This window comes from Lactuca virosa, chromosome 2, assembly GCF_052849685.1.
Source record: "Lactuca virosa cultivar CGN04683 chromosome 2, Lactuca_virosa_CGN04683_v6, whole genome shotgun sequence".
In the NCBI taxonomy this organism is placed as follows: domain Eukaryota; kingdom Viridiplantae; phylum Streptophyta; class Magnoliopsida; order Asterales; family Asteraceae; genus Lactuca; species Lactuca virosa.
In genome coordinates, this window is record NC_136427.1 from 289878795 (window position 1) to 289950883 (window position 72089).

The 72089-nt window shown below is 37.7% G+C and overlaps 3 protein-coding genes, 1 long non-coding RNA gene, 1 other non-coding gene and 1 pseudogene across 6 annotated transcripts; 3 read left to right on the forward strand and 3 right to left on the reverse strand.

The window, feature by feature from the left end:
- Positions 1–13452: 13452 nt before the first annotated feature.
- Positions 13453–15445, reverse strand: LOC145161375 (cytochrome P450 CYP82D47-like). The gene is made up of 2 exons (XM_079080887.1): positions 14439–15445; positions 13453–14362 (listed from the first exon to the last, which is right to left on the reverse strand). Exons 1-2 carry the CDS (start codon positions 15381–15383, stop codon positions 13724–13726), a joined length of 1584 nt encoding a protein of 527 aa, XP_078937013.1. The 5' UTR covers positions 15384–15445; the 3' UTR covers positions 13453–13723.
- Positions 15446–16097: 652 nt separating this feature from the next.
- LOC145161376 (uncharacterized) lies at positions 16098–18730 on the forward strand. The gene is made up of 3 exons (XR_013738484.1): positions 16098–18147; positions 18243–18353; positions 18605–18730. It is a non-coding gene; the product is annotated as an uncharacterized LOC145161376 (long non-coding RNA).
- An 11696-nt stretch (positions 18731–30426) lies between these two features.
- TRNAM-CAU (transfer RNA methionine (anticodon CAU)) lies at positions 30427–30514 on the forward strand. The gene is given in 2 exon segments: positions 30427–30464; positions 30479–30514. It is a non-coding gene; the product is annotated as a tRNA-Met (tRNA).
- A 3752-nt stretch (positions 30515–34266) lies between these two features.
- Positions 34267–37429, forward strand: LOC145158630 (LRR receptor-like serine/threonine-protein kinase EFR; annotated as a pseudogene). The gene is made up of 2 exons (XR_013737286.1): positions 34267–36960; positions 37038–37429. The product of XR_013737286.1 is annotated as an LRR receptor-like serine/threonine-protein kinase EFR (transcript).
- A 360-nt stretch (positions 37430–37789) lies between these two features.
- On the reverse strand, positions 37790–39215 carry LOC145161377 (clathrin light chain 2-like). The gene is made up of 3 exons (XM_079080888.1): positions 38856–39215; positions 38384–38537; positions 37790–38296 (listed from the first exon to the last, which is right to left on the reverse strand). Exons 1-3 carry the CDS (start codon positions 39149–39151, stop codon positions 37976–37978), a joined length of 771 nt encoding a protein of 256 aa, XP_078937014.1. The 5' UTR covers positions 39152–39215; the 3' UTR covers positions 37790–37975.
- A 4127-nt stretch (positions 39216–43342) lies between these two features.
- On the reverse strand, positions 43343–46203 carry LOC145161378 (uncharacterized). Its single transcript, XM_079080889.1, has 5 exons — positions 45585–46203; positions 45232–45343; positions 44939–45056; positions 43855–44853; positions 43343–43707 (listed from the first exon to the last, which is right to left on the reverse strand). The coding sequence occupies exons 1-5, from the start codon at positions 45787–45789 to the stop codon at positions 43444–43446; spliced, it is 1698 nt and encodes a 565-aa protein (XP_078937015.1). The 5' UTR covers positions 45790–46203; the 3' UTR covers positions 43343–43443.
- Between the last annotated feature and the right edge of the window lie 25886 nt (positions 46204–72089).

Below are 72089 nucleotides of genomic sequence, written 5' to 3' on the forward strand. Positions count from 1 at the left end.
TGTTTTCTCTCATTTTCCTAAAATGTTTCACATCTTGATCGACAACAGATATAGAGCTACCATATCCAAAAACTAGTGCTCGGAAAAATTAATGCAGAGAAAAATCATCATCGTCGGTGGTGAGAAGGGTGGGGAAGAAGACAGGGAATGGAAGAAGACGATGGTGGGTGTTGTTATTCAATGGAAGATTAGATAGACACATAGGTGGTGTTTGTTTTTTGTCTATAAATTTCCTTGGCCTCTTTTGTGTGCGCCACGCAGACCACACCTAGACATTAGCATTCATAAACTGTTTATTTTTTTAAAAGATCGTAGACCTAAAAAGCTATATGTGTCATCTTTTCTGTGCAGATGTAGATTAGAATCTTCTAACATTTTCAAATATCTTTTAGTCTAAAAAACACATATCTTTATTTTTTTTTAAAACAAAACTTAGATTTATTCCTACTTTATCTATAATAAACAATTTAGAAATAAAATGTAACAATACTTTAAGAAAAAGGGATTTGCCGAAACAACCATGACCTTTGTGACTAATTTATAAATATAATTTTAATTACGTTAGTGGTGGTTGGAACTGTTTATATATGTATGAAAATAATCATAATATTGTCTTATATTTTATGTGCTAGATTTTATAAAAAAAATATTTGGTGCAACATCATTCATTTCTTGGGAAAAATATTGATCGTTTTTTAATTGATTTAATCAAATAAAAGTTAAATGAAATTTTTGAAAATTTTCATTTTAAAATCAAAGTTCATTTCAATCCATTTATGCATTAAATTCTTTAATCCCTAATTACAATCTTTAAGGTATAACTTTGCGACCAAAGTTTGTTGGTTTTATTACATATATCTTATAGGTTCATGTTATTTACTTCTTTTCATAATTTATTTTAGCATATTTTATTTTATTTTTTAGTGAATCTGCATGCATTTTTTTTTTCTATTTGTTATTTTATATCTATTTCGGATGCTTTCTAGTTTTTGTGCTTAATTGCAGATTTTAGAAGACTAGCAAAGTGGGAGGGATCGCAAGTTGTGGGATGACAAGTAGGCTTGGTGCAAAAAGGGAACTTGTGGGCTTAATATTGGATTCAAAATAATGGTTGTTAGGGTAGTGGTTCATGCAAGAAGAAGAAAAAATGACTCAGCCGGTGATTTAATGTAGTGCAGGCCAAGATGCAAATGGTGGCCGAATTCTAATGTTCCACGCGACGTGCATGCTCCGACACGACTCGAGTGCTCTTACGCGACCTGCATAGCTCCTGCCGGGGCATTTTCAGGATTTCATGTTTTATAATTATATGGGGACGTTTGGTGGAGTTCTTTTACACTCTTGGATCAATTTTTGGAGAGAATTTGGAGGTTTTGAAACTTCGAAGAACTTGAAGAACATCAAATTTCATCTTTTGAATCTTAATGAATGTATAGTACACTAAAATTTTATTTCTTTTTCTTAAGTTTAGTCATACTAGGCTAAACTAATCTTGGTTGATGTTGATATAATCCATGGATAATTAGTTATTTGAAGATTATTATGAACTTGTGGTGATGTTTATAAAAGTATTTAACATTTCAACATCTTTTCTATTCATATATATTTATTCATGAGTTTAGATGTATGTTTAGTGATTAGTTGACTAATTTATTGATTAAGTAATGGATCTTCAAATTAGCAAACAATAAATGATTTTTATGTTTGTTTTCATTTCACACAAGCCATGAAAGTATTTTCTTCAACATGGTAGTGAAAACATTTTGACTCCTCTTGGATTTGGTGACTTTTAGATCTTAATGCTAGTTAACTTTCATTAATTACATGTTTCATGGGAATTATGACTTTAACTAAGAGAATATGATATGAGCTCATGTAACTATTTTAATAACTAAGAAAAGTCTAGATGATTTAAGCTTTTAGATCATTATAACCAAATTAGACTAAGTCAAGAGTTTTGCACAATAATATCTAATGATAATTAGCTAAATATCCATGTGATAAAAGACAAAGTCAACTATCTCATTTCTATTGATTTATATCAAACATTTTCTTTGTTTATTTGCAAGTACTTTGTTTTAGTGAACGAGAGTTACAACAATCAAAAAATTGAAAACCCCTATTTTATTTCTATTGTCTTTTTCTATGTACTTTTGCAAAGAGATTTATTAAAGAAACAGATTGAACCAATCCTTGTGGATACATCATTTTACCACTTTACACTATTTTTCTGTGCAATAATTAAAGGTTTATATTTGTTGGCATTGACAACCACCAATACCTGTTAATTTATACCATTTTATTTACATTTTTTATACAATAATACATAAATTTTGATCTAGATTTGCTAACTATTTATAATAAACTCATAATAGTATTGAAAAACTCTTTTAAGTTTAAAAACTAGTTTGTTTAAGTTTTAGTTTATTTCACAACATGCAGACGTTAAAAAAAACAAACAATATTATTCTTTCAAGTTGCAGATGTTTGATCTCCTTCTTCTATTGCTTAGGTCTACAGATATGGTCCGCATACTACAAACATTTTGTCTCTGGAGAAACAAACAACACCATAGTGGTCAGAAGATGGCAGATAAGTGGCGGTGATGGTTTCTGCCGTCGAGAAGAGAGGCGAATAAGAGAGAGGTGTGTGTGTGGATGGGGATAAAGTGAATATGATTGTAGTTAGGTTTGGGGATATGGGTTATATATTTATTATTTTATTTATTAATTTTTTCAAAATAGTTTTAATTAAAGAAAATATGAAATAAATAAAAAGGGTAAATAAGTCTTTTTATGTGGGCGAGGGACCAACCACGATAGAAGTTGAAATCGCAGGAACCTTTCATAAGACCGAAAAAAGTTAAGGACAAAACTTGATATTTAAAGAAATCTTAAAGATCATTTATGAAGTTTTGTCAATGCACACGTCTTGTTGACATTGGATTTCAAAGTGGTTCTTATTATATAACTTAACAATTATGAACGGATGAATAATAACATTACAACTCAACATTCGCCAGTTGTTTCGTCTCATTCACCTTCTAGCGACTCCTCACTTACAATATGTAACTGGTGGATAGTGTTGTTTTAGCTACCGCCACATCCTGTATGCTTGCTTCCCTCCTTTCCTTCTTCTTAAGCGATCACTTCTTTCTTTCAAACTCATCGATATGCAGGGGCGGAACACGGACTCTAGAATTATAGGGCCGTAACCAGAAATTTAAAACAAAACCATGTATACGAATTCAGTATGCTACGAAGTTATTGGTATCGGTTTTCGGTAAGGCTGGACGGAATGGGAGCGGGAAAGGGGTGAAGGAAGCTTCCCTCACTCTGGAACACCATCCCTTGGGTGAGGGAAGCAACCCGCGGGAAAGAGGTGGGGGGACGGGGTGTCGCACTCTCTCTCTTCATGCTATTGGTCATTTTTTTTATTTATCTTTTTTAATATTTATAAAATTATATACCTACTAAAAAAATATAAAAAATATATTAAAATTCATGATTTTAATTCCCTACAAAATAAGTATAATATATGTATGATATATATTTTAAATCATGACATGAGCTTTTGCTCATGGAGCTATATTTTTTATTAGGGAAAAAAAAATAAAAAAAATAGTGAGGGAAGCTTCCCAATTCCCACTCATTCCTTGGGTTTTAGGTGAGGAAAAGGAAAGTGAGGGAAATGATGGTGTGGCTCACAAAAAGTGAGGGAAACATCCATCTCATACCGTCCAGTCTAATAGAAACATCGAACGTATGGGTATTCGCATCTAAAACAATCGTCGGTTTCTCTTAAGAAGTTACTTGATTTATTATATTTTGATATAAACTACTTAACATAATTAACTAAATTTAACGAATAAAAAAAATAAATTAAAAATTTATAATTGTATTTTGATAAATAACTAATTATTTATATTTTACTAAAATTATTTTAAAAAGGTTATAACAAACTATATTTTAATGATAATTAACAAATAAAGTTATTTAATGATAATTTTGATAAATAAAGTTATTTAAATAATTATATATATATATATATATATATATATATATATATATATATAACAAAAAGAGTTAAATTTTTAACAGCAAATAAAGTTATTTAAATATGATTTGGGTTAGATTTTTATAGCTATAACTCTATATTATAATATTTAATAATAAAGTACTCTTATTGTTGCAGGCTTTTTGGTGTTGCAGTAAAACTTTTAAAAGCTATCCTACTTCACACCATCATATATTCATATAGATGTGTTCGGCACATTCTAGTGAGAGAAAAATAGACTTACAAGTTACAAGTTTGAAATCCAGCAAGACGAGTAAAAATCTCCAAGTCAGAGAGGGGAGCCAAAGGAAACGGTGTGTCAAAGCCACATTCCATGGATGTTAACTGGTCAGAATAGCAGTCGGTGAACTGATAAAGTGAGAGTTGAGCACTTCGGCGACAACCATATTTTCCGGTGTCATTTTTTTTCAGGGAACACTGATGATCCTTAGTTTACGGTTTCTCAAAGATTGTGTTGATAAATTGTATAGTAGAATAGTTTTTCTTTTGAAGTTTTATGAAGTTTTATTTTCAGTTAGGATTTGTTTTGATTTTTTCCTTAATATTCTAGATTCTTGTTTGATTACTTATCTAGTTTCCTAAGTTATTATTAGATGGAACGATCAACCTTTTGATTTTTTTATTACCTATTCATATAAATATTTTTTTTCTTGGATTATATAGAAATAAAGAGGGAGGCCAGAAAGATAGTAAAAATAAATAAAACCAAACATACATATATAGTAACGATATTAGCAGTTGAAAAACCAGGGGATCATGGCCCCCTTTGGCCCCTAAGAGGATCCGCCACTGTCGATATGGGTAGCCAACACCGAGGAGGGGCTGGTGTGGCACCTCCACAACGACGTTATGGCCTACGAAATACCGCCCCCACTTCTCGTTATGGTATTAACATCTTTCCATGGAAACATGGATCAATGGGAGAAAGGAACGAATATGATCAAACTTTTGATCATTGAACGGTCAATTTAAAAAAGAAAAATTATCTATAAATACATACCATTTTAAACATTTTTATTCACGCCATTCTTTACTTTCTCTATATTTTATACAATTTCAATACCTCTTTAAAAAAATGTGGATCCATTCAACTTGTCCGAACATGATGATGATTATATGTTCATCAACATGATGTAAAAGTATTACAATAATCTACTATAATAAATGAAGATCAATTTTGCCACGTGTAAATTTCTCATAAGTTTTGACAATTGTCATTTTGTGATATTTTAAAAATAAAATAATATCCACATGTCAATTTCTTGATTTTTTCAATTTTTAAAATTAAAGTCACATAATACTTATACTTATATATGTAAAGTATTAAATGTAATGAATGTGATAATAAATTACAATTAATATGTTTTTCATTCCTTATTTCAAAAAATATTTATTATTTACACTTTGATATTTAATCTTTTTAATCAACTCGTGTATTACACGAGTTTTACACCTAGTAAGCTACTAGAAGCAGACGTAGCCCTTGTACTAACAAGACATGCAGTGTTAAACATAAATCGTGAGGAAGGACATGAACGTCTATATCGCGATTACTTTGCGGATAATTGTGTCTACCCGTCAAAGAATTCAAAAGAAGGTTTTGTTTAAGTAGGAATGTGTTTGTACGGATGGTCAACGCCTTGGAAAGGAAGTATTGTTTCTTTCATTTTTATACATATTAATTATATCTTTATATAAAAAAATACATATTTTTACCTATTAAATATATGTTTAGGTATCATTTTTCCAATTGAGATGTGATACTAGAGATAAGCGGGGATTCACAGGATTGTAGAAATATGTTGTGGCAATTCGATTGATGGCTTATGGGGAGTCACCCGATTCCATTGACGATTATATGAAAATGTTTAAAAGAACTACAAGAGAAGGTGTGTATAGATTGTCAAAAGGTGTTGTTGAAACATTTTGCGACGTTTATTTTCGGAAACCTTTGTTGGATGATATGCAAAAACTATATGCAACAAATGAAGAAAGATATGGTTTTCTCGGTATGCTTGGAAGCATTAATTACACACATTGGAAATGGAGACATTATCCCCAGGCGTGCAGAGGGCGGTATGCAAGTGGTCATCATGGAGCGCATTCGTTGCTATTAGAGGTTGTTGCTTCCTAAGATTTGTAGATTTGGCATGCTTTTTTCGTGGCTTCGGGCTCTAACAACGACATCAATGTTCTTGATCAATCACCAATATTCAATGATCTTTTGTCAGAAAAGGCATCGGGTGCTCCTTTCATAGTGAATGGAAACAAATATAAGTTTGAGTATTATCTTACGGATGGAATATATCATGCGTATTCCACATTCGTGAGGCATTCCAACACCCAATGGAACTAAGAGAAAAATTCTTTAAGAGAAGACAAGAATCAACACGTAAGGATGTGGAACATGTTTTTGGAGTTCTAAAGTCGAAGTGGCAAATAGTAGAACATGCGGCATGACCATTTGAATTAGAAATTCTATGATATATTATGTATGCATGTATCATAATGCATAACATGGTAGTGGAAGATAGAGGACATAATATTGCACACTATATGCCAATGGAATCCATAAACATTCAATTTGAAACAGGAACAACATAATATTTTCATAGAGTGGTTGATATTCAACACGCACAAAAACACATGCAACTTTGTGATAACCGTCTAATTCTGGTCTAGTCAAAGTCAAATAAAGTCAACAAGTCAAACCCGTCAACTCTACTAACTCTTGTATACTAGGGTTCACTTTATGAAATTACTGTACAACTTACTATTTTAATAAGAAATCATCACTTGAAAAGTTTGTATTTTTAGATTTCTTGAACCCTAATCGGGGTAAGTGAGGTAGCAAAGCGATAAAACACTATTACATACCCTTCGGGGGTGTGTAAGACTCTTAAACATGGCTAAACGGGGTTTGCGGACCTTGCGTTTCAAAGCCAAACACTCAAAAAGGCCACAAAAGGAATCTCTCACAAATCTCTCCAAGTATGTCAAATCTCTCCAAGTATGCCAAATCTCTCCAAGTATCTCAAATCTCTCCCAAATCTCTCCAAATATGCCAAATCTCTCCAAGTATGTCAAATCTCTCCCAAATCTTTCCAAGTATGTCAAATCTCTCCCAAATCTCTCCAAGTATGCCAAATCTCTCCAAGTATCTCAAATCTCTCCCAAATCTCTCCAAGTATGCCAAATCTCTCCAAGTATCTCAAATCTCTCCCAAATCTCTCCAAGTATGCCAAATCTCTCCAAGTATGTCAAATCTCTCCCAAATCTCTCCAAGTATGCGAAATCTCTCCAAGTATGTCAAATCTCTCCCAAATCTCTCTCAAAACCTCGTTTGATTTTTTTTAATCATTTTGGACATCCCGACACTTGACTTGGTGAAAAACCACTCGAAACGGGATGATACCTTGGAAAATAGCCTTTTAGGGCTGAAGTCTCCCTATAGCCGAAGCCCCAAGGACCAGAACCGAAGTCTCCTGGAGGAACCGCAGCCATCGGACCGGAACGACTAAGGACGGAACTGCTGAGGACCGAGGCTGATGAAGACCGCAGCGCTGAACCGAACTCGAGACTGGAGCACCGGACCCGACCCCGCCTTCGGTCCCTTCGGATGAGTCCGCCTGCGGTACCTGCTCGGACCGAAGTCCCTTCCCCTCGGTTCCAATGCACCAACCAAAGCATTACTCCGGTTCTAAGGCTGCTGAGACCGGAACATCGCCCTAACTGCGGATTTTCCCGTTTTCCACCCGGTTTTCGACCACGACTCCGTTTTAAGCCCGTTTTTAATTATTTTAACGAGAGATTTTTACCCAAACTTATATTTTGACATATAAGACCCCATATATTCATAAATTAAGCATATTATTAGGGAAATCCTTATTGAAGAATAAAAATCTATTAAGTTAGATCTTGTGGTGGAGTGTTGACTTTGTCTTAGTGTGTGACACAAGCAACCACCCCATGCCCACTCCATGACCAACCATTGTCCTTCCACCATACCTGGTCACTTCCATCATCCTTCCCATCATTTTCTTCCAGCCATACACTTGAACAAAAGGTAGAATCATTATCGCTCCTCTCTCATTTCTCTCATTTCCACCAAAGAACAAACACCTTTCTCTCTCACTTCTCTCTCTCTCTCTCAAATTCGAGATTCAAGGGCTGATCATCAACTTTTCTTTCAGTTTTGGTAAGTGATATTATCCTTCTTATGATTATTTCACTTCCTTCTACTCAAATCATAGATATCTTACACAAACATCATCACATTCATGTTAGATCTTCGAACCCTCAAGGCATCTTCTTATTGTTCTTGAGTAGAACACTTCTTTTCTTCAACATCCATCCACTAAGAACACACAAGGTGAGTTCAAACCCCTATCTTTTCATGTTTTTCTTAAGTTTTAAGGGGGGGGGGGGGGGGATACAAGTTAAAACACCAAGAACACAACTAAACTCATTTAACAGCCTTCATCAGAAAAGTTTAACTCCATTCACGGACTGTTTTGGTCAACTTAAACATTTTAGTTTTCAAAACTGTATTAGGTGCAAATAGTTCAGGTTCATACCTTCAAAATGACTACTTTCACATCTCCATACGATTTTTCTACAATTTATGGTGATTTTTACAAAACTGCCTATCATTTCAAGAACAAATCCGGACCAGTCTGTGATTAAGGACTTTTTCACACAAGTTGGAGGTCACTAAAAATCATAATAAAATTTATGAACAAACTAGACTCATTTTCCAAACTCTCAGAATTTACAGATTCTGATTTGGACCTTTGATGATTTTTCTATAAATTTTCTAAGAACAGTAATAGAAATGTTAATACTAGAAAAATGCTATCAATTTCATTTGCACCTTGTAACTTGTTGAGCAAGGTGTGTATCATTATCTGAATATATGTTTTTACATTATGTGTTATTTCGTCTTGATGAATTGACATACATCAGAAAACAAATGGAGTTTACCTTCGCAAGTATGGTAATTAATTTATTGTTATAAACAAAGTTTACCTCCATTGTATACAAACATTTGATAAACTATGGAAGTATAGTTTATGTTGCTTTTACATTATAAACGATTATAATAAACTATAATAGGTATAGTTTATGTCTCATTACATTTCAAACTCTTTACCTAAGGTTTTCAGTTCACGTAAATCTGTTAATGAATAAATTTGTGAGACATTCGCTTCGCGTTACATCCAAGTAACGAAATCAAAAGTCCTGTAAATTGTAACCAGAGTCTCTTGTAGGGAGAACGTGATAGTTGTGTATAGATCTATATTGGGTCTGACAAACCCACACCTAAGCTGCATGCAACAGCTAGACCGGCAGGTCTGGGGTGACAAGTGTCATTTAACTTGCGACACCTGAAGAACGTCGTATTACGAGGCCGTCTGAGTCATAGTATGGTTATAATAACTCACATGTGGTATTAACAAAACATAAGATTTACAGGTTTTACTTCTAAATTTAACGAGTTTATGTCGATTTAAACTTGCATAAATTTCCTTAAGTATGGTAAAATACTTGTACACTTCGGTCTTGACTTTTAAGACTACAATGCATTACGTAAGAAAATATGGGATCTTTCTTGAACAAACATTATTTTTACAAGAAAAGGATTTCTAGCATCACCTTCAAAAGCTTATGAACTCACCAACTTAATTGTTGACACTCTTTCAAAACTACTTGTATTCTCAGGAAATCAATAAACAGGTAATCAAGTGCTTTTGAGGATGGAACGCTAAGGCGTCAAACATTGTATTTTTGTCAACATAATGTAATTGATTCAGAAACATGTAAACATATACTATGATGTAACCTTTTCAATTATATTTATGTTGGTTGTGTTTACTTTGATCACTATTAAAAATTGTTGTTACGATACTATACATGAAGTCCTGCACCCCCGGACGTTTCCGCTATCCTAGGTTTGGGGGTGTGACAAACTTCGAGAAGACTTGGCGGATCATATATATGATGGTAACGATGGTGATAAATAGTGTATTTAGAAAAAAAAATTATGTATTTGTTTTTCTTGTAATGTATTTTCTTCAATTTGAATATTATGGTTTTTTAAAGAGTATGTTTTATTTAAATAGTATGTTTTATATAATTATATTTTTTTAGAAATATTAAAAAAAGAGAAACTCGAAAAAAAAAATGATGACATGGAAATATTTTGGTATTATAACACGGTGACCATTTCCTACAATAGTGTTATAACATGGAGGGTGATGTGGCATGTGCGGTGACACTTTTTTGGTGTTATAACATGGTGACCATACCCACCAGCCTCAACTAGCGTCATAAACACGTGAATAATTTATGTTCCACTAAGCTTCTTCTACGACATGCTTGATTCTACTTTCTATCCTTGCGACACATCTTATCCTCTATATCACCTTTGCTTCCTCTTTTATCACACTCTTTAACCACAAATCGCCAACTTTCTCTTTTCAATCTCGATCAACTTACTACTCGTTACTTAATGTTTTGAAGATAGAAAAAGAAGTCGACAGAGATATATAATGTGAAAGAGGGGAGAGAAATAATAGAATCAGAAATTCCATAGGGATATGAAGACCAAAAAAGCTTCAACAACGACGATGGATGTGCAGGAAACTGGCTTCAACAATACTAGGGTCATAGTGGATGGATGGTTTCTTTTGGCAACATGATTCCATCTTTTATGTCCTAACTTTACAGTCTTCAGGTAATTTTAAATCTATATTCCCTTTCTTGTGACATATTGGCTTGGTTTTCTTTCGTTTATGGCTTGCTTTTCTTACGTTTATGGCTTGGTTTTCTTACGTATGTTAGTATGCCTTCTAGGTGTTCGATCAAAATTATGTTTGAAGTATTAAATCCTACAGTTCGTTATCTATAGTTTATTATACACTTATGATTAAATATCATATAAATTGATTGTATCTGACCCAAGTATGTATGATCTTGCAGGTGTCACAAATGATGAGGTAGAACCAATCGACTTATGGGAGTAAGAAGATGAAACTGTTAGTTTGAGTGTCCAAGGTCATTAACTAATTGGTAATATTTCTAATAATAGTATGGTCCTTTAGTGTTTCCCTCATAATCCAATTAAGCAATAAGGAATCGGGAGAAAATGAGTTATTAATTTATTATGAATTAATAAATTAATTGGAAATTGTTTTGGAATTAATTAAATGGTTTTAATTAATTAAATGGATTGAATATTTATTAATTCATTAATAATTAATTGGAATATTTTAGAACCTTTCGGAATAAAGAAATTGATTGATTTTATCTAGTGATAAAAGAATATAGACTAATTCCAATGTCGATAACGATTATCCCTGGAGATTTAAATTAAACTTGAGACAATAAATGGACTACTAGTGGTCAAACCATGACACTATGTTTTTGTCTCTAGAAATTCATCCACCTCTCCCCTCCCTCTCATATCTATGAAATCTATAACCTTCTTAGGGTTATTGAGATTTTTTATATATACTCTCTGTTAGATGTCATTTTATGCATATTTTCTATTAGTATATATTAGTATTTTGTATCACGTTTTATGTTTTTACAAATGTATTACTGTAAATACCGGCCAACTCATGTTTTTCACCAGAATTCGTGTATTTCTCATATTTTTATGTTGTATTCATGTACTTTGAGTGGGGCAACATTCTGGAAGCAGCCTGGATGCATTTTTGGAGCTTAATGACATTAAAACACATAAAGAAGATGGAGGTGGATTAAAAATATGCATTTTTGGAGCTTAATAGCGTTAAAACACCTAAGTAAGTCGGAAGATGTATTAAGAATAGTTGAAACTAAAATTTTCGGGTAAGAATTGTGCGTTTTTGCAGTTACGCGATGGTGGTGAAAAAACACTATCGCAACGAAAAAACACAATCGTGTTTCCATCCCATAAATTTTTCTGACCATTTGAGGACCTCGAAGTGAAAACACGATCGTGTTTCTATTCTAGGGATTTACGAAGCTGAAAGTTTGATTTTTAGAACCTCAAATGCAAAACACAATCATAATGGTTGTGTTTATGAAAAAACATGATCATGTGTTTGCCCAAAAGTCATAAAAAGGTATCCTACTTCATTAAAAGTCAGTCCGGAACATTTTCCGAATTTTCCCTATTTTTCGTATTTTCGAAAAATTGTGTGTGTAAGCCCTAGAATCTCTAACTACCTATAAATACAAGATTTTCAACAAACTAGCCAAAGGATAAGGGAATTTAAAAAAGACTCTTCAAATATATTTTATTCTATATTTATCGCTAATATATACAAATCTTAACAATTGAGGAAAATGGAATAAGTGGATCGCTATGAAGATAAACTTATTGGTCGAGGAACTTGTTACATTAAAGATATTATCAATCATACACGTGATGAACAAAATGCAACAAATGTTGGTATTTTTAGTGTTATCAGCATATTTTAGTGTGATTATTATTATTGTCGAGACAGTTGGTCGGGTTCACTTAACCATCTGAGACTGGAGATGTGGGGTGCACACTCGAAGTGTTAAATGTGAATTCGGGTAAACGGGGGTGTGGGTAGGCGTGGCAATTGTTGACACGACACGACAAAAATACACGACACGAAACGAAATTGGGACGAAATTGAAATTCGAATTCGTGTTTGTGTCGTGTTCTTGTTCGTGTCAAGTGTAAAAAACACGATGACGTGTCGTGTTCGTGTTCGTGTTCAAAATTCGACACGAAATTGACATGACTTAACATTTATTTTTCATGTTTGTCGTGTTTTTCGTGTTATGTATGATTAAATATTAATTAAATAAACTAATTTTTATATTATGATATCTTTGTCGTGTCGTGTCGTATTTGTCGTTTCTAACTGGTTCGTTTTCGTGTTAGTTAGAAAAAAAAACACGACATCGTGTCGTGTCGTGTCTGTGTTACAAAAAACATTGTCGTGTCAGACAGAAACACGACTCGATGGCCCGATTTGACAGCCCTAGGTTCGGGGGCAGCGCCCCTAAGTACGAGGTTCCAAGGGGCAGCACCCCGAAACCAAAATGGATTTTTATATAAAGAAACAGTCCAGCCATTCATTTTCCCGCCAAAAACCCACCGATGACATCATGGTGATGTATGTTTCGGTTATGTCCTAAAACTACTCCTTTTGGCGCCAATTTGGTGTAACCAACACGTAACCTCTTTTCGCTCCTTGTATAAATGCAAGGTAATTGTATAAATGCAAGGTAATTATTCAGGAAAATGGTTGATCATTCACACATAATAAATTGATCATTATCAATCTTTCTGTCTCTCAAGAATACATAACATCACAAGGTATTATGTGTTTAAGGTTTGCATTAGGCCTGTAATCTAAATCAAATTTCTTGGATTATCTCACTTCTAAATTCGTATATCTCATGCTATAAGAGACGAATTACATATTTCGGAAAGTGATAATCACGATCGAAGCAATATCCAAGCATTATTGTTATTCTGAATCCTTATTTTCTAACATGACTTCATTACATAATAATTATCATTATTTTATTAACTAGGTCGGTAATAGGTACCTTCTCACATTCATGTGGAGAATGATGGATGATGTGGAACTTGTAGGCAGGGAATTTGTAGTTGATTTCATGAGCCAACATGATGCTGATACATATTAGAGGATAATCGAGGGGCCAAAATGACTTCAAGTGGTGTTGCTTTGCCTATAGTCAGTCCCAAGCTTTCAGTCATGTCGACAGGTTGGTTTGATGGTTTTTTGAGGACAAACTGTTGAATCAAGCTAGCTAGCGTTAAACTCACAGCCTGAAGGGCAAAAGAAACACCAGGGCACATTCTTCTACCACTACCAAAAGGAAGCAATTCATAATGGTTTCCCTTGACATCGATACCCTTGTGACTAGTCAAGAATCTCTCAGGCCTAAATTCAAGAGGCTCTGACCAAATTTTAGGGTCACGTTGCATCTTATAGAGATTTACCAACAGACGAGTGCCTTTTGGAATATTGTATCCATCAACAATGCAGTCCTCGAGTGACTCGTGAGGAACTGAGAGTGGTCCAGCTGGGTATAAGCGGAATGTTTCTTTGATGATGGCATTCAGGTAGACTAAGTTCATCAAATCCGACTCCTCCACCAGCCTGTCCCTTCCAACATGCTCATCAATTTCATCTTGGGCAGTTTCTAATGCTTTTGGGTTGTTGAGCAACAATGCCAAAGCCCATGTTAATGTCAAAGATGTGGTGTCCACGCCTGCTACTAGGAGTTGCTGCATGCATGCGAAATGGAATTTAGTTTAATTACAACTTATATCTAAAAGATCTTGGAAAAGTAAATTCACTTACTTGACATGTGGATTTGATAATTGTATCATGGTCAAACCCCGGGAATGCTTCTTCAGAAGCACCTTGAAGAATGGAAATTAGCACATCTATGAAATCTTGGTTGCCTTCATGTTGCTGTGAAGAGTTACTATTCATTTTGTGTTCCTTTAACCACCCGTCAAAGATATCGTCCAAATCTCCCGCTGTCTTCTTCATGGCTTTTATGTATCCACCCACATCGAAACACCTGAGATAAGGGATAAAATCAGAAGCCACAAATGCCCCCATTAACTCGAAGAACTTTTTTACTATGCCCTGAAATCGAACGCCTTCTTCATCCTTTGGCGAAAACCTCTTCCCGGAAATAATTCTAACCATAATGTTTACTACAAAATTTCCAAACCACTGACCCATATCCACCCTCAACACCTCTGAACTCTTTACCGAAACATCATATAAATCTTTGATGGAGGCTCTAAGTTCTGAAGCTCGAATATGCCCAAGCATTTCAACTCGTCGTTGAGAAAGAACCTCGAGCGTTACCATCTTGCGTATTTGTCGCCAATACTCGCCATATGGAGTAAAGCCGAACATGGCATAATCATAAGCCATGAGTTTTACTGCCTCTGCTTTTGGTCGACTTGCAAAGGCCTTGTCGTTTGTTGTAAAGCACTCCTTAGCTATAGCCCCGTCACTCACCACCAAAGTTTGATGGACACCGAGGTTGATGGTGAAGATAGGGCCATGTTCTTCTACCATGTCACCTAAAACCTTGTGAGGTAGCTCAGGTCCACCTAGAAGATGTAGGTGCCCGATTATAGGCCATCCCCCTTTTGCTTGTGGTGGATTTCGGTTCTTCCCTGTTGTTGCCTTCTTTTTGCCGAGGGTATGGAGTAAGAAAACTAGTACTACAACAGAAGAAAAGATGGATGTAACAATTGTTGAAGACGAGAGATGCAACTCCATCGCTGTGTGAGCGGCTGCAATAATTGTGGAAGACGAGAGATAGAATTCCAACGCACTGCTTGGTTATGTGTAATTGTATATGTGTGCGCGCAATCCAAAAATATTTAAAATATTGTGAACCATACAAGATTCTTTTTTAAATTTCCTGCTTTTTTATCCCTTCTAAGTTACATTTATTTATACATATTCGTTTATTTCTAATATTTAATTAAAAGTTAGAGATTATGTGCAACAGATTATATTATTACAAAAATTCATCAATACTTTCAAATTGAAATCAATATCAAGTATATTATAACGTCATCAAATTACAAAATTAATTAAAAAGTATTAAGCAAAGCAAAAATACAAGATAAATTAAACAGGAAAGATTTACATTTTATTTAAATTTATTATGTTTAATTTGCATAGATTATTTAATTTTTACTTAAATCTTTTCGGTATAAATTAAACATATAACCTTGAGTAAATTACACGAATGGTCCCTGTGGTTTAGGGTAATTTGCGCGTTTGGTCTCTAATTTATTTTTTTAACTCAGACCGTCCCTATAGTTTCATTTTATTGCATCGTTGGTCCCTGATTGATGTAAAAAGACTATTATGTCCTTATGAATTTCTTTTTTAATTTTATTTTATTTATTAATCATTTTATTTTATTTTAAAAAAAAGAAAAACACAATAATCCAAATTCCCATGCCATATCCTTCACACCTCTCTTTCCTCCTTTCTTCATCTTCACAGCGTATCCTCCCTCTTTATAATTGGCTTCCCTTTCCCCTTAACCAATCTCTCCCTTTTTCTGTAAAATGACGAAGACATCAAATTCATCGTCGGAGACGATGTAGCTTCACCGGGTTCAGAACCAAAGCACACTTCCAATCATCTTCGGCTGCAATCGTCTCTCCCCTTCCCCTGTTCAGCAGCACAGCCACCTGCCATGAAAACCCACCTTAAAAGTCATCTTCCTTTTTTGCGTTGTTATTTCTTCATTAATCTGACTATTAGTGCTTGTATTTTGTTTCTCCAGGTAATTAAATCTGAGCTTATTTCCCTTAATTTGAATTTTCATTTGTAGTTCATAGGTCGATATGATGGTGGGTTCTTTGGGGATTTTTGAAAGATGAGAATGAAAAACGATCGAGAAATATCAATACAGTAGTTATTGTACTTATTGGGTTTTCAAATTGAGTTCATATGTGGATTTTTTAGGTTATAATGTTGGATTTTTTGGGATATTTTTGAGATATCAGAACAAATGAGTTTTGTTTTTTCATGTTGGTCGTTTGGTGATTGGAAAGCCAGACACGGTGGTCATCTTTGGTGTTGCTGGAAATCTCATTAGAAATCACACACAGAAATCGAGCCATTGTTTGATGGAGCGGAAATGAAATGTTGAAGGATCGTGCAAAAATCTAGAGTTGGTGAGTAAGAGATGTCCGGTGGCGGTGGTGAGGTCCGGCATCGACGATGCCCAGCGGCGACGTCTGGTACATTAGGGCAGCAATGTTTGGGGGAATAGGGGATGGGCATGGGAACTTGGATTATTGTTTTTTTTAATATATATAAAATGATTAATAAATAACATAAAATTAAAAAAGAAATACATAAGGGTATAATAGTCTTTTTACATCAATCAGGGACCAACGACGCAACAAAATCAAACTATAGGGATTGTCCGAGTTAAAAAAATAAGTTAGGGATCAAACGCACAAATTACTCTAAACCACAGGGACCATTTGTGTAATTTACTAAATAACCTTTCTTGTACCTTTGTAAGTATTATATGGAAATATCCGTTTTACGTTGTTTTTTGTGGATTTAAAATTTTGAAAAAAATAAAAAGAGTTATTATATTTTTTGAGTAACGATCGGGTGCTATTATACGTATCTCTTATTCACATAAATTGTCAAATCATGGGGATACATATACAATATTTTACTCACGAAGTGGATACACAAAACAATATAGGAGTACGTATAGAATTACTCTTTAATACATACACTACTACAGAATCAAAAATCACGGCATATATAATACGGGTTATAGAGTAATTCGTATTATATAATGTTAGATGGTTTAGAAAAGATTTAGTATACGGTTTTATTGAAAAAACAATTATACTCTATTTGGTGTAGTGCATGAAAAGGGAAATAGAATAGGCTAGAATATGCTTAGTCATTTATAGCTGTATTTTATATATAACATGATAAAGAGTCTTATATTTAAAATCTAATACCTAAAAAGTAGGCACCGTTATAGTAGGTCCACATCCATATTCTATACTACGGATGAGAATTTGACCCGAAAACTCGAACCGAACCGAACCCGAATCGAATCGAACTGAATTAGGCCAGAATAAGTTATTCGATTCAGGTTTCAGGTATCTATATTATGCTTATTCGGTTATCGGGTTATTCGCTTCGGGTTACCCAGATAAGAGTTTATTTGGTTCTAAATACTCGACCCGAATAAGCATTCCTCGTCCCCTTTCTCTGATCGACAGAAATCAAAATCACGATTCACACTTCTGTCATCGTCGTTCATAATAGAAATAAAAACCTTACGCTCGTTCTCTTCATTTCAAAATCGACCAATCTTCTCATCTATTTCCAAACTCGAAATCACTTATGTCCATCCTTCCTCTTGTTTCCGATTTTCAAAAATTGGAGATTCCTATTGTCTCTAAGGACTCATGAATGTGGCTATTACGTGTTGAAATGGATGCGTGAATTTGTCATGTATCGGCAATATGCATTCCTGAATGTAAGTAACTTTTGTAATATTGTTTTTTCATATTGTCTATTGCACCAAACCGTCTCTTTTGTTCAATAACATTTTTTGTTTTATTCTGCATATAGAACCTTTGGAATGATATAAACCCCATTCCATAAAAGTTGTTGGACAACGTGGTTAATGCATGGATGACTACTTTTCAAAGTAAATATATGAAATGAAGCATGTGTTTAATGGTTAGTTCTGTTTTCTACACTTGTTATTATTAGATTTATTTTGATTATAATATTTTTGTAATAACTTTTATTTTCGTCTAAACTATGTATAGTAGATAATAAGTTTGTTTAAGTTTTTTACATTATGTTCTCAATTATTGTGTTTGATTTTTAACCTTCTACGGTTTATACAAAGTCATGTATCATATGCTTTGTTTTTACACATAAAAATATAAAATCTTGACTCATCTTTGCTTTTGGTTCTTGATTAGCTTTTCATTGCTGATGGTTGGTTCGAGTCCCCTTTGAATATTTGAGCCATAGTAATCGGAAAGCTGCAAAAAGACAGAAGAAGTATCTTTGTTTTTTACTTTTTTTAGGTGTCATAGGTTTGTAATGAAAACAATGGTGCTTCTCCTTTGCCTTTTGAGTCTAGCATGATTGTGTCTTAATACTTTATTTGTAACTACTATTTTGTTATAGTTACTTTTTATTGTTTGGAATGACCAATTATTATCGTTTTTAAAAGCTAATATATTTATGTTTATTTTTAATTGTAGTTGTCAATTTTATAATTTTTCATGACTAAATTTCGGAACTTTATAAACACGCATATCCATGTATCAAGCTAAAGACCGGTATAATTGGTTTCGAACCTATTTTATATTTGATTTATTTATTAATTGATATATACATTATGGTTCTACAACCGTATTCTATGTTGGTGATTTTAGTGTCACCATGTCATTTTAGGTAACTGGAACTAACATGTGAGCTAAGGGGCTTCATGATTTGTACTCTAATATATGTACGGGGGTTGTGCGGAGTGCACGCATTATAAGATCGAATCAGAAGCCGGTTCGACGACTAGTCGGGGGTCCGGGGGCAGCGCCCCCAGGTCCGGGGTTTCCAAAGGGGCAGCGCCCCTTTGGCGGGGTCTAGGGGCAGCGCCCCTAGCGGGGTCCAAGGGGCAGAGCCCCTGGCTGGGGTGATTATGGTAAAACTAACGAAACTCGTTAGTTTTAGTAACCCTAATCCGGATTAATATTACTTGCTTCCAAAGCAACTAATGACGGCCCAACCCTAATGAAACCCTAATCGTGTTTAATATATAAACAACTCTTCCTTTCCAGAAGGAGGGACGTTCTTTAGCTCTCGTTTTCATCACACATTCACAGAACCATTTAGCATATTGGCTTACGTTTTCTGTGCCTAGAAACGTAAGTGTCCACTTGGATTATCCTAGGCTGAATTTCTTGTAACCCAGGCATAGGGTAGAAATATCAGTTCGGAAAGTGATAACACGATCCAAGTTGGTATCCAGATCTCCACCACAAACCCTAAATTTCCCAACATTCGAACTGATATTCACTGTTTCTGGAGATGGGTGACTCAATCCGCGAGATGACCACAAAGTTTGCCAAGTTGGAGAAGTTTGAAGGCGTCGATTTCAGGCGCTGGAAGAAAAAGATGCACTTCATGCTGACCACTCTGAAAGCAGCATACGTGCTGACTACTCCAAGACCAGCAGAGCCTGAGGAAGGTGTTGTTGAGACGGCTGAAGAGACAAGAAAGAGACAGAAGTGGGACAATGATGACTACATCTGCAAAGGTCACATTCTGAACGGTATGTCTGATGCTTTATTTGATATCCATAGTGAAGCCTTGTGTGCCAAGGAATTATGGGATACCCTTGAACTGAAATACATTACTGAGGATGCTTCTAGCAAGAAGTTTCTGGTTAGTGACTTTAATAATTATAAGATGGAAGATTCAAGGTCTGTCACTGAACAGTACAATGAACTCCTTGGCATATACGGACAGTTTAAACTGCACAAAATGAATATGGATGAATCCATAGTTGTGTCCACTATCATTGACAAACTGCCTCCGTCCTGGAAAGACTTCAAACATAACTTGAAACATTAAAAGGAGGAACTGGCATTGGTTCAACTTGCTAGTCACATTTGTATTGAAGAATCTCTTCGTGCGAAGGAAAGTGACAAATCTGAAAAATCCAAAGGAAAAGTTGAACCTGGACAGCCCTCGGTTCATATGGTTGAAAACAAACCAAGGAACCAGAACCACAAAGGACATGGCAAACGTAAGCAGGAACATGTCCCAAGCAACTCCAACAAAAAGAGAAAGGATCTGGTTTGTTGGAGGTGCAATCAAGTTGGGCATTGCAAGCGTGATTGTAGAGTGAATTTAGGCAACAATGGTGCTGGAAACAGTGGAGCCAATGGGAAAGTGAACGGGTCTTCGGCCCAAGTTAAAGGAGGTCAGTTTTTGACTAACTTTGATAATTCTAATCAGAATTATGTTTATTATGTTTCATTTATCCCTGAATCATTCTATGTGCAGGATGATGATGTTGCTTGGTGGATCGACTCCGGAGCAACGAACCATGTATGCAAGGATAAACGGATGTTTGAAACATTAACTTCGCTTGAAGATGGCTCGGTGCTGAAAATGGGAGACGATTCTTTTATTCCTATTTGTCGTTTAGGTGTCATGTGTCTTGAATTTACTTCTGGAAAGACAATTAGGTTATTTGATGTTTTGTTTGTTCCCAAGATTCGCAAGAATCTTGTTAGCTCTAGTTGTTTGAATTCTGATGGTTTTAAACAAGTTATTGAGTCGGATAAGTTTGTTTTGTCTAAGGGTGGAATGTTTGTTGGCTTTGGATATTTAAATAATAGAATGTTTCGTTTGAATATTGTTGACAAATTATTACCTGTTCAGAATGTAAAACATGCATGCTTACAAAAGTGACAAAACGGCCCTTTCCTAGTGTCACTAGAAATTCAGCTGTTTTGGAACTTGTACACAGTGACCTGTGTGATTTTCATTCCACTCCTTCTTTAGGGAATAAAAAGTATGTAGTCACTTTTATTGATGACTGCACTCGGTGTTGCTATGTGTATTTGTTGCACTCTAAGGATGAAGCCTTAGATAAATTCAAAATATACGAAACCAAGGTGGAATTGCAATTGGGCATTCCGGTTAAATGTCTCAGGACTGATAGGGGAGGTGAATATATGGATCCCATATATTTCCAATCAGTGGGTATCATTCATGAGACCACGGCACCTTACACGCCTCAACAGAATGGCATTGTTGAACGCAAAAATCGAGTTTTAAAGGAAATGGTAAACTCGATGTTGTCTTACTCGGGATTGAGTGAAGGATTCTGGAGAGAGGCCATGTTAACGGCCTGCTATTTGTTAAATAGGGTTCCAAATAAAAGGAACAAAACAGTCCCATATGAACTTTGGTTCAAGAAAAGGCCGAATTTGAATTATTTTCGGGTTTGGGGATGTCGGGCAGTTGTAAAACTTACTGAGCCCAAAAAGAAAAATCTGGGAGAACGTGGAATTGATTGCATATTCATTGGATATGCTGAACATTCCAAGGCATATAGGTTTTATGTAATAGAACCTAATGATTCGGTTTCAATTAACACTGTTATCGAATCGCGGGACGCAATTTTTGATGAGATGAGGTTTTCATCGATTCAAAGGCCTAAGGATCTGACTTTTGATGCTAATAAAGAGCAAAATTCAGAAAGTCAAGATGGTGGTATCGTGCAAGAACCACAAGATATTCGTAGAAGCAAAAGAGGTCAAGTTGCGAAAAATTTCGGATCCGACTTCCAACTGTACTTGGTGGAAGGTTCAAGGGATGAAATTAATCTTGAATACTCTTATTGCTATAGTATTGAAGATGATCCTAAGACTTATCAAGAGGCCATGGAGTCTCGTGATAATGCCTTTTGGAAGGAAGCAATTGATGATGAAATGTCATCAATTCTTGAGAACAATACATGGGTGTTGTCTGATTTTCCTCCGGGTTCTAAACCTCTTGGTTGCAAATGGATTTTCAAAAAGAAAATGAATTTTAATGGGACTATTGACAAATTCAACGCCAGGTTAGTCATTCAAGGTTTTAGACAAAAAGCCGGTATTGACTATTTTGATACGTATGCTCCAGTTGCACGTATTTCTACTATTAGATTGTTGGTTGCCTTGGCAAGTATCCACAATCTGGTTATTCACCAAATGGATGTGAAAACAGCCTTTTTAAATGGTGATCTTGACGAGGAAGTTTACATGAAACAACCAGAAGGTTTCATTATGCCCGGTATAGAGCATATGGTTTGTAAACTTGTAAAATCTTTGTATGGGCTGAAACAAGCGCCTAAACAATGGCATCAAAAATTTGATGAGGTGATTTTGTCTTTTGGTTTCAAAACAAACCAATGTGACAAATGTGTTTATAGTAGATTTGATGATGCTACTAGAGCTAGAGTGATCATTTGCTTATATGTAGATGACATGTTGATTTTTGGTACCGACCAAAATCAAGTGGATGAAACAAAGAAATTGTTGTCATCCAAGTTTTCCGTGAAAGATTTAGGAGAGGCTGATGTAATTCTTGGGATAAGAATTAAGAGGATGAACAATGGATTGGTAATGACTCAAAGTCATTATATTGAGAAAATTCTCAATTTGTTTAATTTTACCGAGTGTTCTCCTGTGAGTACTCCTATGGACCCAAGTGTGAAATTAATTCCAAATAATGGTATTCCCATTTCACAGTTGGAATACTCTAAGGCTATTGGTAGCTTGATGTATGCCATGACAAGTACCAGACCTGATATTGCGTTTGTTGTGGGTAAGTTGAGCAGGTACACTAGCAATCCTAGTGCTCAACATTGGCAAGCAGTGAATAGAGTGTTTAAGTATCTCAAGGGAACCATGAATTATGGTGTGAGTTACTTGGGGAGTCCTTCGGTTTTAGAAGGTCATTTAGATGCAAGTTGGATTACCAACATGGAGGACCATTCCTCAACTTCTGGTTGGGTATTATTGCTTGGGGGAGGTGCCATTTCTTGGGCTTCCAAGAAGCAATCTTGCATTACAAACTCGACAATGGAATCTGAGTTTGTTGCGTTAGCAGCTGCTGGTAAAGAAGCAGAGTGGCTAAGGAATTTGGTCTATGAGATTCCTTTGTGGTCTAAACCGATAGCACCTATTTCTATCCTTTGTGATAGTGTTGCCGCTTTAGCTAAGGCATATAGCCAGGTTTATAATGGCAAGTCTAGACACCTAGGTGTTAGACATAGTATGATTAGAGAACTAATCATGAATGGTGTGATTTCGGTTGAGTTTGTGAAATCGCAACAAAATTTGGCAGATCACTTGACTAAAGGTCTGACAAGAGACTTAGTGCACAAGTCTGTAATCGGGATGGGATTAAAGTCCATTTAATTCTATAATGATGAGACACCCAATTCCCTCCTAATATAATGTTAGGAGTTGAATTCAATGTGGAAAGCTCATACTTATAGATTGGAACACATGAAGTATTCATCCCAAGTATGTGTTCGGTTCTGCAAGTTAGCCAGGTTGAAGTTTAACTTCTTAATAATTCCTTTGATAAATGTATGTGCAGATACATGGAAAGGAGTTACCTACGTGATTGTGAAGTGTAGCCGCATTTCAAGAGGTTGTGGACTTGACCTTGATACGATCATGAGAGGATTGGGACACACGGCTTTATAATAGTGTCAAGTTGTATTATGCTAGAAATTCAATAAACTAGTACGTATTTTACTTTTTGGTATTCAAATGGGTTGATGGGTTCAATTCTTAGAACACCCCGATTCTCGAGTATTTGCAAGTGTATGATACTAAGTGGAAATTCAATCGTTTCGATATTTTCATTATGTACTAGTTTGGTTTGTTGTCGATAAGGTTATGTTTGTTCAAGGGTTACACTAAAATGGGGGAGGATTGTTGGTGATTTTAGTGTCACCATGTCATTTTAAGTAACTGGAACTAACATGTGAGCTAAGGGGCTTCATGATTTGTACTCTAATATATGTACGGGGGTTGTGCGGAGTGCACGCATGTATAAGATCGAATCAGAAGCCGGTTCGACGACTAGTCGGGGGTCCGGGGGCAGCACCCCCGGGTCCGAGGTTTCCAAAGGGGCAGCGCCCCTTTGGCGGGGTCTAGGGGCAGCGCCCCTAGCGGGGTCCAAGGGGCAGAGCCCCTGGCTGGGGTGATTATGGTAAAACTAACGAAACTCGTTAGTTTTGGTAACCCTAATCCGGATTAATATTACTTGCTTCCAATGCAACTAATGACGGCCCAACCCTAATGAAACCCTAATCGTGTTTAATATATAAACAACTCTTCCTTTCCAGAAGGAGGGACGTTCTTTAGCTCTCGTTTTCATCACACATTCACAGCACCCTTTAGCATATTGGCTTACGTTTTCTGTGCCTAGAAACGTAAGTGTCCACTTGGATTATCCTAGGCTGAATTTCTTGTTACCCAGGCATAGGGTAGAAATATCAGTTCGGAAAGTGATAACACGATCCAAGTTGGTATCCAGATCTCCACCACAAACCCTAAATTTCCCAACATTCTATTTCCTAGATTAGCGTACTAAATCTTCTTATATATTACGGTTCTACGATTGTATTCTATTACTTAGATTATTGTACTATATATTCTTATAGATTACAGTTCTACAACCGTGTTCTACGCATAGTTTACCGTATTATATCTTCTAAATAGAATACGGTTCTACAACCGTATTTTATTGTTTATTCAAATAAAACACGCTCTATTAGAATACGCTTCAATGTCCGTATTTTAATCGCTTTTTCAACCGTATTTTATTTTTGATTTTGTAGTAGTGATATATAAATGTGTGTGGAGTTTTAAAGCAAAATACTTTAAATTATGAAGTTTGAGTGTAAAATAAGTAGTAGGTGTAAGAAATCAAATTATTATGCAAAAAATGACCAAGGTTACATGCATGGGGTTATAATTGAAAATTAGTAAATAATAAAAAGGGGTGGGGGTCGAGAACATCCTAGAGTCGCAGAACAATTGTGATATAATGTTAGGTATTATTATATGTATTTTTCGCTCGTATAAATTGTCAAATTATAGGGATAACACATACTATGTCATTCACAAGGAGGTATACGAAGCAATTTGAGAAGTACGTATAAAATTATCCAGAATTTTCCTTGAATAACTACAAATTGTTTTCTCTTATTTTGTGGGGACGTGCGAGTAATTTTCAATTGTATTTAACAAACTCATAAGCTTTGATGTTTGTTTTTCGGGGTACGTAATCTATAAATTTTTATTAGGTAGTGACCACTTGTTGTAAAAAAAACAGCATAAAGACATTTTTATAAATTACAGGGACAGTTTTATATTCTATCTTACCAAACCTGCCAAAATAAGAAAGTATTACGGGGAAAGTGTCAAACCCAAAGAGTATATTATTTAAACACAAACATATGGACCAATTGTGTAAAAAATGATACATGTTGACATTTTCTGTTAATTACATGGACATCTTTTGCAATTTATTTTCTATAAGGGGACCAAACCTAACATACAAAATTCAATTTTGAGTGGGTGATAATGACATTTTACGAAATAGAGGGATGTAACATACCAAAAACCATGGTAGATTTTATCAAATTTTAAAAGGAATTAAAACTTATTTTCATAAATCCAAACATCACCAAAATATTTGTGTCACAACGTGAATCCAAAATCAGAGTATTATAACACAATATCTCTCATAAATCACGAAGACAGTTGGATAGTATATACAGTTACGTCTTTGCCCTTGCATGATCCTCAGAGGTACATGAAACATTTAAATCCATAACTATAACCTAAAGCTTAGTGATTTCCTTAAAATACCCCACACAACAATACACATACAATGCATGCATACAAGGCCTACGACAAAAGGCTGGACCGCCCATTATGCATTCAGCATAAAGTTGGACCACCCCCTTGGCCTTCAGCATAGAGTTGGATCACCCGGGTATCTTGGCCTACAACACACAGTTGGACCGCCCTCAACCCACCCATAATATGACGACATATGCATATAAACACAGACTGACAAACAAGCAATCACATGTAATTATAACAAATTTACCTACCTACAGTTCACTACAGCATATCAGCATCCTAAGATACAAAGGATATATACTATAGTACAAATTATAGTGAGAAAACTCACCTCACAACCAAAGTAGACAATCTTTACAACTTACAGGATGTGAAGGCTGGTACAACAACCACTTAAACATATAATCCAAAGGTCAATTCTCACTAAGCTTTATGCTTGGATGTGGATAGGAGAGATGGCAGGTCGGTGCTAGAGCTGAGGATTTTGCTTGGATGCATTGTACGTATGATGGCATATTTGGTTTTGTTTGGGAACTCACTAAGTTTTATGCTTACAGTTGTCGATAAATGTTTTTGCATGTTGTTTGTGTGAAGAGCTCGGCGTAACTATACACTCGTATCGAAGATATTATTTCCTCTCTTTTGTAACTCAACTTTGTTAATCATATGGTTTTCATATGATTTGTTGTTACAACACAATTTCAAGTAAAGCATTTTTATTAGTTAGCCTCTTTTAAATGAAAAATCTCTTTTGTAATTTTTGGGACATTACAAAAGTTTTGTGGCCAAAGTCTAAAATAACAAACTTTTGAGGCCAAATTCTAAAACCTAAAAGTATATTATTCCTAATCAAGTTCCATTTTATTATATATAATAATATCATACAAACCCACCCCTTTCCTTAGGAAAAATCATGGATAAGGTTTCTCTTCCATTTTGCCTTGTTCAAAGTCCATCATAAGAATGAAGTCCAAGGTTGATTTCGGGAGTGATTCTTGTGAGTTTCAAATCATATTGATCATCTTTCTTTAGGAACTCAAGGTATGTTCTATTGGTTATGATTTTGTAAAAGAAATAAAGATTAGGACTTAAGCAATTTTGACATTGTTTTGTAAAAAATATATAAAATCAAGGAAAAATCGTATAAGGTTGATTCCAGTGGCCTTGGAAATGTACAAATGTCTAATTTATTTATCGTCAAGCATCATAATCTAATTTCGGCTTTAAGATAGTCATTACAGTGTTAGTGGGAATAGTAAAGGATCTAGATATTAGTCTTTATATTCCATAGATATTGATCAGTTATAGTATTATAGGTTAATACTTATTTGGCACATCTGTTCGCCCGTTAGACTGTTGATAACTGTTTGAGCACTGTTCATGTGAGTTTTCTCACTATACTACATATTAGAGTATGTATCCTCTGTATGTTACGATGGAGTTGTATTTTTACATAAGTAGACTCGTTTAGTCAGTAGCATCTGTTTGTCTGCATGTCTATTATATATGTGTTGATATATTATGTTGTGAGTTGATGGAGGACCAGATCTGTACCGAAGGCCAAGATACTCGGGTAGACCAACTTTATGTTGAAGACCAAAGGGGTGGACCAGCTTTATGTTAAAGTTCATTATGGGTATGCATTGTATGTGTATTGTGTATGTGGTTTTTTGAAGAACTGATTAAGCTTTGGCTTACAGTTGTTGATTAAATAATTTTAAGTACTTCTTTAGATCGTGGGAATGGCAAGGTTTAACTGTACACAAGCATCAACATCATGTTTTGAGATTTTTGCATGTTCTATTTTATACTCTGATTTGAATAGTTAGATTTTGATTATCAAACAATTTGTTTTTTTTATAAATGAATGAACGTTTAAATGTAATATTATCTTTTACAAATGAAATTTTTGGTTTGAAAAACGGGACGTTACAGTTTCGATTGCTTTGGAAAGGTGAGTCACTGGAAGGGGATCGTCTCTTCCCAAGATTGTGGTGGCGGTGGCTAAGATTTTGTGAGACCATCTCCAACTGATGGATAAATATGTGTTTTGTCGGCCAAAAACACTCCAACAAACCTTTAACCAACGGTGGTTGGAAAATGCATAGGCTTCGACTTCACAGGCTCCAGCAACATAGCTTTCCTCCTTGAAGGTGTTGTGCACAAGTTTCAACCTTCACGAGAGAATATGGTAGGTCTTAATGTAGAGAAATGAAGAGATCGTCGATGGTGGTGGGTCTTGACTTGAGGAGAAACACAAATTATTTTTCTTTTTTTTTACCTAAGTAGAGTGGGTTTTGTTTTCAATAAAATGAAGAAATGGAAATGGGTGGCTTCAAGAATCAAGAACTCGGTGGAAATTTTAAGAATAAACATGAAAATATAACATCTATTTGATAATTTAGAAAAGACTAAACTGCACAAATGATCCCTGTGGTTTGTTCAAAATTGCCACTTTGGTCCAAAAAAGTTTTGGCTAGCACCACAGGTCCAAAGTTTTCATTTTGTTGCGATTTTGGTCCAATTTGATTTTGAAATATTTAAAATGACCGATTTACCCTTGGTACTTTCTTTTCCCATTTTTTTTATTTATTTAAATGTTTTTTATGATTAAAATAAAAATAAAAAAGAATCTCTCTCTCTCTCTCTCTCTCTCTCTCTCTCTCCGCTCTCCCCCTCTTGTGACCCATTGCCATCAAACACCCCAAGGTTGCTGATGCCTTCCACCTGTTGCCTCCGTTCCAACATTCACCCGCCATCACCCTCCACTAAAAACCACCGACTGTGTGGCCACCCTGCAACCACCACAACTCCGTCACCACCCCCATTTTCATTATTCTTCTATTAGAAGCTTGTATTGATATGCTGCCTTCCCCCTCGTCGTAAACGGTCGGACACAAGAAAAAACCAGACAGCAAGCTGTCGTCGCAGCTTCTGCCTTCGTCACCCACTCCGCGGTCACCGGTTACAGCCACCATCTCCAGCTTATGTTCTTTTGATTTTCTCCAATTCCACTCCTATTGCAATAATCTTCAGGGTTTAGGACTATGTTCAACAAACAGATAGAAGCAATGCGCCCTCCATCTTTCTCCATTAAAGCATTCTACATTCTAGGGTTCGAATTACCCCCTCTTTGAGGTGTGATTTTACCAGATATTGAAGCTTGCCCCGAAAACTTTGATTTAGGTGTGATTAGGGCTCGAAAACCCTCAATTGGAGCAACAATGATAGCGTACATGCAACATGCCCTTCTTCGCTATCATCGCCATTGAACATCCTCTCCAGTGAAGATGATGAAAGAAAAAAAAAATGGCGGGTCATTTGGTTCCTCGGTTGGCCCTTTGCGATTCACACAAAAATGGCAATGGGGACTTACGTATTAGCAGCAACAGCATAACAGAGGTGGTCGATGGTGGTGACCAAGAGCAGCTCTACGGTAGCAGGAGGCTGCCCGGCAGCCTACGGCTACTTCTTTTTTGCTTATGTCGGCAGTGGTCATCGGAGGCGAAGAGGGAAGAGGTAAGGCAGCAGGTTGGAGGGTTGTGTGGTGTTGGAAATAAGAAAGAGAGAGAGAGATTTTATTTTTATTTTTTTTATTTTGTTATAAAAAAATATAAAAATAAAATAAAAAATGCAAATTTTCTTTTTTATTTTTTTTAATCAAAAAAAGTATTTAAATATTAAAAAAAAACCGAAAAAGGAAAAATAATGGCAAATAGTCATTATGAAAAAGTTTATAGAAAAATTGAACCAAATTCGCAACAAAATGAAAAGTTTGGACCTCTGGTGTTAGTTCAAACCTTTTTGAATCAAAGTGACAATTTTCAGCTAACCACATAACCATTTGTGCAGTTTTGTCTTTAGAAAATGGAAAAATGGTTTTTTATTATACATTTATTTAATTAAATGTCAGCGACTTATGCGGCCTTTAAAATCTTATTTGTCTTAATTTATTTAAATGTCATATCATAAATGCAACTGGTTCTTTCTATTACCTTGTGCATAATGGTGAATTTTACTAACTGCGCAAAAAAAAATAACCAAATAAATCGGTTAAATAGCTAAACTTACATGACCAACCTGTTTTGGGGGCATATTTGTCGAGATTACTATGGACCATAAAATATAAATTAGTGTCCTTTTGACACTTATTGAAATCATACTTTATTGAACACCAAATTGTCCATGTTGATGACAAAGAAATCTGCGGCTAACCCAATAGCAATTTGGCTGTGGAAACTAAAATTCTTTATTACGTACTTGATTCGAAATTACTATGTTTAGCATTTTATTTTCATATCCGTACACCACGTTTCTAGACATGAAAGTTCGTGGAAATTAAATCAACCATAGGGGTGGTGGCGCAGTTGGCTAGCGCGTAGGTCTCATAGCTATATCTGAGTTATCCTGAGGTCGAGAGTTCGAGCCTCTCTCACCCCATTCCCTTTTTGGCCAACCCCTTTTTCTTCTACAACTTTTCCTACTTTTTACCTCTTTGCAACCCTTGTTTTGCACGATTGACTTGGCTGGCCAAGTTCCAAAGCTGATAGCATGTTAAATTTTACAAAATGTGAAAAACTACATATTCCATAGGTATATTTGAAATAATCAATAAGGGGTTGGCTAAAAATACACCTCATTTTACCAATTAGACATCCTAATTAATTTTTAAAATATTTTTATTGGTTGAATTTGCATTGTTTTCCGAAAAAGCTGATTATAAATAGTTAATCATATGTTGACTTTTTATAAAAGTGAGAACAGGATGTCTAAGGGGTGTCTCATTATCAACACCCATCAATAATCGTTTTCATTCACTATTAAAGTGAAGGTTGGTAGGGTTTGATAGGTGCACCTTGAGTTTTGGAAATGCTTCATGACGGACTAACAACCTCATTCCCAAAAATATGATTGTGGTTAAGTTTCTTGAACTTGTTGAGTCAATTTTATCTTTTAAGCAAAGGGAGTCATTCTCGTCCAATCATCTGTCATAGACCTCACATCAATTTTTTCACTCTCTTCTTACTTCCATTTTTTCAACCCACGTAACAAATATTTCATTTTTCTGGACCCTCACAACTCGCTCCTAATTTACAGGTACTTAAGGCAAATGAAATCACAAGTTCTTAAACATACATAGAAAGAAATAGGGAGTAGGTTCAAGACGGCGGTAAACACACTCAACCCCCATCATTATGAGCACACAGAATAAAAATAAGCCTGGAGGTGCCAGAATAAAAATAAGCCTAAGATCTTTGACATGATTGCATCCAAATCCTTTTCAAGGTCCCATTCATTTTGCAATATAAAGATGGGCACCGGACATACTCAACTTAGCCGCTCAAATTGTATGATTTATTAAATTTTCAAAACTGCAACACTAGTTACTTGATTGGCCAAGGAATTCCTAGGTAAGTTCTTATGGTCACCTCAAATCAGCCAACAAAAAAAAAATTCAACAATGTATTCATGACTACCACTAAGAAGGGATCAAACCAATTTTCCCCAATAACGAATACAAGTCAATACTCATAATTGCTCATCATTATCACACCCTTTGAATAGTCTATGGGCGTGTTTGACAAAAGTAGTTGTTAGCTGGAAGCGGGTAGCTGGTAGCGAGTAACGGGTAGCGTGTAGCGTGTAGCGGGTAGCTGGTAACGGGAAGCTGTAACTTTTATTTGTTATATGAGTGTTTGACAAAAGTAGCTGGAAGCTTTTGAAATATATAAAATTACATAAAATGACAATTCATTAAAAATAAATAAGTATATAAATATATTTTAAGGGTAATTATGGAAATTGATTTCAAAAGCTCAGTAGCGTTTTGTTAAACGTTACATGAAGTAGCTTTTAGATTTGAAGCGTTTTGTTTAAACTAAAAGCTAACCGCTCGTACTACCAAACGAAGCTTTTTGTTTAAACTAGAGCGTTTTATCAAAAGCTAAAACTAGAAGCTCCCAAACGCTTCCAAAAATTCTGTGTCAAACACGCTCTATTTCAACTTTCATATATATATATATATATATATATATATATATATATATATATATATATATATATATATATATATATATATATATAGTTGAATTATTGTGAGACTAAAAAACATGAAAACTTACGAACTAAGCATCAACAGTTAAAATTATGCGTCAGCATTCATATGGATTGCGGACGCATATATGCATACATGCATCAGCAGTCATATATTGACTGTGAACGCATATATGCATGCATGCATCAACAGTGCATCTATATAAACATTTTTTTTTTAAAATCGTTAAAAAAAAAAAATTAGCCTACATATAGCTTAAAAGCTGCATTTCGTTAATATTTGTGGTTTTGATTTTGAAAAATGATGTTTGAATTAGTAGTTCTCAAGTTCTCACGTTTTTTGGTCCGGAGTCGTTAGGAACCCAAAAATTGGTAAGGACTGCAATGATTATTCGCCACCAATCATTTCTTTAATGACACAAACGTCAAACTCATTTGCTTGGTCGTGACGCGTTCGCACACGACTCAAGTCCATATAACGTAATACGGCCTCCAGAGAATAATTATGTGCGACGAACGTTCATAAAATGTCATTTAAATGGGTTTTTCTTTCTTTTTTCGTTTATTTTTTTTATTTATTTTTTTTCGTTAAAAAAATCAAAAAAAATAGATATATGGTCGGTTTTAACGTTTTTTTTTTGTTTAATTTTTTTTTTCATTTTTTAAAAATAAAATATTTTATTTTCTTTTTTTCGGTTTTTTTAGTATTTTTATTACATACTTGAAGATAGTAGGGTTTTTTCTTAATTTTTGTTTTATTTTTTCTTTTTTTATTTATTTGATTTTTTAAACTAAATATGGTTTGACTTTTTAATGTTGAACAATTATAAAATTTTAAATAATAAAAATATTAATGGTCATAATATTTTTCGTTCATAGTTTTTTTTAATTATATTATTTTTGGATTATAAAATTTTAAATCAAATTATTTTGATTCATAGTATTTTGAATCATAACGATATTATGCATCATACATTTTTAGATCATATTAATTTGTATCATAATATATTAAATTAAATAAAGTTTTTGTTCAATACAACATTTGGATCATTATATTTTTTTGACTCATTTAATTTTGAATGATAAAAAATACAACAACTAAGGATCATTAAATATTTAAAACAAAATGTTTTTAGATCATAACAAGTTAGGGATTATAAACATATTGAATCATAATATTTTTGAATCATAATTATTTTGAATCATTTCAATTTGGATCATATGTTCAATGTTTTTTAAAAAAAATTTAATCTTTTAAAATCAAGTTTGATGTCTAAAACACTTTTTTAAAAAATTATAAAGTCATTAGAACAGTAAGTAGAAGTATTCCTTAAGTTTTTATAATTTTTAGAGAATTTTTTTTCTGGTTTTTTTTATAAATATAAAAAATAAAAAATATATATATTTTTTTTTAATTTTTCATGATTTGGCTCATTTTATAGAGGATTAAATTTTAATAACTTGTTTTTTTTTAATTCAAAGAAAAAAAATTATGGCCGAAAAACTAAGCGGTTGAAAAAAAAACACACCAGCCAATAAGGGTTGGACACTTTGTCATGTTGGGTAGGGGCACGTGTCAGCTCATACAGAGGCCACATAAGCCGAATTTTTCTTTTTTTTTCTTTTAATTTTTTTGTTTTTGTCATTTGTACCCTCCAAACAATTAACTTTCTCCGGAAATTATTAAAATCTCATAATTAATTACCAAAATACAATATTATCTCACAAGATTTTGTCGATAAATAAAATCAAATCTTTGCCATTTATTTTTTTAATTTTAAGGCCAAAAATTTTTCTCGTGGTTCCTACCATTTTTTGATATATATATATATATATATATATATATATATATATATATATATATATATATATATATATATATATATATATTGACCAAGAACAGGTAATGAATTGAATTTGACGTAGTGAATGTATAAAAAGTCTTAAAAACAAGACTTAAGACTTAGAGCCCGTGCTTCACTCCTGTCTCCATCAAATACTTTACTGTCGACAAGATTCAAGACTTGTCATAGAATTTCTTCCCGTTTAGATCTTTCCATGAACATTCCAATGTCAGCTCATACAAATGCTTTTTAAAGAGCATCGAATATCTCGAATCCCAGAAATCACATGTATTAAAAAACTCAAAGAAAAAAAAAGTTCTTCATGGCATACGTTTCTTCGTTGTTCCATGCAATAATAATAATTATAATAGCATTGCTATCATCATGGCTTCCAACACTTGCCATTGCCTCATATGCCAGAAACCACACCGATCAACTTGCACTCATGGCTATCAAATCAAGCATCACCCATGACCCACAACAAGTTCTCCAAACATGGAACACCTCCACCTCCCTCCATTTCTGCCAATGGGAAGGCGTCACATGTGGTCGCAGGCATCCAAGAGTCACCAAACTGGATCTTGAATCAAGAGCCATTGTTGGTACCTTATCTCCTCACATTGGAAACCTGAGCTTTCTCAGAGTCATCAGACTTCACTGGTGTAATCCCACCTCAAGTAGGTGCTCTGTTCAGGTTGCAGAAACTAATCCTCATCAACAATTCTTTCACCGGTGAAATCCCTGCCACTTTATCAAACTGCACCCGACTCACTGTTCTTGGGCTGAGCCGCAATAAACTAACCGGAAATCTCCCCAAACAGCTTGCTTCACTCATCAACCTCACCATCATCACCCTTCATAATAATCGTTTCACAGGTGGGATCCCGTCTTTCTTGGGAAACTTCACTTTTCTTGAAGCCATATCAGCTGCAAACAATCGTCTGGATGGAATTATTCCATCTTCTTTAGGTCAATTGCAAAACTTGAATAAAATCGGTTTCAGTAACAACCAACTATATGGTATAATCCCTCCATCCATCTACAATTTATCGTCTTTATCAATTGTTGATTTCTCCGAGAATCAAATCAGCGGAGAGTTACCAAGCGATATAGGATTGATGCTACCGAATCTTGAAAATTTACAAATCTGGGGAAACAAGTTTACAGGAAGCATTCCTGTTTCGTTTTCTAATTGTTCAAATTTGGAAGATATCAACTTGGCAGAAAACGGTTTCACTGGGAAAATTGGTGTGAGTTTTAAACGAATACCAAATCTTCGTTTTCTTGGGTTGTTTTCCAACAGTTTAGGGAGTTGGGAAGCTGATGAGATGAAGTTCATTGATTCCATGATCAACTGTAGCAAATTAGAACGATTGCTTGTTCATGAAAACCAACTCAGAGGAGTGCTTCCTGATTCTGTAGGCAATCTCTCATCTCAACTTAAATCTCTAGCTTTTGGTCGGAACTTGATATATGGGAACTTGCCAGCTGGAATAGGGAATCTTGTGAAATTAGAGTCGTTGGCCATGCAAATTAATCAGTTGACAGGCGTAATTCCTAGTGAAATTGGTAATCTTGAAAATTTAAAACTATTATACCTACATGATAACAACTTCATTGGTAAATTTCCAGATTTTATAGGAAATCTTTCATTGTTAAATGAATTGGATTTGTCGATTAATAGATTAGAAGGGAAAATACCTCAAAATCTTGGAAACTGTAGGAGTTTGGCCTTGTTGGATCTCTCTGGAAACAATCTTACTGGCCCAATACCAGTTGAGCTTTTTCAACTATCATCCCTGTCGAAAGCCTTAAATCTTGCTCAAAATCATTTAGTTGGATCGCTTCCCCAAGAGATTAAGAAGCTTAAAAGCTTAACCAGGCTGGATCTATCACAGAATGATTTGATTGGAGCAATCCCAGATGCGATTGGAAGCTGCACGAGCCTGGAGTACCTAAATCTGAAATCCAATTCCTTTCAAGGTCCAATACCTACAACGATGAAAGATTTGAGAGGCATCAGGAATCTTGATCTTTCTAGTAACAACTTCTCAGGACAGATTCCGAGATTTTTGGAGCAACTAAACTTGTCTTCATTGAATTTGTCGTTTAATAATCTTGATGGGGAAGTACCCATCACAGGAATCTTCAAGAATGCAAGTGCAATCGCCATTGATGGGAACGATAGGTTATGTGGAGGCATTCCAGAACTTCATCTACCAAAGTGTGACATAAAAGAAACATCAAAGAAAGGTTTAACAAAATCACGTGTTATTCTAATCGTCATCCCTGTTAGTTCCTTTCTAGTTGTGGCAATGGCGTTGTTTTTATTGTTTCGTTGGCAAAGAAGGAAAAGGCAACCAGAACCAACAGGAGCGTCAATGATGCAACCATTTTCTAGGGTTTCTTATGGAAGCATACTCAAGGCTACTGATGAATTCTCCGAACAAAACCTGATTGGGACGGGGAGTTTCAGTGCTGTTTATAAGGACTTCCTTGAACCAGTTGGTGCACTGGTCGCTATTAAAGTTCTACAGCTTGAAAACCAAGGAGCTTTGAAGAGTTTTATGGCGGAATGTGAAGCTTTGAAGAACATAAGGCATCGTAATCTTGTAAAAATCATTACTTCATGCTCGTCTATCGATTTTCAAGGTAACGATTTCAAAGCTCTGATTTACGAGTTCATGCCAAATGGAAATCTCGAAAGGTGGCTACATCCAAGCCCCGAACAAGAGATTCTCACTCCACCAAGATTAAACCTCCGTGAAAGATTAACAATCGCAATAGATGTGGCTAATGCCATTCATTACCTCCATCAAGACTGTGAGGTTCCCATAATTCACTGTGATTTGAAGCCAAGCAATGTTTTACTCGACAGTGACATGGTTGCTCACATTGGTGATTTCGGGCTGGCAAAGTTTCTTCCATTGAAACCACACCAAAGCAGTTCAATTGGGATAAGAGGAACTGTTGGGTATGCAGCACCAGGTAACCCGTAAACACAATCATTTGTGAAATTTGTTATTATTAGAATATGAAATTTTAAAATTGATGATAACATGCAGAGTATGGAGTTGGAAGCGAGATGACAAAAGAAGGAGATATTTACAGTTTTGGGATTTTGTTGTTAGAGATGATGACACGAAAGAGGCCTATAGACCCAATTTTCGAAGAAGGGTTGAACCTCCATTGCTATGTGATGATGGCGTTGCCTGATCGTCTAATGGAAATCATCGAACCGGCTCTATTGCCTGTCCATGACGAGGAGCTAGAAGCTGCAAGTGTCCAACGTGATTACAGTCATGATGAAGAGAGAAACCAAAAATTGGAGCAGGGCCTCGTTTCCTTGGCACGAATAGGGTTGGCATGCTCCGTGGAATCTCCTAGAAAGAGAATAAATACGAACAAAATCATCCATGAGTTGCGTCGCATCAATGGTTTTCTTACAATTAATTAGAGTTTTGTAGGTGATTTTAAACATCGGGGTGGTGGCGCAGTTGGCTAGCGCGTAGGTCTCATAGCTATATCTGAGTTATCCTGAGGTCGAGAATTCGAGCCTCTCTCACCCCATCCTTTTTTCCTTTGGTATTGGTTTCCTTGTTAATACAAAGGACTAAACGTGTGCCTAGAAATGCATTTTAATATAAACGACTCGTCATCTTATAAATCATTATTAATGTTTGCTCTTGTACGGATTATTTGAGCACATGTTACAGATTGGTTTAATCTGAAGATACAAGCTTAAGGAAATAGATGTTCGATCTCTTTTCTAATTTACAGAATGTGTTAATAGCGATGAACACTGAACACAAAAGGATTTCTAGTTGCATAACGATGATGAACTGAAGTTCACTCGCATGCATAAACCATATTTGACAGATAAGATTTTAGTTCCATAAACAAAAGGAAAAAAAACACAACTCATAGTTAAATCAACATCTAAATCTCCAAATTTCTCAGCTAATCATATATCAACAAAAAACAAGATATGATAAAAAAAAAACTAGGCAACAGCAACAGCCTCTGCAGCAGGAGGAGCAGTGGAGGTGGTGGTGGTGGTGGTGGCAGATGGTGGTGAGAAGTGTTTGAGGTGGAGAGGGGTGTTGTGCTTCAGTTTTATTAAAATCTGCCTCATCCTTGATAAATCAGTTGGCTTTCCAGGCTTGGGACCTTGAACAACAGCAACTGAAGGCTTCTTGTCTTGTTCCTTCTTTGATCCTCTTGTCTCTATAACAGCCACTTCTTTTGGAACAAGGTCTGCAATGGCCTTCCAGTAACTCTTGTCAGCTTCTTCATGGAATTTTTCCCTTGCAGCCAAATATACCTACCACATTTGGATATCCAATTTCAAATTTCCCCCAATTTTTGAGAATTTCTAATAAAATGTGTGCAAAGAAAGATTCATGCTTACCTTTTCACTTTCACGATTTGTTGCTATGTTATTGTCACAAGTGATTTTCCTCTTGCTGTGGAATTTGATCTTATAATCATCTGCTTCATCAATGATTTGGTTTAGCAACTCTTTCTCTATCTTCTCCTTCTCTTCTAAACGCAATGCATTTTCTCTGTCATGAGAAACATGTTAGGGTTCCGATTCAAAATTCATACAACATATCAGATTACAGTTAGATTAGGGCTGTCAATGAGTCAGATCGAGACTAATCATTCAATGAATTTGATATCAATTACAGTCAGAATAGGTAACAGATATAATCAGAGTTAAATGTCAACTGATTCTCTGAATAATACTACAACAGCTAATAATTAATCGATCAAAGCATAAAATGATAGTAGAATGAGAAAATTAACAGACGAAATTAATCCATAAGCTTGTGTAATTAAAGAAAAACATAAATAATTAATAAGAATGATAAAGCCCTAACCTCCTCCATTCTCTGAGTGCAAAACCCTCCTCAGGCTGCATCTCCGACAGTGGGGGCAGAACCGATCCATCTGACGCCATATACTCACCTTCGAATGGCGTTCCATTTTCGTTAAACGATGAAATTTCGGGCTGATCGGGCGATAATCCTCCACCAGAAACGAAAATCGGCGTCGGGGACGGATAATTAGATACCTGCTCCTCCTCGGTAACCAAAACCGGAGAGTCTTCAACTACGAAACCATCATCGGAAAGGTGAACTGGATCGGCGACTGAATCATCAAACGAAGAAGACATGGTTGACTCGGCGATCTGTTTCTACACGATTTGCTTGGTGAACAGGTGAACTGTCGTTATTTTTCCTTTGAATTAAGATTTAAGACTCTTCTTTTTTTTATATATATATATAGGCCCGTTACAGGCCTCAAATCTGATGGGTCGGGACTCAGGACTCGGGAGTCCGGACACGATTCTAAAACTCTAATCCAAATTACCGTCTTTTCCGACAAGGCCCATATCTACTTAGCTAAATTAAATGATTTTTTTTTATTGGATTTGTATAAGGAAAATTAAATAATCTAACCGCAAGTTAATATGTATTTGAAGAAAAAATAATTTTAAAAATTGTTTTTAACAAAATATCCATTTGGCCCATACAGGGCACGCCGGACCAAAAAAAACATATTTTCTGACAGAAAAAATATATTTCGGACTAACATTGTGGAATTCTGGACCAACATTCTTGGTTACAGACTGAAATTTCGGATTTCAGAAAAAAATAAAAAATAATAATAATAATGATAACTCTAGAATTTTGAGAAAAAAATTTATTTTTTATTTAAATATAACAAAAAAATTAAACAAACATAGTAAAATGTGAACTATATACCATATTAATGCATAAACTCAAACATTTTATTGAAACAATGATATTAAACACTTCGAAATGGACATTTCGAACATATATAGACATATTTCTTTAAAAAAAAAACTCTAAAATTTGAATATCAAATATGAAATAGAGCATTCAGGAGTAAGTGTTCATTTAGACATGGGGGGGGGCGTTGAGGAGAGGCAACGTGGGCAGCTGCACAGGGCCTAATTTTTTTTATTATATATTATATATTTTTTTACTTAAAAATAAAAACTTATAATAACAAAATGACCCTTTTGTTCTAGCTCATCTGGTGCCTTTGAGGATATTTAAATCCTCGGAACCGGCTCTGCATTTAGACACCTCGAAATAGACATTTCATATATAATTTGATAAAAAAAAATTGTAAGAAATAAAAGAACTCCAGAATATGAACAGTAGTCCGGAAACGGGGCATTTGTGAGAAAGTGATTATTTTTCAAAAACTGAAAGAAAAAAAGATGGTTATTTTCTTTGAAAAACTCATTTATAATGATTAAATTACTTAATTTCCCAAAAAAAAAATTATTTAGTTCATGGCTAAACTGTTGATAATTCATATATATTAAGGGCCAGCTACACAAATGCTAAAACTTATTTAGTTCTATCTAACGTGCTAAAAATTCATATATTTTTATGGTTGTTGTCACAAAATTTTCATTTAGACTATATTTTAAATGTTTCTAAATGAGTTTTACGTTTTTTAGGATTAAGTCGTCGTTAATCATCAAATAAACTTACTAATCAGATTATTTGTTTTCTAATAGGTGTATTTTATGTCGGGCTTAGGATGTTACATGTTTTTTGTTTACTGCCTTAGCATCTAGATATGGTTGTTATTGTGATTATCATAGCTTTAGTTCTACTTTGTTTATTTAAGAGTAAAATACATATGCATGCAATTCGTCTGAATTTTGTGGTTTATGAAAGCGGTGAAGTTGATAAAGTTTTCAGTATGTAATTCATCTTCAATGGTGATGGAAAAGTGGAAAATAAAGAATTGGACTTTATTTATATTAGGGTGGGTGTCACACTAAAAAGAATAAGAAAAATATGTCAATACCAAATAATCTAAAATGACATCTTGTTTTAAATTATAGAAAAATATCACATAAACCAAAAAACTATAAACGTTTTATTATAGATCTTGTTAAATTAGAAAAAGTTTGCTATTATAAGAACCTATAAACTATTTTTAAAAAATACAAAAAAAAAAAAGGAAAAATGACAAAATGACATTGCCATTAACAACTATTCTGCTTTTAACAAATTTTTCTAACCAAAAAAATATTATTATGATTAACTAGGTGTGAGACTTGTGTATTACACGGGTTTATTAAAAATAAAAATTTAATATCAATATATAAACATGAAATATTTTATAAAGTAATACTTTACATAACAGAATGTAATCTTTTGCAACATTTGCAAAAGAAATTAAATCGTTTGAAGTATTTATGAGAATTTATTATCAAATTAATATGATGATTTTATTTCCTTATAGAACTCATTACAATTTTATGGAATTTTATTTTAAGAAAATGGAAATCCCTAAAAAATGACAAGTGGAAAATAAAAATTCTAAAACTCTAACAAAATGACAAGTGTCAAAATGAAGGAGAATATGACGTGTGGCAAAAAAACTTTCATTTATTTGAAAGGATTTAGAAAATAAGTTAATTTGTGGTAACTTTAATGAAAAAAAAAAGTAAGCTGTCTCATCATGGTGATCCGGTGGCTTTAATAGAAAAAAATGTATAGTGCTTAAATCAAAAAATGTCAAAATATAATATTTTTTTATGTAATTAGCCTTTATATTAACGTATTTTTTTGTAATTTATTGGGCAAAATGTCAACGGATGGCTTCTTCACCGATCACCAACCAGTCATGTCCTTTCATTGCGAGTTTAAAAGGTAAGTGTATGCTTTGAAATTGGTTTTGTTCATGAACTTATGCATCCACTTAGGATGGGTGAGACTGTATAACCTCTATATGTGTGATGATATTCTCAACATGCTTCGGTTGCACATGAGGCTAGCTACCTCTTATGAGACTGGTTTATGAATCATGTTTTGATGTGAGTGATTTTACGGACTTGGAGATTGATTTTGATTATGAGAATGAAAGCATTTGCATTGCATTTAATAATTGATGATTATTTACTTTTGATGTTGTGATGATATTGAGCAATGCTACTTTTAGAATGCTTCTTCCCCCAACCCCACCCCGGCTATTGATCTTACTATTCTTTTGAAGTTTTATAACCTTTTCAGAAGTTTGACTTTCGAAATGGATTATCACCCTTGTGCAATGCCCTTAATAGTTGACCCCCAAAAATACTTACTAGATTTTCCAAACTTAATATATGTATTTTGAAATGTATTAGATTGGAAGACTTAGTAGAAGACCAAAGATGGATCTTAGCTTTTGGAAATTTGAATAATGACGCATTTAAGGTTAAAATGTATGAAAGATTGTTTACTTGATTTTTGTCTCTAATTAGTTTGTTACACCCCCGTATGCCTTAACGATTTTTTTTTTTTTTAAATGTTAAGGAATTCACGGTTTGGTATGTTTATCCACAAATAGATTTTCTTAAATGACCCTCTTTTATAAAGTTTACTTCAAATTTGCTTTTACAAGTATATTCCAATTTTCAAATAGCTCATCAAGGGTGCTACATAAATGGTGAGAAGGTAGAGTTGATGGTTGTGTGCTACATAAACGGTGAGAAGGTACAGTTGGCGGTGGTGGGTAGTGAGGAGTGGAAGTTATGGAAGTGTGGAGCTCATAAATGCAACCCAATTCTGTTTCAACAACCCAGTTTCTCAAATAGATCAGAAGATGATGGTCATTTACGAAATTTGCAAAAGATGGATCATTTTATTATACCTATGTATGGTATATGCATGTAAAAGTGTTTATTTCACCCACATAGAGTACAATAAATATGATGTTTCGTTAACCCAAGTGGACTATGTCAAAATGTCAATAGCTTTTATAATCCATGTGTTTGATATCTACTTTTTCACTTTTCAGATAGACATATCCTCCTTAAAGATGTTATAAATGTATCGTACTTGATAAAAAGAACTAGTCAAAACTTTTGGCCAAGAAATTTGACCAAACTTTCATATTTACCAACTCTTGAGATCCCTTTGGCCTAAACTTTTAAACATGAAGAGGATGGTTACAATAAATGAGTGCTCAATTGTCCCTTTCGAACACAGACTACAAAGGTGGGTGCTTTGCAATTTGTGGCCCATGGGGCCATTGGTCGTACTCATATTTGTCACCCATGTGATGAGAATCTAAAAAGCTTTGAAATTCTGGATTAAATGGGTCCCTTCTCTCATATTATATCTCCTCCCTATGTTGATTGATTCCTTTCCAATCTTGGTCCCTATTCTTCCCAATAATTGCCAATCATTCCATCAATAATTCACCGTAGTTAGGTCTACTGGTTCTTTCAAAAAGACATACCCAACATCGGAATAGAATACCATTTCTTTTTTACTCAACGCACTTTTCAATATTATTTATCAAAACAGCGTTAAAGAAACATGAGCTAAGATCGATTTAATGATACGCGGATTTGTCATTCACATAATGTTACGATAGTGTAAGAATTCACATACGAATAAGTAATTAGGATTAAAAAAAAAAAAAAAAAAATCATCTACCACGAATGCTAGCTGGGGAACGCACACCTTTTTCACTGTTACTCTCATCCTCTATATGTTCATCAATGGCATTGTTATTATTGACACTCATTTCAGAGCTCGCATTGCTACTTGTTGCAAGTGGGGAATCCGAAACACTAATCATTCGACCCCGTGTGGGCCCGGGCCCGTTCCCGGATCTCACACTGTACATCGAGGACGCCGGAATCTTAGTCATCAACGGCCTCAAGTTCCCTGGTACCGTCTTCCTTATATCCTGCCCCACAAAAAAAAAAGGTTAGTCTTCCAACAACCCTGAACTGGCCCACACTGTTGTGTCTGTCCATGTGAGATGTAAATCAAGTACACAGTGGCCCAGTGTGCGATGGCTGATCAAAATGAAATGATAAAAGGAAAAACATACCATATGTCTCATGGCCATATCTAAAGATTTCTTGGAGAGTGATCTTCCAAAACCTGAGCTGTCAGGTGACGAGGATTTCCCGGATAAGTTATGTGGCGAGTGTTTGTCGTCTTGCTTAGGTGGAATCAATTTGCGCATATTTATCACCCTTTCAACCATTTTTGTCCCATATGATCCCGGGCTCATGTTATCATTAGCTTTAGCATAAGCACGATTCAATGCAGGAATAGGCACAGAGGCTCCACTCTTACGAGTCATTCCATTAGTGGCATTAACACCATTAGGAAGCCTTCCTCTTGAAGGTGAACATGATTGCCTTCTTACACCTCTTCCATTAGGCACAGGCTCAATAGAAGAAGACCGGCTACTCGGTCCACCCGCCCTTCCTCTGATGGATGAAATCGGTCTATCGGTGAGCGAGGTGCGTAGATTTGGTGGTGCATCGAGGGTATAACCGGGCATTTCTTGAGGCTTCCATGGTCTTGGTCTTGTGTTGGGAGAATCAGTAGTAGCTAATGCTTGTGTTGTGTTTTTTACTGTGGGAGATTTAACTGGTGGGGCGGGTGTTTTTGTTACTGTGGTGGGCTTTCGGGTGGGTGTGGATGCCCTTGGTGTTGGTTTGGCTGTGGATAAAGATGGCCTACTTGTTGGGGTTGGGGTTGAAGATCTTGGAGTTGCCCTAGAAGTAGGGGTAGATGATCTAGGTGGGGCTGTTGCTTTAGATGAAGAAATGACAGGTCGAGAGGTGGTGGGTGTTGAAGATCTTGTAGGCCTTGATGTGGGTTTTGAGACTGTGGTGGTTTTAGGGAGTGAATTTGATGTGGTTCTTGATGATGATGTGCCTAAAACTGGTCTACTGGTTGGAGTTGAAGGCCTTGAGCCTGAACCACCTGATGAGGTTGGCCTACGGGGTCCTGCACTTGGTCCAGGAGACGCGGCTCGTTGTCTTGACACCATGTTGGTCCTAGTAGCCACTGCCTCTGGTTGTGTATTTGATAGCTGCACCAATTACCAAAACCACATTTTATGACTTAATACAGAAAGAACCAACACTTGATAATTAAACAAGATAGAAGGGTCTTACTCTAGATTTTGGTGCATTTGGATGATGAGCTTTAGAAGCTCCATTCTGGTTCATGACTGTTTTCTGTGATTCGGATTCCAGTGAAGGAAAGAGAGGAGTACCCGGGGGTGTTAAAAGCCTGAAAAAAGATAACAATCTAACTTTACTAAATGTGATCAGTAACATGTGCCTACAACTCAACATAAATATAGAACCACAATTTGTACATATGGTGTGACAAGTAACTTTAGCCCCACAGAATAAGACTGGAAGAATAAAAGGCTAATCACTGGATTAACATAAGACAAGATTACCAATCATAATCGTTCTTATCACTTTCAGAGTTGAGGAATTCATCAGCTCCGGTTTTTCGCATACTGGTTGCAGAAGGCACACTGAATTTCGGAGAATTTCCTGTTCTTGATCCTGTGACATCAAATTTTTTATATAGTTATTGAAATATATGACGATAAATCAGTATCCAAATGGCCAGGTAGGGTACACAAATCAGAGAAATTCATTAGGGATTTCCTATCCTTTTACTCCTAAATTTTAGATTATATATTACAAGATTTATTTCTTAAAACGATAAGAAAAGGTCATAAACTAATAATTTTGAAGCAATAGCAACTGAAGTAAGAAAATACTCATCAAATAAATGGAATACCAAGTGACGAGTCGAATTCCTCTTCTGCGTTGTGAAGAAGAACATCATGACGTTCTTTTTCTCGTTTTCTCATCTCCAAAAATAACCCTAGCTCGTCTTCTTTCTCTCTCATTGCCGAATTCCTAAAACTCCCCATCATTTGCTGTTGCCGTTGCTTCACCGGCCCCAGCATTTCTTTTTCCGGTGCCCGAAAACTCCGATTCATCGCCGCTAACTATATTATCCACGGATTTTCTAATCCTTAGACATAAACCCAACAAAGCACAGATTTTTCACGTCACCACCAAAAACCTGACCTTTCGAGCTCACAGTGCACGCTACACAAACAAGTGCCCGGAAATTTACAGCACCAGATCTGACAATAGAACTGCAACGCTTCTAAATTTGTGGCGGAAATTTTCTGAAAAAAAACAAACCCAATCCACGCATTTGAACAACACAAGCAAGAATCGCCGAGAACTGTTAGTATTTCAAAGAAATCTGTGAAACATCCGGTTTGATCAAAGCCTTGAATTTTGAAATTTGGTAAGAATGGAGACGAACACTACACGACTGTAAGAGAGAGAGAGAGAGAGAGAGAGAGAGAGAGCACTGGAACAATTTTGAGTCAATTTTAGTCCATTACCAGCAGACACAAATGGGGGAGAGAGAGTGATTTTTAGGCAAATATATCTCAGAACCGGAGCAAGAATGCTTCAGTAACTTGTACTCTTTGGAGTAAAAGTTGTAACATTATCTGGATTTGTTGTTTTAGACTCTGGAATAAAGGATAACCATTAATAAAGGAATGTTAATTGATGAAAGCGTTTTTTATTTCGTTTAGACGTTTCATAATGAGCGTCAACAATTGACCCCTTAATGCTTTTGTGTACGCTCGTTTCGATCCCTAAAATTTATACTAATTCTAAGAAAAGTACCTAAAGTTTCGGACCCATTAACATCCGTGTAAAAAAATAAAAAATGAGTCCTTATATATATATTTTTTATATAAACAAAAAACATTAATATTATAACAACCGATAACTGTTAAAAATTACATAAAACAAAAACTGTCACTATTCTGTTATTAACCTATCTCTCATATTAATATGAGTAAAAAATGTTTCTATCCTTTAAAGGAAATAGTCATATACAGTCGTACATTTTGTATATGTCTATGGTCGACCTTATTGTTTTTTAATTGTATTTTTGGATGCTTCCAATAAATAAAGTTTTTTTTATTCTTAAAAAATTACTACATAAGGGTTGATTACTCAATTATGCTTCAACTTTTAATGGTGTATGTAACATGTGAACTTAATTTAGAATCATGTACGATATCAAAAATGGTCCCGGAAGGATTTGAGAGTTGAGGTGAAAGTGTAAATTGGCGTAATACGACGGGCCCAACGCAACATAGTCATAATGCAAAGGGCTTATAGTGGAGTTTTTCTCACTTCAAAGTCACGTTATGACAACTAAAAGTTTTAGGTTCAAACTTTTCTTTTTCTGTCTTGGTGACATTTGGGTTCACCTTTCATCGTCCTTTATTTATAATATTTGAAAATACATAATACCTAAAAGATATTAAGATGAGTCAAGCAAACGTATATGGGGGAGATGTATCCTCTATGAGTCAATGTCATACCTTGAAAATGATGATATTACGTAAAATAAGGTATGTTTCGAACTGTTTATTTGAAATAACAAGTGTTTTTTAATCTATTAGCGTGGTATTAAATAGAAGTTTTGAAAAAAATATATATATTTAGATTAGTTTATGCAATGTCGAAAATTTATAAGATCAATTCCAATGAATATACAAAACTAGTCTTTTGATGTGAAAATGCATTCCATTGGACCACTAAACTCAACACAAAAAATATATAACACTATTCTTCACACCAAAACTTTTACTATTTGGTTAGTTTTTATATATATTTTACAATTTTAATAATTGTTATAGTTTATATTATAATATTAAAATATGTTTTTTGTGTAATTTTTTAGTGTATGGTTTGAGTAGAAAAACATTTTGATGTTAAAAAATACAAGTATTTTTTAATGTTTGGTAAAATAACCAAAAATATATTTCCTAGTTATGTGGGACAGCTATAAGTTATAGAGAGTTTTAATAAGTTAGAGGTTAGTAACTTATAACAAATGACATATCTTCGGTACCACTCTGCTATAAGTTTTTTTTCAAAGTTGTCTATCAAATACTTATTTTAACTTATATCAATGTGAAACCGATAATAAGTTAAAAAAAAAAAACTCATTCTTCAAGCTTAGCCAAAGTTGTTGGATCAAATCTTAAAGGACTTTACAGAATGCGCTTTGGTGCAGTTTAAAATTAAAAGTATAAACCTGTTTAAATATATAATTTGTAATTTTCAAAGACTACAATCATACTGTAAAATTTTAAATTGTATTATATGGTGCGGTACTGTTTTTTGTAGTTTAGGAAACAAAAAATTTTATACACTTTAAAAGACTAACTTATTTAGGGGTGTCTAGGAGTGCTTATCAAAAAAACATCTTATCTTTTTTAATAAAAGTGTTTATTAGTTTATTCGGAGTCAAAACATAAATTTAAAAAAAAAAATGTTTTGAGTAACTTATCCAATACTAAAGCGTAATAAGTTGATAAGTTATTGTTTGGATTCAATAAATTGTGTTTATACGTGTAACAAAAAATTATTTATCAAAACTTATTATTTAAGTCGATAACTGTTTATGAAATCTCCATATCCAAACAATTAAAACTCTTTATTACCTTCCAAGTGGAAGCTTTGACCAAAGGATCATCGAGCGCTTTACAAAACCGATTAATAAAAAGCACGAGAAAACTGAGAAGGGAAGTCGATCATGCCAATACCGAAGAGAGTCGTGAGTACCTGTCATAAGGTTTGTGTTGTCAATGTTGGATTAGATATCTAAGCTCATAACTATAATTGGTATAAACTTAAATTGATAGTGGCACAGTCCTTTTGGGTTGCCCTCAAACATAGCAATTGGACAGGATGATTTATTAGAGAGAGAGGTTAATTTATTATTTGATTAATAAATTAAAATAATTGATTTATTAATGTAATATGGAAATAATATATTAATTAGAAGTCGTATTATTTAATTAATAGTTGATCAAAATTTAATTATAATTAATTTTGGGATTAATTGTATTAATTAAAAGTGTGCAGTGGCCATTTGACAATTTATTGATAGTTGAGGAAAAGGGCTCTAGAACCTCCTTGAAAGAGGTTGGACGAAAACTTCTAGTAAGGGCCTAGAATTTTCGTCCAAAGGCTTTTGGATGGAGGTTCATGGGTTGCTTGGTTCCCAAGCTAAGGGATTAGGGTTTCCTCCTTAAACCCTATCTTTGGCTCTAAGCTACCTCACCTATATAAAAGGCATTAAACCGTCTCAAATTCGGCACCTCAAACCCTAGAGAGCATAGGTCGAAATTCTCCTGTAACACCCAAAAATTTAAGCCGATTTAAAACTTTTAAAAACATTTCAAACCATTAAAAATCATTACAACTTTGTTTTCAAATGTATAATATCAGAGTTTCCCAGAAACATAAACAAAACATGAGGAGTTGTACGATCACGCCTTCGCCTTGCCGCGATCCCCTGATGTACCTGGAACAATAAACTGAAACTGTAAGCCCGAGAGCTTAGTGAGTTCCCCCAAAATACCGATACACTGCACATAAAACATATATAAATAACAGCATGTACTGGGTCCACAGCGTTACAGACTGGATTACCCCCCTGGGCCCACAATGTGAGACTGGATTGCCTTCCGGGCCCACAGCTCACATCTGGCTTGCCATCGAGCCCACAGTACGAGTCTCCCTTAGCCCGTAACTGGAATGCTCCCGAGCCCACAGTACGAGTCTCCCTTAGCCCGTAACTGGAATGCTCCTAGAGTTTGTTGGCTACCGCACGGGGCAGTACAACCTCAACCCATCCCACATAACATGTAACATATAACATAACCACTGAGCATGCAATAATCATACAACATCACAGGTAGTCCTACAGGTCTACCTAACTGTCATAACTACTAGCATGTATCACTAACTCATACTCAACAACTAACACTGCTAGGATAACATATCCAATGGGCCGGCCTTGGTGCCTTAGACCCCTAAGTATAGTGAGGATAACTCACCTCGCAACTGTCGTCTGAAACTAGAAAGCTCAACTCCCGGATCACCAACATGAACTCCACCACCTATAGTTACCATAAAACCCTTTTTCATAATTTTCCAAATTACCAAAATACCCTCAGAAGTCACCTGGGCAACTCTTGGTCAAAGTCAAGGTCCTCAGTCTTTACGTGTTATATCGGCCCTAGAAGCTCAGATCTATGAATTGGATGCACTGGAATCGATTAGAATCAACTGTTTAGTGAGGACATACATAGGACTCGACGAGTTGTTCTTGGACTCGGTGAGTCGGAGCGCAAACCCCCCCGATTTCTCCGATTTTAGAGTTGTGAGCTGAATCAGCGAGTGGAAGAGGACTCAGCGAGTTAGAATAAGGATCTGGAAGTAGAGGGACTCGGCGAGTCTACGTCCCGACTCGGCGAGTCGAGTCGCGAGTTAGAAAAGTGTGAGTCCGGGAACTCGGCGAGTAGAGTCAACCAGGAAGTTGACTTTGACCAGGGGTAAAATAGTCATTTTACCCTGAAAACAGTTATCAGTATCTGATTTAGTGTTTATGGGATTGTAGCCGGGGAGTTCCGGAGCAGCAGTCAACCAGTTTCAGATTTAGCACCTCAGCAGCCAGCGTTACGAGGTGAGTTTCCTTCCAGTAGGAACGGGTCTACGGCCACAATGCCGGCCTGTTTAGTTAGCAGTAGTTCCGGACTTCGGTCCGATGCAGTAGTTCAGTGTGCTTGATGTCTTTGTGATTTAAGCATGTCTTCGTGTTATGTGTTCCGGACTTCGGTCTGATGCAGTATGCAGTATATGTGTTTATGCTAGTAGTTATGATTATTGTATGCTATGTTCAGTCAGTTCCGGACTTCGGTCCGATGCAGAGGGCAAGGCCCTGGTTAGTTCCGGACTACGGTTCGGTGCAATTTCCGGACTACGGTCTGATGCAGAGGGCAAGGCCCTGGTTAGTTCCGGACTTCGGTCCGATGCAGTTTCCGGACTTCGGTCCGATGCAGTGGGCAAGGCCCAGTAGTTGCTTTATATGTTATTGTATGGTATGTGGTAGTTTGGAGGAGCTCACTAAGCTTTGTGCTTACAGTTTCAGTTTTTGGTTTCAGGTACTTCCGCTAGTAAGGGGAAGAGCTCGGGATGATGGCATGGCACACACCACAGCTTCAGTTTATCCTGGGAGTTTTATTCGGATATTTTGATATGTTTTGACATCAGTTGATTTGATAAATTTATTATGACATTTTGAGACGCATGATCCATGGATTTATCTTTTAATATTTGATATTATGGTTTAGTAAAGTTTTCAAACGAAAATTTTTGGGTTGTATTTTTGGGATGCTACAAGTTGGTATCAGAGCCTTGGTTTGAAGGATTCAGGCACACTTTCGGGTATGACTGGACTCAAACTAAGGAAATGGTAAAAGATTTTCAAAAGAAAAATGGTTTCGAAAGAATTTTTTGAAAAAGAAACTTAAAAAGAAAAGAGTTTTGAGAAAAGGAAAAGGGTGTGGTGCATGCGATCAGCCGAGCTCAAGTAAGTACTCCCAAATTACCCATACAAGTTTATGTTATAATTATCAGTTCCAGTTTCAGTAGAACAGCATGCTAGAATAGGACTAAGGATCTAGGAGGATGCCTTATGTGCCTGTTATATGTGTTTCAGCTTATTGAGAATTGCATGCTAGTATTGAGTAAACAGCAGTAGGATAGCCTGTTTAGGTTATGCCTGATAGTATGAGCTTAGCATTGTATGCTAGTACAGTTTCTCGTTATGAGGATAGATTTGCTTGAGTAGTTTCTTGTGTCCGAATGTTGCTTGCTTCGTGCTTTGTAGGACTCGGAGTGATGGGAGTTAGCCATTAGGTGAATACGTCACGTCACATGTGATCAGGGTTGAATAATCTCAGAGTGTTGGATTTGGCCCTATTGCCCAGCTCTTGTTTGAGTCTAACCGTTGTAGGGACGAGTCTTTTACTCGAAGGATTATCTGAGCCTCGTCACATGTGATGGTATTCAGGTGATGGCTAATTGGCATTACAAGAAGGCCCTCAGCAGCTGAGGACTGGATTGGGTGGAGTCAGAGATTTCCCTAGGGCAAGCCTAGGATGAGAGTAGAAGAGATCAGTAGCAGTAGAAGTGACTTGGTGGAGTCAAGGCAGTTCTTGAAGAAAGTACGGATAGATGTGGAAGGTAGTATGGGCCTGTACTACTGCAAGCAGAGGATCCGTACTTGAATCAAGGAAGGTTGAGATGAGACCAGGAAACTTGTAGTAGTAGCGATCCCTCGAGATATATCAGTGTTTCTGACGTTTGTCATGATGTGTTTTCAGAATGGTGGTTTTACGCCCTAGGCCAGCAGTCAGCAGTTCAGGAGCCGGCGAGGGATCAGGATCAGGCTCGGGGGCCGAGCATCTAGATGAGCAGACCAGGGAGTTCCTCTCTTCAGAGGTTACTCGCACCATACTTGATCAGACTCCTGTGATCTTCGGTTCGATCAAGGAGGGTATTTTAGAGTTGATGGACGAGAGGTTGAGCACCTTCCGTGCTGAGGTGGCGGCCATGATGGGGTCTCTCACACTCACCTTCAGGGAGTTCCGGGCTTGTGGAGCTCCAGACTACCATGGGGCGCGGGATCCCATTACGAGTACCAGGTGGTTGGCGGATGTCGCCAATGCGTTCCGCACCAGCAGATGTCCCGAGGGGGACAAGGTGAGACTAGCATCCTGTCTTCTGAAGGACAGAGCACGAGATTGGTGGGAGGAGATCGGGCATGTCATCGGGGATGACGCAGCGCTTGATGCGATGACTTGGGCTGATTTTACTACCAGGTTCAGAGCCGAGTTTGCACCGATTGTTGAGGTGCAGCAGTTAGCCAGGGAGTTTCATGATCTCACCCAGACTACAGAGACAGTGGCAGAGATTACCGCCAAGTTCAGGGAGAGGGCTCTTCTCGTTCCTCAGTACGCAGCTGATGAGGAAATGAAGAAGGCTCGTTATCATGAGATGTTGCGGAGTGATATCCGCCAGTTTGTGAGGCGGTCCAGCTGTAAAACGCTGGATGATATGATTGTGAGGGCTCGTGAGAGAGAGATAGATTTGGAGATGGAGAAGAAGAGGAAGCCAGAGGCGGCATCTGGCACAGGGAGTTCGGGAAAAAAGCCCAAGGTATCAGATCACAGATCTAGAGGACAGAAGAGCCACAGTCGGTGTGGCAAGTGTGGGAGATTGCACGATGGGGCGTGCAAGGCAGGTAGTGTCGGTTGCTATAAGTGCGGCCGGACCGGGCATATGAGTAGAGATTGTATAGCTACCACCACCACCACCACAGCAGCTGGTCTGATTTGCTTCCATTGCAATCAGATGGGACATAAAAAGTCTCAGTGCCCGAGTTTAGTAGCAGCAGGGAAGGTGGCAGGACCTGCCCCTGCTATTTTTAGGATTACAGACGGCCGTCAGGGCCGGGGTGAGGCGCCAGTGGCGAAGAGTAGAGCTTTTCAGATGACAGCAGAGGAGGCGCGAGCGACTCCTGATGTGGTGACGGGTATGTATTTTCCTATTATCTCTTTATTGCTATTGATTGTTTCTCATGGTTATATGTTTTCGTATAGGGTCGTTCTTAGTGAACGGCATTTCAGCTACAGTATTGTTTGACTCGGGGGCTACCCGATCATTTGTTTCCCTTGCGCTTAGCAAGAGGTTTAGCAGAGCTCCGGGGGAGCTGGATTGCCCACTTGAGGTTGAGATAGCTGATGACAGGACCGTCAGGGTCGCGAGAGTACATAGGGCGTGTTCGGTGCAGTTATTTGATGAGCAGTTTTCAGTGGACTTGGTTCCCATTCCCCTGCAAGGGAATAAGGTTATAGTGGGTATGGATTGGCTGAGCCCCAATGGGGCAGTGATAGATTGTGAACTGCAATTAGTGAGGGTTCGCACTCCTAGTGGGGGAGAGTTAGTGATTCAGGGCGAGAGGCCACAACGCGGACCGATTATGTGTTCAGCAGTGAGAGCGAGGCGCTACGTTCAGCAGGGTTGCGCAGGGTACGTCGCCTATGTCATAGATGCCCGGGAGAAGGGTAAGGCGACAGTTGACAATGTGCCAGTAGTACTAGAGTACCCGGACGTATTCCTAGAGGATTTTCCTGGAATACCTCCGGAGAGACAGGTTGAGTTTCGGATTGATCTGGTTCCTGGTGCGGCTCCGATAGCCAAGGCACCGTATCGGTTGGCTCCTCCAGAGATGCAGGAGTTGTCTACACAGCTGCAGGAGCTGCTAGACAAGGGTTTCATCAGGCCGAGTAGTTCACCATGGGGAGCCCCGATCCTATTCGTAAGGAAGAAGGATGGGTCGCACCGTATGTGCATAGATTACCGGGAGCTGAATAAGGTAACGGTGAAGAACCGTTACCCACTCCCGAGGATAGATGACTTGTTTGACCAGCTTCAGGGAGCATCTTGGTTCTCCAAGATTGATATGCGGTCAGGGTATCACCAGATGCGGGTCAGGGATGAGGATGTGCAGAATACCGCTTTTAGTACCCGCTATGGTCATTATGAGTTTGTGGTGATGCCGTTCGGGCTCACCAACGCTCCAGCCGCATTCATGGATCTCATGAATCGCGTATGCAGACCGATGCTGGATCGGTCAGTGATAGTGTTCATTGATGACATCTTGGTTTATTCCAAGACTCAAGAGTAGCACAAGGAGCACCTGAAGGAGGTGCTAGAGACACTGAGGAGGGAGAAACTTTTCGCAAAGTTCTCCAAGTGCGAGTTCTGGTTGCGAGAGGTACAGTTCCTTGGACACCTCGTCAACCAGAAGGGTATACTAGTAGATCCGGCCAAGATTGAGGCCGTGATGCAGTGGGAGGTCCCGAGGTCTCCATCTGAGATTCGGAGCTTCCTACGATTGGCAGGGTAGTATAGGAGATTCATCCATGATTTCTCCAAGATAGCAGTTCCACTCACCCGACTGGCCAAGAAGTCGGTGGTGTTCCGCTGGGGGCCTGAGCAGCAGGCAGCATTTGAGACCCTTAGACAGAGATTGTGCGAGGCGCCGATTCTTACCCTGCCAGAGGGAGTAGAGGATTTTATAGTTTACTGTGATGCTTCGATCACAGGTATGGGAGAAGTGTTGATGCAACGAGGGCATGTGATAGCTTATGCCTCTAGACAGTTGAAGCCTCACGATGCTAACTATCCGACACACGATTTAGAGCTGGGGGTAGTGGTGTTTGTTGGGTTTTGAGTATTCTAACACTCCTATGGTGTACATGCAACCCTATAAACCTTGGATCTATGTTTTCTCTATTATACATGCAAATATTAACTATTCCAAGGTTTCATCCTAACTAGCATATTATGAAACACCTATACTACAAAGTTCTAGTTAGATGACATACCTTTTGATGTAGCTTGATGTCTTCAAGCTTTAAGAGCTTAGCCCCAATAGTGTGGAAGCCTCAAATGGAATCACAAATCACCAAAGCACCTTGGAAGAACTTGAGAGAATATGTATGCACACTAAAATCGGCCCACTCTTATTTTCACACACTTGTGCCAATTTTGTGAGCCAAGGACCCCTTTATATATTATGGAGGATTAGGGTTACATCCATGTAAACCCTAATACCCATGACCTTTCATTTACATAGGATCCATGGGTTAAAAGCTCCATGGACCATCCATGAAAGCTTAGCCCAACCTAAATGAACTTGGCCCATTCCATATATATAAGAGTCCATATTTAATTAGTTCTTTTTGATCACTTAATTAATTCTAAATTAATTCTTGATCAATACTAATTAAATAATATGATTCCATATTAATATATTAGAACTTATAATATATTAATATAAATCATAAATATACTATTCTCAAAAGACTATCCATATAAATTGTGCCGGTGAAATGCAACCCAAATGGACCATGCCGGGTCGGGTCAAGTACATACCAAATATAGTTATGGACTTAGACATTAATCCAACAGTCTCCCACTTGGATAAGTCTAAAACTATTATTCAGTATGACTTCAAAACCTAACTGGCAATCGTAGCTCTTAAAGCCGATGTCGAACTCTGACCTTGTCAATGACTTGTCCATTAGATAAGGGATCATATATTCCTCCATTCTAGATATCATATGGACTGAGACATGGATTATAATCATTCTCTCTGTCCATTTGTTGTTTCCCGATTTTCGATTTATGATGACTGACTGATTGAACAAATCAAATCAGTCCTGGCTTGGCCAAGCACTCACATGTGTCATCGCTAAATCATCGAGGGGCCCACAGATATCGCTTTTATCCCGAAGGTAAAAGGAATGGATAAACTTCGACTCATATGGCTTGTTCTACTACTTGTTGAATCATACACAAAGGCACGTTTTATAACATCGAGTTACCAAATGCGTTTTCCTGCAATCAATGTATAACGAACTCATAGTAACAACTCATATCTCTAGGTTTGAAGAATATAAAATATTATCGTCTCATGATCACTCGTGATAAAATCCATGAAGTGATTCAAATGAGCGCGGGTTAAATCCAATACTCAGAACTTATGAGCACTCATGAGTGTTGTAGCACCACTTTGTCCACCAACTTGGACCTCTACAAACCAACCCATGACAGTCTTGATTCATATCTACTTCCAACATATGACCGAATGTGGATGATTTGAATAACTTAATCATTCAGGAAGAGCGACTTAGTTATTCAGGAAGTCAAAACATGCAAAGTGAAACACAAGAATAAATGAATCAAATATGGTATCAAACCCTATGAATATAAATAAACACTTTTATTTATCACCATACTGATTACTCATTATTCATTGTTTCGGTTTTATCAACTTTATACTTGAATTAAAAACACTAGTTGTCCCATGCTCCAAGCATGTACACTATGTTTTTCTTAAACAATAGCTTTGCCATACACCAAGTATGCACTCTATGTTTGTATATGATCCTTACATTGTGAAATAAACCAATTGAACATAATTTCAATGATTCTAATTTCACACTCCCAAATCCTTATCGAAAAATGTGAGAATTTCAAATTCCTATCATTTATCGAAATCTGTTTAGATTTTAACCTTATATGCACTGACCCTCCTGTAATGAATATGTACAAAGTCACAAAGACTTGTCAACAGTCATTATAAGGTATTCCAATGGAGATCAACTCCATGGAAACTAAGTCTCATATTCAAAGTACATTGCTTTGGACATGCTTCTTGCATTAAGTTTTCTAATCTTACACAGATAACTTCCACCTATGGAGACAACTCCATATTCTCATTTTGACTATCACTTCTGAATAAGAGATGCCTCTTTTCAGAATATGTCAATATGGTCCTTCCAAAATTAGCACTATACTTCCAACTGTCCCTGAGCAACCAATCTTTGGTAAACCTCAGATTGTCCTCGACAATTGCTTAATCATTTTAGTCATATCCAATTCTAGAACTTTTCCCTTCTTAATGCCTCTGGGCATTTCGAAAAATTTAGAAATGACAAATATTATAGCACATGCAATCGATCCTGTACCCAAAGCAAATGGTACACGATTCATGATGTCTCACATAAAGACATGATTCTAGACCAGTCTTTTGCTACAATATTTTTATTTGCCATGTTTTCAAAATTTGACTATGAAGAGGGATGCCGTAATCATAATCGAATTTTGAGAACGCAATATATAGAATTTCCTTAAGTTGAACCAATCCAACATGAAATTCATATATATATTCTTGACTAAAGATGATTAAGGTCTCAATCTAAGCCTTTAGAACTGAAATGAAGTATATCCTCTCCCTTAATTATAGCAAAACAACTTTTTCATTCCCTGCAGCCTCACGAATTAAAACTTTTGTTTTCTATAATTAACATTGCTAACTTGCAACACTAACAATAATTATCATGCTCCCACTAACATGATGATTATTAGCATAACACTTATGCTCCCACTAGCTTTGACATGTACTCAGAAATCAGCTCGACTTCTAGAAATCAATACTTTATTGACTTTCTTACCAAAGTTCAGATTTCTGATACGAGATGCTTTGATAAAACTTTATCAAAATCATACACCTTTCCTTAGATAGCATGCATGTGTGTCTAAACAATTTCAGAACTATGAAAAGGGATGCCGTAATCATAGTCTCAATTGTTTAGACCTTTTGCCATCTGCTTCAAATCTACTTGGTGGAAGTGTTTCCTCACCATCATTTTCATGAATCGGAAAGAAACCTTATGACCCTTAGATTTTATGGTGTATGTGTTCTTATCCATGTGAATCGTCAAAACCATAGTCACAAGACAAGGATAATGACAAATCCAAACTCATATGGACTGAACTTATGCAATCTTAACTTCTTGCCACCTGGCAGTACAGGGCCTGCCATTGCTTCCAAGTTGTTATGTAACCAATTGAGAACTTTCAGAACTCCTATGCAAAGCCAACTTTAACTGGAATGGGCACAAAATATGTCAACACGATAGGTTATAAACCTCAAGTCGTGTGCTAGTGAAGAACCTCAGGTTTTATTCTTGATTAGTTCTTGAAATTCTTTTTAGGATCTTTAAGACTCCCACTATCCTCTTGACATATAAGACTATCTTGCCAAATATTCAAGAGATAGTGCAGATTCTTTATCAAGACAAACACTTCACACAATTGGCCTTAGTTGGTCTTTGTTTTATCCAAAACATCACAACTTACCAATTTCAAATGTACAAGAGTAGGACACTTTTACTCTTACATTTGACAAGTGTTTTAAACCTTTCTTTAAGATATATCACTCAACTTACAGTCTTGGAGTATGACTCTAAGAATTGTTTTGGAACGAAGTATGACTCATCTTGCTGATCTAACCATTTCAACAATTCATGACTCCTCTTCTAGTCATAAGAGTGCACTAAGATGACCTTTAGAGGACTAATTGTGATATGATTTCTAAATCATTAAGATGATCACAAACATGATACTAAAGTACTCTCCCATCTTTTCAGATTTGAGAAACTTTTATCTTTCTGCCTAATTTGATTCTTCCCATTCGTTCTGCCATACATTGAGACTTTTCCAATGTTTCAGAATTATACTTAAACTTGTAAGTATAACCATATTTACTAAACTTTAGTAAATCAAATAGTCTTAACGAGCTTTGTGGTGGACATGACCAGTGCACAAGAATGTGTAATCGATCCCTTTAGTCCTTCACTTGACTCACACATCCATGTGAACAAGTAATTAGTCTTGATTTTCCAATGCTTGAAAGTTCTCATTCATCATACTATTCAACTTGCATGATTCCAAGTTTCGGTCCAATTGAAACTTGGGCGATGAGGAACTTTCCTGATTTGGTAAATTTAGACACTACCACAAATGAAAGAATCAAATCCATTTTCCAATATTGATGTCAGTGGAATCATATAAGCAACAATTTTCCACAAATGCCATTGTAAGGATACTTCAAATAAATAAAATTAAACAATTTTCTTTTATTTTAAAACTTTAGGGAAAAACTTATCCTTACAATCCACATGTAAAATTGTTGTTATCTATTCCTTAGCAATATATCATAACTTCTTAAGCAACTGCTCAAAATTCTGATGCGATCGAAATCCACCTTCGCGATCAGAATCAGCATATACTTCCTTTAAGATTTCTCTCTATTCTTTGATTCTTAAAACATCAACATGTGACTCAGTCACATCATGTAATTAGGATCTCAGAATAGAACTTAATAGAGTTAGATAATGGGCTCTACCTGATGTAGAGTCAAACTTATTGACTTTAACATCCTTAGGTAAATTTGGCAGCTTTGCAATCAACGCCCCTTCCTTTGGCAAAATAAACATATGGACCCTTTGGTAATGGGACTATCTCAGACTTAGCCTTTCTCTTTACCATTTGGTCAACCGGGTTGACTATGGCCAATCCCTTTCCATTGGGAAGAGAATGCTTTTTCTGGATTTCCAGTGTCACCATTGTCACTGTCCATAAAGTTTTTGGGAAGTTGATCTTCTAATCAAATTTGCTTTACTATCGTTCCAAATCATTGCTGATTCAGCAGCACCAAGCAAATAGATATGATCATTAAGGTTCATGTCATAGTCTGTTTCATAGTAGTCCCAAAGGAACTCACTATGTGACTTAGAAAGTGATTGAACATCCAACTTTCTCAAGACTTTGACACCCAACTCTCCCGGCTTGTCAATATGTGACTCCATCTCTAATTGGAGGAGGTGGAGGAAGAGAAGTATGACTTCCATGAGTCAAACTCGGGAAGTCATATTCATTAGGAAAGCTTGGTTTGGGAAGATCATTGTTATCTAAACCACACATCAACAATGGGAGAAATTCACGTAAAGTTGATTTAAGTCCTTAATATAACACCCAATATGATATATTAAGGCTAGGACCCAACAAACTATTTTATAACTTGGAAGAGGGATGCCGTAATCCAACCTATAAGATATTTGAAGGTAGGTGAATGACGATTCACCAATTTCCACCAAGATAAACGAAATGTATTATTAGGTTTTAATTGGTTTTGAAACTCCTAGATTCTTTTGAGATTCATTGAACTTTTCAATGGCATGTTTCAATCTCGAGTGTGCCCTTCAGGTTTCGTGACTGGGATGCCGAGGATCACAAAACAAGGTGTGAAGTAACCATGCAAATATACTTGGTACCCTTAATATTTACCCCTCAATCGATGTGTCGGTTAACCACACACGCTCCAACGATACTATGATAAACATTAAGTTACCCTTTGCCTACCTTGTTAAATCAAGCTAGTGTGCCGGTTAACCACACACGCTCCACTAACTGACTTAAGCAAAGTGCAAAGTGTAATTTCATGGGTTAGCACCAAATTCACATTTTCCTAAGTAACTAAGATTGGGTATTATTAAGAGTTTAGTTACTTAGTATTTATCATTAATACTTTTAATGAAGGGAGAATTATAGTTTTTGTCATACCCGTTCGGCTAACGACCCTCCAGCGGTCAAGGAAGCGGTGGGTGAGAGTAGACACCCATTAAACTGTCATTTTATAGGCAGTAACCTTATACTCCCTTATAGACCGGCTTCGTGAATGAGGTCTACTATTGGTAAGACGACTTGCTCTTATACATATAATATACTAAACTTTTAATATTATAATAGTATAAGGGTGTATTTTAGACATTTAAAATACTTGGTGGTTTAATCTATTAATTAAACTATACTCTTAATTTAATTAAATTTAAACCATGTCATTATGGAATTATTAATTCTCTTTTAATTAAACACTTTAATTATCTATTAATAAAGTCCATAAGAGTTAATTGAATTATTCAATAAAAACATCATAATTCTAATTATTAAATTCAAAATTAAAACCATTTAATTAATTGTTTAAGTTATGAACCCAAGAGTTTTAGAATTCAATTCTTTTTTTTTTATCATAAAAAACTTTTTCCAAATTCCAAAACTTGAGGGCAAGTTTTGTAACTCTTGAAAACTTTTGGATTCCATAACTTATGGAGTTAAATACTTGATTTATGATAAAACTTTTCATGTTCCATAACTTAAGAACAAGTTATGGAATTCTTTAAAACATTAAGACCAAGTTTTGTAACTCCATAAAAACTTTGAATCAATTTTTTTTTAAAAACCTTTTCATATCCATAACTTATGGAGGTTTCAAAAAACTCTTTAGATCAAACTTTTAAAACTAATAAAATAATCATATCATTTTATCTTTTACTAAATTTGACCTAATTCAACTCATATAGCAAATGATTCAAATTTTACAAATAATTAGTTTTTCACAAAAACAAGTAATTATCTTAAAATTTGACAAACGTCATGTTTTTTTTTTCCTTTTTTTTTCCAACTTGAAAATAAAACATTTGCATCAATATAACAGAAAACAACCCATGGCTCTGATACCACTGTTGGGTTTTGAGCATTCTAACACTCCTATGGTGTACATGCAACCCTATAAACCTTGGATCTATGTTTTCTCTCAGACGGACGGGCAGAGCGAGAGGACGATTCAGACTCTCGAGGACATGCTGCGGGCACGTGTTCTAGATTTTGGTGGCAGTTGGGATACGTATCTTCCATTAGCAGAATTTTCGTATAACAACAGTTACCACGCTAGTATTGACCGCCCTCCCTTCGAGATGCTTTACGGGAGGAAGTGTAGGACCCCGATTTGTTAGGGCGAGGTCGGTCAGAGGGTCATCGGGAGCTCTGAGGTGGTGCTCAAGACCACATAGTTGATCCAGCAGGTCCGTAGCAGACTGCAGACTGCGCAGAGTTGGCAGAAGAGTTACGCCGACAGGAGGCGTTCGGACTTGGAGTTTCAGGCGGGCGATATGGTCCTCTTGAAAGTGTCACCCTGGAAGGGTGTTATCAGATTTCGGAAGAGGGGCAAGCTGGGCCCCAGATTCATTGGTCCGTTTAGGGTTTTGGCCCGGGTGGGTCGGGTTGCTTATCGGTTAGATCTTCCAGCAGAGCTCAGCTAGATCCACAGCACGTTCCATGTTTCTCAGTTGCGAAAGTGCTTAGTGGATGATTCAGCTGTAGTACCCCTGGAGGACATTTAGGTTGACGATAGCCTGAACTATATCGAGAGACCAGTGGCGATTTTAGATCGTAAGGTGAAAGAGCTGAGGAACAAGGCAGTAGAGTTAGTTAAGGTGCAGTGGCAGCACCGCAAGGGTTCGGAGTGGACGTGGGAGCCCGAGGAAGAGATGAGGGAGCACTACCCAGAGTTCTTTTCAGAGACAGCAGACTTCGAGGACGAAGTCTAAGATAAGTGGGGGAGAATTGTAACGCCCCGTTCCTGGTACGTATTAATTTATTAAATGTCTTTTATAAAGAGCTACTCGGCGAGTAGTAACCCTAACTCGTCGAGTAGATGCCAGGTTGGACGCGGGTTTTAAGTGATCTACTCGGCGAGTCCGCGCCTGGACTCGACGAGTAGGCCAGTCTGGAGGAAACCCTAATCCTTAGGGTTTGTACCCTATTTAAACGTCCTTATAGCCCCCATCCCAGCCTCCAGCACCCTTAGAGCGTTTCCCCCTCAAAACCCTAGCCCTCCATTGGTGAGCTTGAGTGATTCCTTCTTGATTTTGAGTGTTTTGGTGTATTCTTGGAAGTGTAGAAGAGAAGGAAAGAGAGAAGGTGCAAAGGAGAAGAAGGAGATCCAGAAGCTAGCTTCCATTTGCTACTTCATCTGGTAATAAAGCCTCTACCTTGTTCATTTTCCTAGTAGATCTTCATATATGCTTGTTTTGCCATGTTTGAGACATTTCAAGGTCCAAACTCGAGATTGGAGCTCCCTTAGGGTAGTGAGCTATAGATTTGGACATCATTGAGCCCCAGGAGCTCAAAGTAGCTACCTTTATGCAAAGCAACGCCTTGTTCCAAACCCTAGGTTCCCATTTCTAGCTTATTTTGGTGTTTTAGCTTCATACCTCAATGCATGTACGTAAAGTTGGCAACTTTACGTGTTATATCGGCCCTAAAAGCTCAGATCTATGAATTGGATGCACTGGAATCGATTAGAATCAACTATTTAGTGAGGACATGCATAAGACTCGACGAGTTGTTATTGGACTCGGTGAGTCAGAGCGCAAACCCCCCTGATTTCTCCGATTTTAGAGTTGTGAGCTGAATCAACGAGTGGAAGAGGACTCAGTGAGTTAGAACAAGGATCTGGAAGTAGAGGGACTCGGCGAGTCTACGTCCCGACTCGGCGAGTCGAGTCGCGAGTTAGAAAAGTGTGAGTCCGGGAACTCGGCGAGTTCATAGTAGGACTCGGCGAGTAGAGTCAACCAGGAAGTTGACTTTGACCAGGGGTAAAATAGTCATTTTACCCTGAAAACAGTTATCAGTATCTGATTTAGTGTTTATGGGATTGTAGCCGGGGAGTTCCGGAGCAGCAGTCAGCCAGTTTCAGATTTAGCACCTCAGCAGCCAGCGTTACGAGGTGAGTTTCCTTCCAGTAGAAATGGGTCTACGGCCACAATGCCGGCCTGTTTAGTTAGCATTAGTTCCAGACTTCGGTCCAATGCAGTAGTTCAGTGTGCTTGATGTCTTTGTGATTCAAGCATGTCTTCGTGTTATGTGTTCCGGACTTCGGTCTGATGCAGTATGCAGGATATGTGTTTATGCTAGTATTTATGATTATTGTATGCTATGTTCAGTCAGTTTCGGACTTCAGTCCGATGCAGAGGGCAAGGCCCTGGTTAGTTCCGGACTACGGTCCGATGCAGTTTCCGGACTACGGTCTGATGCAGAGGGCAAAGCCCTGGTTAGTTCCGGACTTCGGTCCGATGCAGTGGGCAAGGCCCAGTAGTTGCTTTATATGTTATTGTATGGTATGTGGTAGTTTGGGGGAGCTCACTAAGCTTTGTGCTTACAATTTCAGTTTTTGGTTTCAGGTACTTCCGCTAGTAAGGGGAAGAGCTCGGGATGATGGCATGGCACACACCACAACTTCAGTTTATCCTGGGAGTTTTATTCGGATATTTTGATATGTTTTGACATCAGTTGATTTGATAAATTTATTATAACATTTTGAGACGCATGATCCATGGATTTATCTTTTAATATTTGATATTATGGTTTAGTAAAGTTTTCAAACGAAAATTTTTGGGTTGTATTTTTGGGATGTTACAGTTAAAGATGAGATGAGCCAAAGAGACATCTTAATACCTTCCAGAGAGTGTCAATTGATGTATATCTTTGCTTCCCACGAGTTCCTAGCTTCGATTTTACTTGTTTCCTCCAAGTGTTCCTCACCAAGATCTCTCTTCCAAGCTCTACCACACCAAAGAAACACACACACATGATTTAAGGTTTAAGGGTGCTAAGGAGCTATAAAGGGTAGGCTGAGGAAGGCCAATGATCCTTTAAATAGGGTGCAATACCCCAGGATTTAGGGTTTCATCTGCCATCTCCTACTCGTCGTGTCCCTTCTTGGACTCGGCGAGTAGGTCACTAAAACACGCAGACCAACCCGTTGCTACTCGACGAGTAGGGCAACCAACTCGTCGAGTAGACCTTGAAATCAAGAAAATTCTTATATAAAATCGATACCTGAGAAACGGGGCGTTACAATTCTCCCCCACTTGAGCTAGACTTCGTCGTCGAAGTCTGCCGCGGCGAACAGTTCCGGATAGTGTTCCCGCATCTCTGCCTCTGGCTCCCACGTCCACTCGGACCCCTTACGATGCTCCCACTGTACCCTTACCAAATGTATCTCCTTGTTCCTCAGAGCTTTCGTCTTCCTCTCCAGTATGGCCACATGCCTCTCCACATAATTCAGGCGTTCATCGACCTGAATACCGTCCAGCGACACCACTGCCTCCTGATCCATAATGCACTTTCGCAACTGCGAAACGTGGAAGGTGTTGTGGATCCGACCAAGCTCCTCCGATAGCTCTAGCCTGTAAGCCATCTTACCAACCCTAGCAATGATCCTGAACGGCCAATGTAACGGGGACCCAATTTCCCCCTTTTCCTGAAGCGGATCACACCCTTCCAGGGTGAGATCTTCAGGAGAACCATATCACCCACCTGAAATTCTAACTCAGATCGACGGCTGTCAGCGTAACTCTTCTGCCGACTCTGAGCGGTTTGCAATCGCTGCCTTATCTGCTGAATCTTCTCAGTAGTCTGTAAGACTATCTCCGTCCGTCCCATTACCCTGTACCCCACCTCACCCCAACAGACCGGGGTGCGACATCTTCGTCTATACAACAGCTCGAAAGGCAGGGCACCAATGTTGGAAAGATAGTTGTTGTTGTAGGCTAACTCTGCAAGCGGTAGGTGGGAATCCCATCTCCCACCGAAGTCAATGACACACGCCCTCAACATGTCCTCAACGGTCTGAATGGTCCGCTCGCTCTGACCGTCAGTCTGCGGATGGAATGTTGTGCTGAAGTGCAACCGCGTGCCCAGCTCCTCGTGGAACTTCTTGCCAGAAACGGGAGGTAAACCTGACATCTCGATCGGAGACAATGGAAACGGGAACCCCATGGCGAGACACAATCTCGCGAACGTACATGTCGGCCAACTTCTCGGCCGACGAACTCTCCCGAATCGCCAAGAAATGGGCACTTTTGGTCAATCGATCCACGATGACCCATATAGCATCAAATCCATTTGCCATCCTCGGCAACTTGGTAATAAATCCATCGTGATCTGTTCCCATTTCCACATGGGAATCTCTATAGGCTGCAGTGTGAGCCTGGATTGCTTTCCGGGCCCACAGCTCACATCTGGCTTGCCATCGAGCCCACAGTACGAGTCTCCCTTAGCCCGTAACGGGAATGCTCCCGAGCCCACAGTACGAGTCTCCCTTAGCCCGTAACTGGAATGCTCCTAGGGTTTGTTGGCTACCGTACGGGGCAGTACAACCTCAACCCATCCCACATAACATCTAACATATAACATAACCACTGAGCATGCAATAATCATACAACATCACAGGTAGTCCTACAGGTCTACCTAACTGTCATAACTACTAGCATGTATCACTAACTCATACTCAACAACTAACACTGCTGGGATAACATATACAATGAGTCGGCCTTGGTGCCTTAGACCCCTTAGTATAGTGAGGATAACTCACCTCGCAACTGTCGTCTGAAACTAGGAAGCTCAACTCCCGGATCACCAACACGAACTCCAACACCTATAGTTACCATAAAACCCTTTTTCATAAATTTCAAAATTACCAAAATACCCACAGAAGTCAACTGGTCAACTCTTGGTCAAAGTCAAGGTCCTCAGTCAAAGTCAACAGTCCATGTTGACTCGACTCGTCGAGTGCAGTTCACCGACTTGTCGAGTCCTTCCTGAACTCGAGAAGTCGTGAAATCCTTGGTCGACTCGTCGAGTTCCCTTATAACTCGCCGAGTTCATGCGTGACCAAAGGCTCGGGAGAAACCCTAGCCGACTCGCCGAGTCATTCGACAGACTCGCCGAGTCCAAGGCAATCTTCATCTGACTCGTCGAGTTGTCCATCCAACTCGTCGAGTACATGACTATCTTCATATGACTCGCCGAGTCGACCTTGCGACTCGTCGAGTCCCTTCAATCCTTCAACCATACAGATGCTTTTTAAGCCATGCAAGGGCTCCAAATTGGAGATCCATCCTTCCAAGGCCTGCTTATCACGTAAAGTTGCAAACTTTACGTGCATGCAAAGCTTTAAGGCCCTAAAATGCCAAAACTAATCTTGAAATGAAGTCCAACACTTGAGGGAAGGCTCATACTTGCCAAAGCTTCTACCTTTATGGATCTAAAGACCAAAGGGAGTCCAGATCTGAAGTTGCAACTTCAAATCTTGGCTCAAACACAAAAGCCTTTCCTAAAACCCACCCAAAAGAGGTTAAAGATGAGATGAGCCAAAGAGACAGCTTAATACCTTCCAGAGAGTGTCAACTGATTTATATCTTTGCTTCCCACGAGTTCCTAGCTTCGATTTCACTTGTTTCCTCCAAGTGTTCCTCACCAAGATCTCTCTTCCAAGCTCTACCACACCAAAGAAACACACACACACGATTTAGGGTTTAAGGGTGCTAAGGAGCTGTAAAGGGGAGGCTGAGGAAGGCCAATGATCCTTTAAATAGGGTGCAATACCCCGTGATTTAGGGTTTCATCTGCCATCTCCTACTCGGGGAGTCCCTTCTTGGACTCGGCGAGTAGGTCACTAAAACACGCAGACCAACCCGTTGCTACTCGACGAGTAGGTCAACCAACTCGTCGAGTAGACCTTGAAATCAAGAAAATTCTTATTTAAAATCGATACCTGAGAAACGGGGCGTTACAATTCCCCCCCACTTGAACTAGACTTCGTCCTCGAAGTCTGCCGCGGCGAACAGTTCCGGATAGTGTTCCCGCATCTCTGCCTCTGGCTCCCACGTCCACTCGGACCCCTTACGATGCTCCCACTGTACCCTTACAAAAAGTATCTCCTTGTTCCTCAGAACTTTCGTCTTCCTCTCCAGTATGGCCACAGGCCTCTCCACATAATTCAGGCGTTCATCGACCGTGACCATCCTGCAGGTCAAGCACCTCTCGACATACCAAGCGATTTCTCGCTTCATACATGGCCACCAGTAACTCAAACTCAGGTCTCGATACATCTTGGTGGCCTCCGGGTGAATAGAAAAATGAGACTTATGAGCCTCCTCCATGACCGTCTGCCTTACCCCACCAGACATCGGAACCCAGACTCGACCGCATCGGGTCAATAATCCCCGACTATCCTGCACAAACCGGGTATTCTCACCCTTGATCCTCTCCAGCTTCCAATTCTCCGGTCGCATGCCCTCAACCTGGGCATCCCTGATCAAAATCACAAGCGGAGAATCCACCGCTATCCTCATACATACCGCGGGGGTGGAAGACCCAACTGATTTGCGGCTCAAAGCATCTACAACCACATTCGCTTTACCAAGATGGTAAAGGATCTCGCAGTCGTAGTCCTTGACTACATCCAGCCACCTGCGCTGCCTCATGTTCAGGTTCGGCTGATCCATGATATGTCTCAAGCTCTTGTGATCCGTGTAAATGGTACAACGGACCCCATAAAGGTAATGTCTCCATATCTTGAGGGCGAACACCACCGCTCCCAGCTCCAAATCATGCGTAGGGTATCGCGTCTCATGCGGCTTCAGCTGTCGCGATGCGTAGGCTATCACTCGTCCTCTCTGCATGAGAACCGCCCCTAAACCTGTGATGGATGCATCACAGAACACCACAAAATCCTTAACTCCCTCCGGGAGTGTCAAGACTGGGGCCTCGCACAACCGCTGTCGGAGGGTCTCAAACGCCCCCTGCTGCTCAGGGCCCCACTGGAAATCCACCCCCTTCCTCTTCAAACGAGTGAGGGGTACTGCAATCTTGGAGAAATCATGTATAAATCTCCGGTAGTACCCTGCCAATCCCATAAAGCTCCTGACGTCTGAGGGAGATTTCGGAACCTCCTATTGCATAACCGCCTCGATTTTGACCGGGTCGACCAAAATCTCCTCCTGGTTAACGAGATTTCCGAGGAACTGGACCTCTCGTAGCCAAAACTCACACTTCGAGAACTTGGCGTACAGCCGTTCTCGCCTCAGAACTCCCAATAACTCCTGCAGATGCTCCTCATGCTGCTCTCGGGTCTTGGAATACACCAATATATCGTCGATAAACACTATGACTGAGCGATCGAGCATCGGTCTGCAGACCCGATTCATCAGGTCCATGAATACTGCTGGCGTGTTGGTGAGCCCAAACGGCATCACCACGAACTCGTAATGTCCATAACGGGTTCGAAACGCGGTCTTCTCCACGTCCTCCTCTCTAACCCTGACCTGATGATACCCGGATCTCAAATCGATCTTGGAAAACCAAGATGCGCCCTGCAACTGATCAAAGAGATCATCTATCCTAGGGAGTGGGTAACGGTTCTTCACCATTAACTTGTTCAGCTCCATATAATCAATGCACATCCGGTGCGAACCGTCCTTCTTCCGGACGAAGAGGATCGGTGCTCCCCATGGAGAACTGCTAGGTTGAATGAACTGCTTTCCCAGCAGCTCCTGCAACTGTGATGACAGCTCCTGCATCTCCGGTGGCGCCAATCGGTACGACGCCTTAGCGATAGGGGCCGCACCTGGCACCAGGTGGATCCGAAACTCGACCTGCCTCTCCGGAGGTATCCCTGACAACTCCTCCGGGAACACATCAGCAAACTCTCTAACCACTGGAACTTCCGAAACTGGAGTCTGATCCCCGAATCGCGTATCCACCACATACGCTAGATAACCTGCACACCCGTGCTGAATACATTGTCGAGCTCTGGCGGCTGAACAAAACCCTGCTCCCACTCTGGTGTCATCGCCATAAACAATCAGTTCTTCCCCACTTGGGGTTCGAACTACTACCCGCTGACCCTCGCAATCAATCAGGGCACCGAATCGACTAAGCCAGTCCATCCCCACAATCACGCATACATCCCTCATGGGAATCGGAATCAAGTATACCGGGAAGGACACCCCAAAGATCTCTAACTCACACCCTCGGTAAACTGAAGAAGCAGCAACCCCATGTTCGTTGGCGATAGAGATTCTCAACGGACACTCTAGCTCGCCTACTGGCATACTGAACTCCCTACTAAACGTATGCGATACGAATGACCGACTCGCCCCCGAGTCAAATAAAACCAATGCAGGTAAGGAGTTCACTAGAAACGTACCTAACCACATGTACAACAAATAAGTATACAACAAATATAATAAAAGGAGACAAAGGATAGAAACATACCAACAACTACATCTGGTGCTGCCCTGGCCTCCTCCGCCGTAAGCTGGAAAGCACGACCCTGAGCCTTCGGAGGCTCTGCCCTGACTGGTCTCCCATCCGTGATCCTCAAAGTAGTCGGCGCTGGAGCCTGCGCCGGCTTGGCGGCTAGCAACGGACAGTTGGCCTTAACGTGGCCAACCTGATCGCAGTGATAACATAACCTCATACCCTGAATTGGGAGTGCCTGGCGACAGTCCTTCGCGTAATGCCCCTCCTTGCCACACCTGTGGCACCCACTACCAGCTCGACACACACCATAATGACCCTTGCCACACTTCCCATAAGTGCGGATCTGCCGACCCCCGGTCCTAGTATCAGCGGTCTTAGACCGCTTCGGCGCCAACTGAGACTGTGTCGGGGCCTGCCGCTGCTCTCTCAACTGCATGTCAATCTCCAACTCATGCCATCTGGTGGCCTCCTGCAACTCTAGAAGAGTATCACATTGTTGGGTAGACACAAACTGACGGATATTCATCTTGAGAATGCTCAGATAACGGGTCATGTGAGCCTGCTAAGAAGCAAACTCCGGGCAAAACATCGCCCTCTCAGTGAACATACGGGTGATCTCCGTCACCGACTCCCCATCCTGTCTCAAACTCAGAAACTCTTGTGCCAAACGTTCCCACTCAACCCGCGGAATGTAACGGGCGCGGAACATGTCCCTGAACTGCTCCCAAGTAACAGCAGCTCTATGATCATCAGTATACGACCCAGTCGCAAGTCTCCACCAGTCCTTGGCCCCGGACCTTAGCAGGTTCAGAGCACACCTGACCTTCTGGTCAGTAGGACACGAGCAGGTGAAGAAACACCCCTCCACATCTGAAATCCACCTCATAGCCTTGGGCACAAAAGAACCTCGAAGGCAACCTGCGACCAAACCTGCGATCGCAAAAAGGGTCACCTGCGATCGCAAGGAGACAACCTGCGATCGCAGGTTGTGCCTATGACGTCCGAAATTTCGTCGACTTTTCATATCATTTTGAATCGCGTCAATCGGAGTTACGTTTCTCGAGATATGGTCAAAATACTGAGAGGGGGTCAAAGCTGCCAGTAACATCCTTTATCTTTAGATTGTAGATTCTTTCTTCGTGTGATCAATTCGATCGAATGTTTCTTGACCAAAGCATCTTCCAAACATTCCTCAACATACTCCATAAGTCCCAAGCTCCATTTTAAGCTCCAGACACGCATCCAACTGCTCCCAAAGCACTGCTCCACTCGAACTATCTGAAATTGACATAAAAACATGAGCAGTACGAGAATTCTAACGAAAGACATGAGCTGAACATTATTTATCTAAATGACATGCAAATGTACAAAATATGATGCTATAATGATGATAAAAACTACCCTATAAGATGCATAAAATGGCATCTAACAAATCTCCCCAAGCTTAAACCTTACTTGCCCTCAAGTAAGAAAAAGATATAACATTATAAACAAATGGAAAGATGTAGACAACCAAAAAAGAAACTTAGAATTAAAACTAAAACAAGATTAAGGAAACTAAAAATTTAAACTTTATCAAAACACTTCACTATTTTTTTGTTCACATGATCAGATTTCACAACGAGGAAGCTCCAATGAAATCACTACCTAGACAACAGTCTCAATACTTTATATTAACGATTCAGATTTCATATTTAATAAGTTAAACCAAGCTTGAGCAGATAAATTTACGCCGAATTAAATTTGTGAAAACAGTGTATTTTTAAAAATAATTTCACGAAAATTCGTTTATAGAAACATAACTTGACCAACCCCTCCTTTTTTTCCGAACTCGTCCAGTAAACGCGGTAAGCTCCATTATGGACAGAAAATCCAAGCTTACCCCTATGATTCCACTATCGAGGGATCAATCTCATTATACCACACATCTTCTTCGTCTTGATCAACTCTTCATATGTAACTTGCTTGCTTCTTGATTTTGACTTGAACTTGACTTTGATTTGACTTTGAATTGCATATTTCTTCAAGTTGCTTG

What these genes read in the sequence shown, in the direction of transcription:
- LOC145161375 (XM_079080887.1), bottom strand. Translation starts at nt 15,383, where the DNA reads ATGGAGTTGCATCTCTCGTCTTCAACAATTGTTACATCCATCTTTTCT. An exon ending in TTATCAAATCCACATGTCAA is followed by an intron (nt 14,363 to 14,438) that starts GTAAGTGAATTT and finishes GCATGCATGCAG; the next exon opens with CAACTCCTAGTAGCAGGCGT.
- LOC145161377 (XM_079080888.1), bottom strand. Translation starts at nt 39,151, where the DNA reads ATGTCTTCTTCGTTTGATGATTCAGTCGCCGATCCAGTTCACCTTTCC. An exon ending in GCACTCAGAGAATGGAGGAG is followed by an intron (nt 38,538 to 38,855) that starts GTTAGGGCTTTA and finishes TTCTCATGACAG; the next exon opens with AGAAAATGCATTGCGTTTAG. An exon ending in CAAATCGTGAAAGTGAAAAG is followed by an intron (nt 38,297 to 38,383) that starts GTAAGCATGAAT and finishes CAAATGTGGTAG; the next exon opens with GTATATTTGGCTGCAAGGGA.
- LOC145161378 (XM_079080889.1), bottom strand. Translation starts at nt 45,789, where the DNA reads ATGAATCGGAGTTTTCGGGCACCGGAAAAAGAAATGCTGGGGCCGGTG. An exon ending in GATAAGAACGATTATGATTG is followed by an intron (nt 45,057 to 45,231) that starts GTAATCTTGTCT and finishes ATCTTTTTTCAG; the next exon opens with GCTTTTAACACCCCCGGGTA. An exon ending in CAAATGCACCAAAATCTAGA is followed by an intron (nt 44,854 to 44,938) that starts GTAAGACCCTTC and finishes TAATTGGTGCAG; the next exon opens with CTATCAAATACACAACCAGA.